Below are 60,948 nucleotides of genomic sequence, written 5' to 3' on the forward strand. Positions count from 1 at the left end.
CTGAAAGAGCATCCTGATGCATGAATTTCTTTATCATGCTGCTTCTATTTCACCTGGGAAATTAACAGAATTTAAAAAAGGGAAAATGTGAGAAGCGCATCATTATGTTGCTGTTCTCTTTACAAATTTAAAAACTAAACACTGAAGTTACAAGAAGAAAACCTGGCAGCAGAGATAGCTTTGACCCATGTATGGTAGATTCCATAATCTTTCACTCTGCAACAGATCAATCGAGGATTACCTCATGTTTCTCAACTATTCCTAGATTAGTAGAGAACACTGAAGGAAGAACTTGACAGCATAAAAAATAAAACAATACGTATCCATTTCAAGGAACTTCTAATAACATAGCAATAACAAAAGCAGATATTGGAAATCTTGGTAAGCTGCATGGCGAAGATATTCACCAAAGCTCAGATAACATGTAAGAAAATAGACGTCGTGAGATGAGGATTGCCCAAAAACTGTATACGGAGACAACACACTCCCTCAACCAATATGAGACATCTTGATTAGAGGGCAGTCCCATTCATATATAATGTAATTAAGGATAGTTCTAATCAAGGCCCAAGCAAAAACAAGGGCCTAACTACATGCCCAACAGAAATAAGGCCGACATTATATATGTCGACTAGAATAGTTCGCATCTGTAAGTCACTTACAAGAATATATCATCAGCATCAACTTCTTGCAACAAATTGACGAAAAAGCGGAATCCATCTGGACTAACATCTCTACACAGAAGTCCTGCAAAATATGATAACTTAAGCACCGCTTACTATGAGTTAAGAATTAAAATCTGCAGAACATACCTTTGGCCTCGGCTGCAAGAAGGTGCTCTTTGGCCATAGCTGGAGCAATTCCCAGAGTCATTGCAGCATCACTAGCAGTGATCCCTGCTCGTAAAGTGTCCGGTGTAGTAACCAAAGATCTTATTCTAGTAAATACCTGCAATTGATAGCAGAATTGTGGGCATTAAGGGTATAGAAACAAATATTATACACCGGGTCTATTTAACAGGAAACTGAAAAAGGAGAGATTCCAAAACTTCAACAGACTGTTAAAAAGTCTATTTTGTAGTTGTCCTCTTGGTTATGTTAAGGAGAGGTATTCTTGGAATTCATTTAGGAGTCCTTTAAGGTATGAAAAGTCGTCATCACCTATGGATCTCAGTATGACATAAGTGATCATATAGTGATGTCAAAACCGTGTCCTACGTTATGAATAAGTAACTTGTAACTTATTTTCTCCTGGTTGAGCAATTATTTCCTTAAATCGTCCTCTTGCTGGCTGTCTGTCTACTCCAAGCCAATATAGAATGGTCTAAGACCTTCTCATACCCCATTAAATGCCATTGGACATTATATAATTTAAGATCCTCTAAGTTTTGGGGTTCACACATGTAATAGGATATGGACTTACAAGACCTATAAATTCCTCTCTAATACCGCTATGTTATACTATTATATGACTCAACACTCCGAACACCCTATCAGTCTAAAACGTTAAACAAGACCTGATTACCTATTCAGTATAATAGTCTCCTTCAGCAATCACTTGTATAGCAATTCTACTTTGACTATGGATTAAACTATAAGTTGCATCATGAATACAACCAGAAATCTACTACTTGAGAGAGGATAATTGATGACAGATATAATCACAAGAACTTGGTATGGCCAAAAAACAGAGGGAGGACAATGGCAAAGAATTACTTAGAAGACTATGGACCCTTACATTAAGTTCAAGAAACACAATAGGTAGTAGTAAGAGAGATTAGACAAGACCAGAAAAAGCAAGAACTATATTGGCAAAAAGGAGATGCTCAAGTGAAGCCAACACGAAAGTTTTACCTCATCATCACTGTGGCTTTTGCTCTGGATGACCATGACATCACTATCAAACTTCCGAAGCATAACTGGTCTGTAGAAGTAAAATGTTATTTCCTTTTTCTTTAATGCAAGCAAGTAGTCGAGACGAACCCCAAGTGTGTGTATGTATATATGTGTGTGTGTGTTGGATGTGTGTGCACGTGTGTTCCTGCAGCACGGGTGTGTGTAGGGAAAAAAGGGAGGCATACACGTCAAACTTCTCCCAGAGAGAACAAGCACGCAGCAAATCATCGGGCGAGATCAATTCTGTAAAATCGCAACAATAAAGTTATAACAGCCTGTAATGATACTACCAAAAGAAAGAAGAAGAAACTAAAGTGACAGACTTTTGAGTTGAAGACTTATTAGTCAATAGGTCGAGGTGCGCACAAGCTGGACCGGACAACACGGTTATTAAAAAATAAATAAAGGAAAAAGTTTCCAGGATTACCTGTTCCGCGAGCCCGATTGAAAAGGCAATAGATGTCAATGAGATTAATCATTCCTCCAGATCTCTCCAGTGGAATTTTGACAAAATCTGCCAACTAAGTACCGACATATTATTATTTTTTTGCATATTTACTGAAAAGCAAATATTTGCAAGATAACAAGCCAATTAGCAATATTACATTTCCTTGACAAAAATAATTAAAAAATTAAGAAAGTGATAAGTCTGCCTTCTTCTACCCATGCCTCATATGTGCTTGTGAAGATTGGCGTCCACCTTTAGTTGCGATTACAAGCAAGGCTAGCTCGTAAAAATGGATACACTTACTAATATAGCTACCAGGAAGAAATACCTGCCGAGATAATTGTTGATGATACAAAGCACCAGCAGATTCTTTAGTAACTGGAGACACAATACCAACACTTAATAGTAATTCTTGCATCTCTTCTTTGGTGCCAATTTCCTCATCATTTGTGCCAGTGGCCTGACTAGTTGAGCCAGAGAGAAGCTTTGTTCTCATTCTCTCAGCTAGGATCACCATTTCTTTAGCCTTACCCTGTGCATGAGAATTATATCAACTGATAGTGGAGAGATGCGCACGTAAAAAACTTAAGTTGTCTACCACTAGTATTATAATTGAAACAAATTTATACACAGACGAACTCTTTCATACTTCATTTCAGAAACTAAATGGCACATGTTCCAACTTGTAAACACTAGAAGTTCCTTCAGTGCCTTTACATATTAGAAAACTAAAAAAGGGAAGTTCTATTCGTGCCAAGACAACAGCGTGTTAAAGCTAATACCAAAATTTATCGCACCCATTTTGTTACCTTTTCAAAAAATAAATAAATAGATTTATCGCACCCATTTGTTACATATCCACAAAATCACTGAAATCAACACATAAAATAACTAAATAACATAAAAAGACATGAACTTTAGCATACCATGAGAGCATTCAAATCCTGAAAAGCATCCTGCAAGCTCTTATCAGTATTCTCCCACATCTCCTGCTCTTTCCTCAATATCCCAGCTACACCAACAACCGGCATCTTCACTGCAAATCCTACATCACCACCCGACCCATGACCCGAACCCGAAGCCTCCGACCCAGATTTTACTACCCGATCTTCCCAAGCTTTCCTTCTCCATGCTTCCCAAAACTTCTCTAAAAACGAGTCAATGTCCGATTTGCCCCTAAGAATCAAAGTAATCACCACCACCATCCCTTTAAGTGAGGCCTGAAATCGGAATCTAGGGCTTGCAAACATTGACTTGATGGATTTTTTGAGGGAGAAGATGTGAGTGACAGCTGAAAGAGGGATGAATACAGCAGTAGGAGGGAAGGTGGTGGATGATTCTTGGACCCAAATAAGACGGTGAGTTGTGAGAATGAGGAGGCCCGATTTAAGGTGAGGGAAGTTTGGGTTTTCTTCAGAAAGGAGGTCTACGGAGGAGAGAAGGCTGCACTCTACTTCACCTGCTTCAAGCACCGGCCTCCCACTCCGGGTCAACTGTGCCGGGAGTAGCCAATTTCCGGCCATATTAGAATTGTGCCTTTGGTTTTTTTTCGAGGGAAATTTGTGAAGCAGAGGACAAACTGAACAAATTATAAATTGACTTTACAGATCAAATTCGCAGTTGGGTCCTTTGCTTGTGATACGTAAAATTCAAAGAAAAAGTGATATATTATTCAACTTCAAATTCATATATATATATATATATATATATATATATATATATATATATATATATAATGAAGTGAAAACTACTCTATTAAAATAGAAGAAAGGAAGCAGATGTGAGGCTTTTCAGGAAGCAGCTGCAAGGCTTTTCTTTAGCTGCTTACAAGCTGTCTGTTTAATAAGAAACTGCTGCAAATTATTTCATTGAGCTGCTTGCAACCTGCCTACATCAGCTGCTTGTAGATAAATTTCAACAGAGTACTAAATGTATAATCTTCTTCAGGAAGATTATCTATAGCGGAGTAATAAATGAACATTATAAGTTACTTGTAGATAAACTTCAACAGAGTACTAAATGGATAATCTTCTTCAGGAAGATTATCTATAGTGGAGTAATAAATGAACATTCACAATATAATTATTTTCATAACACTCCCCCTTGGATGTTCATTAAAAGGTATTGTGCCTCGTTAAAACCTTACTAGGAAAAACCCAGTGGGAAAAATCTTAGTGAAGGAAAAAGAGTACACATATTTAGTAATACGCATTTCTAGATGCCTCATTAAAAACCTTATAAGGAAAACCCTGTGGGAAAAAACCTTAGTAAGGAAAAAAGAGTACATCGCGTATTTTACTCCCCCTGATGAAAACCTTGTTTCAAATATTTGAGTCTCCGCATTCCAATCTTGTATACCATCTTCTCAAAAGTTGAAGTTGGCAAAGATTTAGTGAATAAATCTGCCGGATTGTCACTTGAACGGATTTGCTGCACATCAATGTCACTATTTTTCTGAAGATCGTGTGTGTAGAATAATTTTGGTGATATGTGCTTCGTTCTATCTCCTTTTATAAATCCTCCCTTCAATTGGGTTATGCATGCAGCATTGTCTTCGTATAAAATTGTTGATCTTTTATCACACTCCAAACCACATTTTTCTTGAATAAAATGAATCATTGATCTCAACCATACGCATTCCCTACTTGCTTCATGAATAGCTATTATCTCAACATGATTTGAAGAAGTAGCAACAATTGACTGCTTTGTGGAGCGCCATGATATGACAGTACCTCCACATGTAAACACGTACCCGGTTTGAGATCGAGCTTTATGGGGATCAGATAAATAACCTGCATCTACATAACCAACAAGATCTGCACTATCTTTGTTAGCATAAAACAAACTCATATCAAGAGTTCCCTTTAAATATCGCAATATATGCTTAATCCCGTTCCAATGTCTCCGTGTAGGAGAAGAGCTATATCTTGCTAGTAAATTAACAGAAAATGCTATGTCAGGCCTTGTAGCATTAGCAAGATACATAAGTGCACCAATTTCACTAAGATAGGGTGTTTCAGGACTCAGGAGTTCCTCATCCTCTTCTGGAGGTCGGAACGGGTCCTTATTCACTTCAAGTGATCGAACAACCATTGGTGTACTCAATGGGTGCGCTTTGTCCATGTAAAAGCGTTTTAAGACCCTTTCTGTATAGGCAGATTGATGCATAAAGATCTCATTTGCTAAACATTCAATTTGCAGTCTAAGATAAAGTTTTGTCTTTCCAAGATCTTTCATCTCCAATTCTTTCTTAAGATATTCAATTGCCTTTTGGAGCTCTTCTGGAGTTCCAACAAGATTTATGTCATCAACATAAACAGCAAGTATAACAAATTCTGAAGCCATTTTCTTTATAAAAATACATGGACAAATAACATCATTTATGTAACCCTCTTTCAGCAAATATTCACTGAGACGATTATACCACATGCGCCCATATTGCTTTAAACCGTACAAAGATCTTTGTAATCTGATTGAGTACATTTTCCGAGATTTTGAATATGCTTCAGGCATTTTAAATCCTTCAGAAATTTTCATGTAAATCTCATTATCAAGTGACCCGTACAGATAAGCTGTAACCACATCCATCATATGTATTTCAAGCCTTTCACGTAAGGCTAAACTGATGAGATATCGAAATGTTATGGCATCCATAACGGGTGAATATGTTTCTTCATAATCGACTCCAGGTCGTTGTGAGAATCCTTGTGCGACAAGGCGAGCCTTGTATCTTTCAACTTCATTTTGCTCATTCCTTTTTCGCACAAAAACCCATTTATGACCAACTGGTTTTATACCAGCAGGTGTTTGGACTACTGGTCCAAAGACCTCTCTTTTAGCAAGTGCGTTCAATTCTGATTGAATTGCCCCTTGCCATTTTGGCCAATCAGATCTTTGTTGACATTCTTCGACAGATCGGGGTTCAAAATCCTCACTATCTTGCATAATGTTAAGTGCAACATTATATGCAAAAATATTATCCACCACTATTTCAGATCGATTTAAATTAATCCCATCACCAGTAGAACTTATTAAAAGTTCCTCGCTCACTTGAGCCTCGGGTTTATTGATTTCTTCAGGAATCTCATAACTAATCAGATCTTGAGTCTCTTCAGGAGATCCCTTCATAATATCATTTTGATCATTTGTCGATTTTTTTTCCTAGGATTTTGATCCTTAGAACCCATAGGCCTACCACGCTTCAGGCGTACTTTAGGTTCACTAGCTCTCATGCTAATAGATGGTCCTGCTGGGACATCAATTCGGATAGGCACATTCTCTGCAGGGATATGTGATTTATTTATCCTTTTCAAATCAGTAAATGCGTCTGGCATTTGATTTGCTATATTCTGTAAATGGATGATCTTGTGAACCTCCTGATTACATATAGGGGTACGTGGATCAAAGTGAGATAATGATAAAACTTTCTACATAATTTCTCTTTTGATTTTCTTTTTCTCTCCCCCTAATTGTGGGAAATTTATTTCATCAAATCGACAATCTGCAAATCGAGCAGTAAATAAATCTCCCGTCAATGGTTCAAGATAGCGAATAATAGAGGGTGATTCAAACCCAATATATATTCCTAACCTTCTTTGGGGGCCCATCTTACTACGCTGTGGTGGTGCTACTAGCACATATACAGCACATCCAAAAATTCGTAGATGGGCAATATTTGGTTCATGACTAAAAACTAATTATGACGGAGAATATTTATTATAATGTGTTGGTCTGAGACGGATAAGTGATGCTGCGTGCAAGATAGGATGACCCCAAACAGTAGTGGACAATTTTATTTTCATAAGCAGTGGTCTTGCTACCAATTACAGTCGTTTAATAAATGACTCTGCAAGGCCATTTTGAGTATGAACATAAGCTACAGGATGTTCAACTTTTATTCCAACTGATAGACAGTAATTATCAAAAGCTTGAGATGAGAATTGTCCAGCATTATCAAGGCGAATAGCTTTTATAGGATAATCTGGGAATTGTGCCCTTAATCGAATTATTTGGGCTAATAACTTTGCAGATGCCATGTTGCGAGATGATAGTAGGCAAACATGAGACCATCTTGAAGATGCATCTATTAGGACCATAAAATATCTAAACAGCCCACTTGGTGGGTGAATAGGTCCACATATATCCCCATGTATATGTTCTAAAAAGGTAGGGGACTCAATGCCAACCTTCACTGGTGATGATCTAGTAATCATTTTGCCTTGATAACAAGCATCACAAGAAAATTCATCATTTGTAAGAATCTTCAGGTTCTTTAATGGATGCCCACTCGAATTTTCAGTAATTTGTCTCATCATTATTGATCCAGGATGACCCAAACGGCCATGCCAAAGCACAAAAGTATTTGAATCAGTAAACTTCTGATTTAGGATAGAGTGTGCTTCAACTGTACTAATCTTTGAATAGTATAAGCCAGAAGATAAAGTTGGTAACTTTTCTACAATGCATTTCAAGCCAGAAATATTCTTTGTAATACAAAGATATTCCATATTCATTTCATCTATTGTCTCAACATAATACCCATTTCGGCGGATATCTATAAAACTCAACAAGTTTCTTCGGGACTTGGAGGAGTACAATGCATTGTCGATAATAAGTTTTGTTCCCTTAGACAGAAATACAATAGCTCTTCCAGAGCCTTCAATCAAACTTATATTACCAGAAATTGTAGAAACATTTGTTTTTTCCTTATGCAAATAAGAAAAGTATTTCTGATCTTTGAATATGGCATGAGTTGTTCCACTAACAACTACACAAATATCTTCATGATTGGTCTTTGATCCAAACATAATTTGAGGATTATCCATATTCTTCAAAATGACATAAACAAAATAAATATGATAGTAAACATTATAACTTTTATTTATGTACAACAATTACATAACTATACTATCTACTACAAATAACAGAAATTAAAATATTTACATCTCTACAGATTCACTACCGATCACATGACTTGTTTCTCCTTCTGGGAGTGCAAAGTAATCAGCTACATCCAAATGCATGAAGTCTAAATTATCTTCAGAAATAAAATTTGCTTCAGCATTTTTCTCTGTCTTCTTCAGGGAAGCTTGATATAGCTCAACCAGGTGCTTTGGCGTATGGCATGTACGTGACCAGTGCCCTTTTCCTCCACATCTATAGCATATATTTTCTGGCTTTGCTGCTTGCACCGCTTCATGCTTTTGTTCCTTCCTTTTCCACTGCTGGTGGTGAGAATGATTCTTTGGTGCATTATTATTACCACGATTAGAGTTTTCTCCCCGACCACGGCCATGACCACGACTGGGGCCACGTCCTCTTCCACGTTTAGCTTGGTGGAAGTTCGTCTCATTCACTTCTGGGAATGGACAAGAACCAGTAGGTCGGCTTTCATGGTTTTTCATTAATAGCCCATTATGTTGCTCGGCTACAAGAAGATGTGAGATAAGTTCAGAATACTTTTTGAATCCCATCTCTCGATATTGCTGCTGCAGGAGCATATTCGAGGCATGAAAAGTGGTGAAAGTTTTCTCCAACATATCATGATCAGTAATATTATCACCACATAGTTTCAATTGGGAAATAATTCTGAACATAGCAGAATTATACTCACTGATAGATTTAAAATCTTGTACCCTTAGATGAGTCCAATCATAACGTGCCTGTGGAAGAACGACCATCTTCAGGTAGTCATATCTATCTTTCAAATTACTCCACAGTATGACTGGATCTTTAACAGTAAGATATTCCATTTTCAGGCCCTCATCAAGGTGATGGCGTAGGAATATCATTGCTTTGGCACGGTCTTGGTTTGATGCCTGATTTTTATCTTTGATGGTGTCTGCCAGACCCATCGCATCAAGATGAATTTCGGCATCAAGCACCCAAGACATGTAGCTTTTGCCCGATATATCCAGGGCTACAAACTCAAGTTTAGAAAGATTTGACATTATTTAGAAAAAGAAAGTTCGTACCTCTGATACTTTCAAAGTATTTTCTCGAGATGGCAGAGTCTCGTGCTGATAACGTGTTATAAAATAAAGACAGTAAAGTAAAGACAAGTATAGAGAGAAACTGATATATTATTCAAACTTCAAACTTATGTACATAATGAACTGAATTCTCCTCTATTTATAGAAGAAAGGAAGCTGTTGTGTAAGCTGTTACTGCAAGTTGCAAACTTCTCTATTTATAGAAGAAAAGAAGCAGCTGCGAGGCTTTTCAGGAAGTAGTTGCAAGGCTTTTCTTTAGCTGCTTGCAAGCTGTCTGCATGAGCTGCTTGCAACCTGCCTGTTTAATAAGAAGCTGCTGCAAATCATTTCATTGAGTTGCTTGCAACCTGCCTGCATCAGCTGCTTGTAGATAACCTTCAACAGAGTACTAAATGGATAATCTTCTTCAGGAAGATTATCTATAGCGGAGTAATAAATGAACATTCACAATATAATTATTTTCATAACAATACGTTGTTTTTTCCTAAAAAAACAAATAAATTAAGTCCATTTTAAATATTAGAATCAACCCAAACCAATGTGGTTTTTTTATTGGATTTTTATATATTTTCACTATTTTTTAAAAATATTTGGCATATACTGCAAAAAATATATTCAAACACTATATTTCAGAATAAAATTACCAAGTCAATTAGTCCTTAAAAAAATGTACCATTTATCAATATATCTTGGTGATTATCGAATTAAGTGATAAATAGTTTAAGAACACAATTAAAAGCGAATTATTCTTAAGATGAAATAGAATTTTAGACTTATTGTAATAAAGATTACAAGTTAAACTCTATTATAAAGGCTAGAAACTAGATTTACTATAAAAGTAAAGAACTACGCTACAAACCAATAGCACAAACGATTAATTGTACCATAAATTTTAAATTTTTTATATAAGAATATACATATATATATATATATATGTGTAGTTTTAATTTTTAAATATACATATATATTTATATAGTATGTTTGGCTCGAGTTTTTTCAGTATTTTTTTTACATAATACAAAAAAAAAACTAATTTTGTCAGTTTTTAAAACTAAAAATCAAACAATAAAAATATTTAAAAAATTATTTAATTCAATTTTCGATTACTTGTCATCACCCCTTGTCCAATCACAATACACCAGCGGGGATTTTGTTTTTATTTATTTATTTATTTTGTTTTGTTTTTGGTTTTTATTAAGTATTACTGAATTGGATTTAGTAATAAAGTTTTTAGATAAATATTTTTTTGTAATTCTTTTTATATGACCATATGTATTCCATACTCACTGTCCCAACTAATTCAAACTCACATACTTATGACCCATTAAACAGAAAATAGGCTCCTTACCATGGTGTTTCCTATTCCCATGACTTAACATATTCATCTAATTAATATCCATCCAATCACATTAAAGGAGAAAATGTTATGTATCATTTTTTTTATTCACAGTAATTGAAATCAGACCTCTAATTAAGAATTGAGTAATATTATATATTCCACCACACCTATAAACAAATGTTTTGTTCTAGTCTGCCAAACGTTCGCCGTCGTTAAAAAGTTGTAATTTCTCTACTAACTAAGATTAGTAAACATGGATATTTTTGGACGTTTAAGGTAACTTTGAGGTTTTTCTGTTCGGATAGTTGAAAGAGAGTATACTAGGATTTTTTTTTTTTTTGGGACCATTTTGTCCATAAAAAGTAAAAATTAATATAGTTACTAGTTTACGGTTCGATTTCGGATGGTTCGGTTTACCGTAACGACGAAGTTCACTTCCATTCGCTTACTCTAAAACCCTAGAAAACTGGAACCTAAACTGTCCTAAAACCCTGTCTCCCTCGTTGTGTTACAGTTATACATACATACACAATAATTTTTGCTTTTCAACGAACCATGTTCCCTGGTCAAAACCCACGGCCTCAGCGCCCTTCTCAGTTCCAGACCAATGGAGTTGCTCCTTCAGCTCCCCTGCAGGTTCTCATCCATTTAATTTTCTTATATCTTTAATTTAATCTTAGCTTTTTTGTTGTTTGATTATGGGTTCCTTGATTAATTTCGTCAGATTATGGGTAACCCAGGAAGCTTTATGCAAAACCCTATGCAACTTCAGCCTCAGATGGCAATTCCAAACATCAACTCAAATACCCAATTTTCCCCTCAGCAGCTTTTCGCGTTCCAAATGAACCAGATGAATAATGTTAACTCTCAACAACCAAAAGGTCAATTCGTGGCCCAAAATATTGTTAATCCACCTCAATTCTTGAACCAGAATGTTGCAATGCAAAATTTGAATCAGCTTCTGCAATTACAAATGGCTATGCAAATGCCAGGGTTTGCTCAGGTTGTTCCTGGGAATGTTCCGCTGTATCCAAATCAGGTGTCTCAGGGTATGGGACTTCAAAATCCTAACTTTGCTATGAATGGGCATTTGGGTCTTATGAATGCCAGTGGAACTGTCCAGCAGTCCATGAATGGAAATTTGTCTAAGCAAATGGCTGATGCGACTCGGCAATTGCAAGGGCAGTCGCCACTGATGAACTCTTTTGGCGCGGTTCAGCACCCACAAACTCAGAACTTCAATATTCCTGCTTCTGCTAATTCGCAGGTGAATTCACTTGGTGGTTTAATCTTTTACTAGATTGTTTTTCTTATTGTCTTCTCTTAGACCGTCTTAATATATTGAGTGCAGTATGTATTACTGGTAAATCCCATATGTGGTATGCTGTTATTCCCTTAAGATGATGAAGCATAGATAGATTGTGATGGGCCTCCTTAGCTAGTAACATGCTAGGGAAAGCTGTTAAATGGAGGACTAAGAATTGTGTGATCTTACTCTGTACCAGTAAAGGATTGCATCATCTTTCAGAACATAATTATTGTTAATGTGAATTGGAGTAAGCTGCATTATAGAGGAACACCATTCCTGTTCTGGATGTGCTCATATATGATGCTTGTTTTAGCCTAACAAAGTTTACTAAGGTATGTTTCTGCTTATTGTTCAAACCAGATTTCTCAGGGTATGGTGCCTCAAAGTTCCAACTTTGTTATGAATGCGCATATGGGTCCTGCGAATGCCAATGGAGTTGTCCAGCAGTCTAAAAATGGTTTTCCTAAGCAAATGCCTAACGCGACTCAGCAATTGCAAGGCCAATTGCCTCTGATGAATCCTTTTGGCTTTGTTCAGCAGCCACAAGCTCAGAACTTCAATACACATGCTTCTGCTAATACACAGGTGAATTCACTTGGTTCCTGCATTCTGTTTTGCTGTACTTTAACTGCATAGCGTGTTTGAAGTGGTCTAATTTTCACTAAATAGTTCCTGGTCACCTTCTCTTAGATTTTTTATTCTATCGACTGCAGTATGTACTACTGGAAAATCTTATATATTTTACGCTGCCTTCCTCGTAAGAATCAAGATGATGAAGAATAGATAGATAATGATGAGCCTCATAAGTTTAGTAGCATGTTGGGGAACGATGTAAACTGGATGACTATCAAAAATATCATCTTACTCTATACTAGTGAAGGATGCTGCCTTAAGTTGTAGCCTTGCTGTATGACGACATTATTTCTTGTAGCTCGGTCATTGGTAACTCTCTTCTAACATGTTCTACAGAACATAACTATTGTGTGTTTTTGTAAATGGAGCTTAGCTGCTTTACAGAGGATAACTATTCCTGCTTGTGCTCATACAACGATGCTTGTTCTGGCCAGCAAAGTTTGCTAAAGCCTGTCTCTATGTGGGTGTGTCAGGGTATGGGGCCTCAAATTTCCAACTTTGCTATGAATGCACAATTGGGTCTTTTGAATGCCAATGGAGCTGTCCAGCAGTCTATGAATGGTTATGAGCAGATGCCTAATGCGACTCAGCAATTGCTTGGTCAGTTGCCTCTGATGAATCCTTTTGGCGTTGTTCAGCAGCCACGAACTCAGAACTTCAATGCTCCTTCTTCTGCTAATGCACAGGTGAATTCACCTGGTTCCTGCATGTCTCTTTTGCTGTACTTCAGCTGTGTTGTTTGTTCGAAAGTGTTCAAGCATTTTTACTAAATAGTTTCTTTGGTTATCTTCTGTTAGACCTTCATATTATATCAATCACAGTCATAGGCAAGTCTCAGTGCATCTAGGATCACAATGATATGATTTTGCATAAAATAAAATTAAACAAATGAATGAATGAAAAAGTAAATAAATAGATGATAAATAAATAAATAGACATACAAGTCTTCTTGATTTATGAGTAAAAGTTTAACAACATGAAATGCATCCAAAGATGTGGCCTAGCAGTCATTGAAGTGGGTTAAAACCCCAGCAGAGACAAAAACCTAGGTGATTTCTTCTCATTTGCCTAATCCTTGAAGGGGTAGAGTTATCCTGGGAGATAGCAGGTACCCGGTGGAATAGTTGAGATGGCGCATAAGCTGATTCAGACACCATCATTATCCCCCAAAAATATGTTTAACAACATGAAAATGGTTTTGGACAGAGTTGTTTTTGCTCCGGGAGAATCGAGGGCCATTTGGCTATTTGCATTTGATGTTTCTTCCGATGACACTGAGTTCTATAACTATTTTGCAGGTAAACCCTGGATGTGTTGGTGGGCTTAACAAATCAAAAGGCAACCAGCAAAATTCTTACAATAGTAACTTCTCAAAGAATCAAAAGCATGGCGCTAAGTATGTTCGGCCCTTATGGTTCATTTATGTCTGTTCTTTCTATTTGTAGCCTTTATCCATTTTATTCCTTTCCTGATCTCCATTTTCTGCAGATCTATGAAGTCCCAGTTTGGTAAAGGGAAGTTCTCAACTCATAATAAAAGCCTAGAAAAAGGTGAGTTCTTTTTGTTTTTTGCTCATTTTACTTCTTACCCATCTATATGATTTGCCAATTCCAACATGTCCTATTATTTGATTGCTCTGCACGCATGAACCTGATATTTAGTTTTAAATGGTAAATACAAGCTCCAGATATCAATTCTAACATATTCTGGTAAGCTGCTTGTGACGGACAGCAGTTCTATTTATATATTTGCGTGACATTGCTCTTGAGTTATTTGTAGTAACTACTTTCATTCTCACCTTCTTCTCAGGTCATCACAGAAACGGGGAGAAAAAAAGTAATCTTGCTAATTCAGTGAAACCTGAGATGGAGAAAAAGAGGTACTTCTCTGCTTTAGTGCAATCTTATATTGCATCTTGTGGAGAAGAAAGAAAAGTCTTATTAACATTCATTTGGCCGGTTTTGAGAATCTTGTTGAATACATTGTTGTGCAAAAGCTTTTTCTTTTTCGGGTTTCTTGTCTGTTCGTGGTGATTAGGTTTTTCCTTTTTTGAGACATTGGGCACCATTAGTTTGCTTTCAAGCAGTTGATCGGCAAAAACTGCAAATGTTTGATGTGGATAATAGGATTTTCTTTAGATTGCATAGCAATAAAGTCAAATGTGATCTATTTTATTAACAACTCATGATTCAATTATATCAAATGCCCTTCAACAGTCAAATTGGTTTTTCTGCATGTCACATGGGAGAAGAGAAGGCCCTCGTAAAACTGAATGCTCACAGGTACCTGGTATCTGTGCTGGTGGAAGGTAGTAGGTACCGGTGGAATGTCGAGGTGCACGCAAGTTGGCCCATACACCATCTTTATTAAAAGAAAGACTGAAGGCTAGCATAGCATGGATGCTTCCCTGACAATTTCTGTTTTTGATGGAATTTTGTTCTGAAAAAAAGCAGTTTAATCAACTTCTATTAATTTTTGTAGTTCGTTCAGGGGTTTATCTTTAGATATTGTCGTTCTTTTGGTAGTTGATATTTAGTTTTTCTGAACTGCTAGCTCTCAAGTCTTATCCATTTAAGTTTCATCTGTTTCCTTGTACTTTATTTTTATTTTCACTTTTTGTTGATTTTTTTTATTTTTTTTCTTTGGATATTACTCTTTGATGCAAAGGTCTCTCTTGGTGACTTATTCGGCGCAAGAAATCCGACGGTGGCGGGAAGAACGCCGTAAAAATTACCCCTCAAAATCAAACCTTGAGAAGGTTGGTTACCTGTACTTGAGATAATGTCTGTACTTGGTCATATTGAAACGTGGCACATCTTAAGAATAAATATGCTTTGCTGCAGAAGATTACAGAGAAAACGGCAGAGTCCGATGATAGTTCATGTGCTGCCAAGTTGCGCCGTCAGGTATGTTGATAATCCTCATTTCTATAGTATCCGATGTCATCAGAAGTTGCTGAAGACATGAATCTTGTAAATTTGTTTTACTATAAATACCTGTATACATGTATATCTGTGTGTATGTGGTAATCTCTTGCTATTCGTGTTAATTAATTTTAACTTTTTGCAGCAACTTAAGGAAATTCTAGCCAAGCAGGCTGAGTTAGGCTGTGAAGTTGCAGAAATACCATCGTCCTATCTGTCGGATTCTGAGAAACAAGGGGATGGAAGGGAGCAAAAAAGGCCACTGAGTAGAAAAGAGAGGTTCCAAAAAAAGTTCAATAAAAGAGAAAGATTCAATCGAAATGACCGCTTCTCCAAGAAACGAAGATTTGGAAACTCTGATTCATCAAATACTCGTGATCAAAACGGTTCTACTGCAGGTCAGGTTACAGAAACCGCAAGAGAACCAACACTACTGCAGAAACTATTGAGTTCAGATATTCGGAGAGATAAACGCCACCTATTGCAGGTCTTTAGGTTTATGACCATGAATTCTTTCTTTAAAGATTGGCCTGAGAAACCCCTGAGATTTCCCCAAGTGGTACTTAAGGAAACAGGGGAAGAAATTGAAGCTGCTGAAGAAATATATGATGCTATAGATACAACCATCAAAAAATCATCAAATGACAGTGACAATGATGATGAAAATAATATTGCTGAATTTACTGAAGCAGCTAATGAGTTACAAGAAAATGGTAGTAACTCTGAAAGTGAATGACCTCAGGGTGGAGGGATAAATCACTGATTAGACAAAACAGCCTGTATCTCAACCTCTCATATCACTGTTTATTGTATATGTTTTTGCTAGCTTTATATCAGTTATGTTTATATTCTAAGGGGTCGTTTGGTAATGATGGATAAGCAAAAATAATCCTAGAATAAAAAAGTAGTACCGTCTTATCACTTGTTTGGTTATTAATCTTAAGATAAGTTATCGTCGGATTAAAAATAGTATCAAGATAATTTATACATGCCACAGGATAAGTTATCCGAGGATAAACAGTAAAATTAACAATCCCAGGATTAATACAACATAGTACTAAACTATCAATAAGGAATAATACTAGAATAACTAATTCCATACGACCCCTAACTTGTCTAAATGTGTTGGCGCGGATTGGAATTTTGATTTTCAAGGGTTGTTAACATTTTAGATTTAACAGTTAAATTCTGTGAACGCTGCCTAAAGTATGTCACACTGATAGTACACTTCATCTTGGGTATGTGTATATGCACACACTTCAGTATGATAATATCAGGAAAGAAGAATTAGATGATTTTGCTCCGTTATACTACTGTGAGGGTGTTTGGCTAAGCTTATAAGCTGGTCAAATTGGCTTATAAACATGTTTTGGCTTTTCTATGTATTTTGTAAAGATTCAAAGTGCTTATAAATTAAAATCAGTCATAAGTCATAAGTTGGTCACCCCAAACTGATGACTTTTCAGCTTATAAGTATTTTTAGTTTGACCAACACTTTTACTACTTTATGCTTAATAATATTTTTTAATTTACAAAATATTTTTCCCAAAATAATTTTTTAATTTTCTCTTCATTCCATATTCGTTGTTTATCATTTTCTCTACAAAGAAACTTTTTAATTCATATTTTTTTGTAAAAACTTTAAGGGTATTTTAGTCTTTTTTTTAACAAGAAAACAGCTTATCAGCATTTTTTACCAAACATATCAACTGCTTATTTCAGTTTCAGCACGTCTATCCAAACATGTAAATGCTTATTTTAAAAATCAGTTTCAGCACTTAAAATACTTTTTAACATTTTAAGTTTATCAGCTATAATCCAAACGGGCTCTATATTTATACCTAGCAATTTCAAGTGTACAAAATGAAAGTCTAGGGAATCGCTGCAATTGTCGGAGCTAATTCGATGAAGGGCTTTTGGTCAACTTAAAATCTTTATAGAAGGAGTTGTCTGTAATTTTGCGTATTAAGGGAGACATTTCCTGTAATTAGTAAAAATCTTGAGGACTATACGATGAGAATAAATTTGTCTTGGATCTTTCTTATCTGGACGCATCTTAGCATTCTCATTTTCTTGCACCTTCAGATCATCATGATTCATGCTAATCACATCCATTTTAGGCAATTAATGTCTTCGACTCCCCTTTTAGTGGGCCAACGTAAAACTACCTCCGTTTCAATTTAGATGTGTTAGTTTGACTCGACACAGAATTTAAGAAAAAAAGAGAAAAATTTTAAAACTTGTGGTCTTAAAAGCTTTGTAGGGCCATGATATTTGTGTGATTATAAAAGCTTCTCGTTAAGGATAAAATGATTAAAATAAAGAATTTAAAGTCGAATTATTTCCGATTATAGAAATGTGTCATTCTTTTGGAACGGATTAATAAGAAAAGTGTGTCATCTAAATTGAAACAGAGGAAGTACTAATTAATTATGGCATGTCAATGTGAAAGGAAAATATAAATGTACATGATGAAGAATATTTATTTATTTTTTTTTAAAAATTATTATTATTATTATGAAGAAAAAACACAACCAAAGAGAGTTTCAATTTAGAAAACATTGGCACGAGGCTATTGAATAACCATTCCAGGCTTCCAGCTTTACAAAATAGAATTAATATTCTATCTTTTCGAATTCAACACGTCAATTCCCCTAAGAAATAAGAGGCGAAAAACGGAGGAAAATCGAATTAGGTGATTGGCCGATTGGAGGACTAAGTCTACCATAAAATATGTATATAGTAGTCTGAAGAAGATTCTTCCTGTCTAAAGACGACTTGAGATATTACTCATTTTTCTCACGTTGAGCTGAAATTATTCAACGTCTTTGAATAATAAAATATTCTATTTATTATTAAAGTAGGACTATCATCAGTTAATCATTGTCTATGTGATCACGATTCAAAACTTGAACATCACGGTGACGATTTTGGGTTGATTTTGAGCGGGTCAAAATAGATTGAGCCAATGAATGGGTAGGTCATTGATCCGGCCAAAAGTTAGATGAACTAAGTTAAGATAGACTAAAATTTGGGTCATATTCCAACTCGTCCAACTCTTATCAAACTTAAATTAATGTGTGTTGTTTTCTTATGAATTGTTTAATTATCAAATAAGATTTTTTTTCTTTTATTATGGTCATATATAACATATCAAACAAAAAATAATTATTTTAAAAATATTTTAGCAAAATTACTCATTAATTTTAATTAAAAATTAACCTAACTTTAAATGGATTGAGTCAAAATAAAATAATTTCAAGTTTTCAACAAATGGGCATGTTAATGATCAGCCCTACCTAGGGCGTGTTAAATGGGTTTGGCTGAAATCGTCACCCCTAGTCACCGTCATTTAATGTGCTAATGCACCGAGTAACTTAAGATAAACTAAACAGGCACCCGCAAACAGGTTTAGTCGTAATTAGGATGTAAGCTCATCAATTTCTAGGCCAAATATAAGATCAACTTTCACTTGATTGAAGAAAAAAATTGTGGTCTGTTCCAGCTGAAACGAAACAATAAAAATAATAGTAATAGTAAGTAATAAACAAACACTTTGAATTCTTTGGCGGTAGATTCACGGAAAAGACGATTCTGAGACATCTAGAATTCATTGATTTTTCGTTATATTGAAATAAATGAAAGTTGCTATTACAGCGACTTTCATAACGTGTAATCGTATTTCTCTTCTATCTATAACGAATTAGTTGATTAGGTTCATTATCTAGAAAAATATGAGTATATGGTCTATAGCTAAATACGAATAAATTAAGGCATACGTGGCACATATGTAATTCTTCAAAATAAAAAAAGTGGTTTTGCATTCAATGTTCTGAATTCTGATTTCAGAACTTCACTTTCTTTCTGTTCTTCGTTTTCTTTTCTTTTTTCATGTTATCTCCACTTACTAGGTGATATCATCTTTGTTACTTTAGTAAGTTGTATTTTGATACAAAAACAAGTCTATCTAACTAACTTTTATCAGACATTGCATTTGTAGCCATCATAATCTGTAGGCATTGTTTTGCTTTTGTTTTCGTTGATTACAGGTAGGGAACCTTGGAGCAACGATAAAGTTGTCTTAATGTGACTTCTAGCTTCTAGGTCACGGGTTCAAGCTGTGGAATCTGCCACTGATACTTGCATCAGGGTACACTACTAAAAATCTGCTAAAAACTGACCAACTATTTCCGACCAACGTTGGTCGGTCAAAAAAAGCGACCAAAAACCGTCCAGGTTGGACGGAAACTGGGGAAAAAAATTATATTTTTTTAAAACTAAATACCGACTAACGTTGGTCGGTAATTGATCAACGAATTGACCCAGCTGGTCAGACAAAAAATTTTTGGATTACCGACCAACGTTGGTCAGTAATCTAGATCCAATTTTTTAAATTTTAATAATTATTTTATTATTTAAAATATTTTATAATATTTAAAAATTTATATTTAAAATTACCGACCAACGTTGGTCGGTTAATGTAGGGGAAGCATTTACCGACCAACTTTGGTCGGTAATTGTTATTTTCTGCAAAATAACCGACCAAAGTTGGTCGGTTATTACGTCAACATTGATCAAACTTTCGAATTACTTTTATATTTACTATCTAAATAATATAAATGTAATTCGTTAACACTTTTGTAATACAAATAATGAATACACTAACATATACTATATATAACATGCTATTTGTAAATTGATTCATCGACTTATAACTTACTTAGATGCATCGATGAATATTAAAAATAAAACGTTTGACCTATATCGACTAATAGTAAAAACAAAACGTCTCAACCTATATCGATTAATCTATGTCATGCATTATTAGTGATGAATGAATGAAAAATAGAAGAATTAATACTAAACATCTTTGACATATATATATATATATATGGATCACAAATTAAATAAACGAAAGAAGTTATTAGTATTAAGTAAACGAGTTAAATTAATAGGTCAAACATGGTCAAACTTTAACAAGCTATATATATACACACTAACATATACTATAACAAGCTATATATATAGTTAAAGTATTACAGTGAAGTGTGTTTTTGTGTGTGTGTGTGTGTGTGTGTGTGTGTGTGTGTATATACATATATATATATATATATAAGAACACGAAGCGCTAGGACCACATGGTCGGGTTCTTTTAGGGATAGACTTGGGAAGATACTAATTAATATATATACTTTATCATCAAATATATCTATTTGTAAATTGATTCATCGACTTATAACTTACTTAGATGTATCGATGAATATTAATCAATGATTCATCAAAATGTCTCGACCTATATATCGATTAATCTATGTCATGCATTATTAGTGATGAACGAATGAAAAAAGAAATTTATCAATTACAATATAGTGTATGTGTGTGAGAGAGAAATTACTCACATACTTAATTATAACTTAGAAAATTTACTTAGATAGATGCTATTATAATTTATTAAAATTAAATAGTTAATATAATTATTTATAAAGATTATGCTTATAGTTTATAATTATTTATAATAATTGCATAGTTAAATAAAATAAATGCTTGTAGTTTATAATATTTTTTTTATAGTTTATAATATTTTAAGAAAAAAACACAAAAAAAAAAGAATTTAATTTTTTTTTTAAAAAAAACCGACCAAAGTTGGTCGGTTTTTGATCAAACGGTCAACACTTACTGTACCGACCAAAATTACCGACCAACTTTGGTCGGTAATTCTGAAATCAGAGAATTGAAAAACGGGGGAAACCCCCATTTCTCTCTTATTTTCCCCTCTCTTCTCTATTTCCCTCACTCAAAACCTTCCCCTCTCCTTCTCTATTTCCCTCACATAAATCTCATTCCCCACCCCGCGTTGCCACCGCCTAGCCCTCGCCGTCGCCGCGCCGTCGCAGTCGCCGCTGCCACTGCCACTGCCGCCCCTCTCCTTCTCCATCTCCTAAAAATTCTAGGTTTGAATTACAACCCATTTATTTATTATTTCTAGGTTTTGTTAATTAGTTATGAATTAGTTTCAATTGATTAGTGTTTCAATTATTTGAACATTGTATTTTATTGAGGATTAGGGTTTAGGTCTTGTTTTAATTAGTTTTGTTAATTAGTTTTATTAACTAATTAGTTTTGTTAATTAGTCAATTAGTTATGAATTAGTTTAGTTTAGGGTATGAGTTGAATTTCTTTAGTTTAGTTAGTTTATGTTTAAACTCGTAGGATATGAATTGAAATTTTAGTTTTTAGGACTTGTTCTTGTGAATTGAACTTTTAGGATATGAATTGAACTTTTAAGATATGAATTGGACCTTTTGGATATGAATTGAACTTTTAGGATATAAATTGGTATAATTAGGAAAAAATAATTATCTTGAATTAACTAAAAAAGATATAATTAATTTATAATTGTAGAATAAATTAATTTATTCTTGTGAATTGAACTTTTAGGGTATGGGTTGAATTTCTTTAGTTTAGTTAGTTTATGTTTAAACTCGTATGATATGAATTTAATTTTTAGTTTTTAGGATTTGTTCTTGTGAATTGAACTTTTAGGATATGAATTGAACTTTTAAGATATGAATTGGACCTTTTGGATATGAATTGAACTTTTAGGATATAAATTGGTGTAATTAGGAAAAAATAATTATCTTGAATTAACTAAAAAAGATATAATTAATTTATAATTGTAGAATAAATTAATTTGTTCTTGCGAATCGAACTTTTAGGGTATGGGTTGAATTTCTTTAGTTTAGTTAGTTTATGTTTGAACTCGTAGGATATGAATTGAAATTTTAGTTTTTAGGATTTGTTCTTGTGAATTGAACTTTTAGGATATGAATTGAACTTTTAAGATATGAATTGTACCTTTTGGATATGAATTAAACTTTTAGGATATAAATTGGTGTAATTAGAAAAAAATAATTATCTTGAATTAACTAAAAAAGATATAATTAATTTATAATTGTAGAATAAATTAATTTGTTCTTGCGAATCGAACTTTTAGGGTATGGGTTGAATTTCTTTAGTTTAGTTAGTTTATGTTTGAACTCGTAGGATATGAATTGAAATTTTAGTTTTTAGGATTTGTTCTTGTGAATTGAACTTTTAGGATATGAATTGAACTTTTAAGATATAAATTGTACCTTTTGGATATGAATTAAACTTTTAGGATATAAATTGGTGTAATTAGAAAAAAATAATTATCTTGAATTAACTAAAAAAGATATAATTAATTTATAATTGTAGAATAAATTAATTTGTTCTTGTTTTATTTGTATAGATGGAACATCGTACTTGGATGTACAATAGAAATTATCCTAATCGGCGGGGATTGCGGGAGGATTTTGTAGAAGGGGTTGATGACTTTATTAGACATGCAATGTCACTTCCACCATATCAAAGTGAAGGAGTAATTAGGTGCCCTTGTGTCAGGTGCGATTGTATGAAGTTTAAAAAATCGGAGGAAGTTAAGCTTCATCTTTATAGGAAGGGGTTTATAGAGAATTACTTTGTGTGGACTAATCATGGAGAGATCGATGGTAGCCGTGGGATATTTCATAACATGGTTGTTGGTGAAAGTAATAGGTCGGTGGAGAATACAAATCTTGATTCTAGAATTCAGGATATGATTGCGGATGCATTTGGGATGCACTTCGGGGGTGAGCCCAATGAAAATATTGAACAAACTCCTAATGATGACGTAAAATATTTTTATGAACAGTTAGAGGAAGCTAGTCGTCCACTACGTGAAGGAAGTCCACACTCTGAGTTGTCTGTTGCAGTTAGATTACTAAGTATCAAATCTAATTGGAATATTTCTCAAGCAGCCATGGACTCTTTCCTTGACCTTATGAGTGAACTAGTTGACCCTAATATCAACTTACCTGGTGATTTCTATAAGGCGAAGAGATTGGTTTCTAAGTTAGGACTTTCGTCAATGAGAATTGATTGTTGTGAAGATGGTTGCATGTTATATTATAAAGATGATGCAATTTTAGACAGTTGTAAATTTTGCGAAAAGCCTCGTTTCAAGAGGCTTTCTAGCGGGAATATGGTCGTTGTCAAGGCGATGCATTATTTACCTCTTATACCTAGGTTAAAGAGGTTATATGCGTCGATGAGTTCTGCTCCTCATATGAGATGGCAGTTTGAAAATAGAAGACCACCTCGTGTTATGTGTCATCCTTCAGATGGAGAAGCTTGGAAGCACTTTGATAGGACATATCCAGATTTTGCTAGTGAACCAAGGAACATTCGGTTAGGTCTGTATGCAGATGGCTTCACGCCTTTTTCTATATCTACGACACCATATTCATGTTGGCCTGTCTTTCTTACACCTTATAATCTACCACCTGAGTTGTGTATGACTAGTCCATATATATTCTTAAATTGTATTATTCCCGGTCCACGTAATCCGAAAAGTTTGATTAATGTATATTTGCAACCTTTGATTGATGAGCTAAAACAATTGTGGTATGATGGTGTTGAAACATATGACATATCAACCAAGCAGAATTTTAATTTGCGTGCTAATTTAATGTGGACTATTAATGATTTTTTTGCGTATGGAATGTTGTCTGGGTGGATGACTGCTGGGAAGCTAGCTTGTCCTTACTGCATGGAAAATAGTAAAGCGTTCACTTTGAAACATGGCCGAAAGCAATCATGGTTTGATTGTCACCGTCAATTCTTGCCTGATGATCATGAGTTTAGAAGGATGAAAAATGCATTCAAAAAGAATAAAGTGGAATATGATTCTCCACCTCCGATACTTTCAGGTGAGGAAATTTGGGAGAGGGTCCAGAACTTCAGTAAAGTTACTGAGGCTCCACCTTATAGATTCCCCGGATATGGTGTTAATCATAATTGGACGAAACAGAGTATATTTTGGGAGTTGCCTTATTGGAAGGATAATCTTCTCCGACACAACCTTGATGTCATGCATATTGAGAAGAATTATTTTGATAATTTGTTCAACACAGTGATGGATGTTAAAGGTAAGACAAAAGATAACCCGAAGGCTAGAATAGACTTACAAGAATATTGCAGGCGGCCTGAATTATACTTGCAGACAGCAAACAATGGTAAGGTGTTCAAGCCCAAAGCAAGTTACACATTCACTTTGGAGGAAAGACGACAAATTTGTGATTGGGTTACGAAATTGAAGATGCCTGAGGGTTATGCGTCGAATCTTGGAAAAAAGTAGATATGGAGGTAGGGAAGTTGAGCCATTTGAAAAGTCATGACTGCCATGTTTTCATGGAGACCTTAGTGCCTATTTCATTTTGTGGTTTGCCTGAAAGAATCTGGAAACCCATCACAGAGATTAGTTTATTTTTCAAAGACTTGTGTTCTACCATATTAAGGGAAGAAAACCTACTTCGGATAGACCAGAACATCCGTGTAATTTCTAGTAAGATGGAAAAAATATTCCCATGTAGTTTCTTTGATGTGATAGAACACCTTCCAATACATCTTGTACACGAGGCACGACTTGGAGGGCCTATTCAATGCAGATGGATGTATCCCTTTGAGAGGTAATATTATAAGTTTGATGTAATATTCTATTTTATTTGAATGTTCTTGGCTAACATGAGATTATGTAGGACAATTGGCAAATGCAAACAATTTGTTAAGCAGATGAATAAGATTGAAGGATCTATATGCGAAGCCTATCTTGCAAAGGAAACTGCACATTTTTATTCTTATTATTTTGAGAGTAACGTGCCATGTTCTAGGAATAGGCCCAATAGGCACACGGTCGAATATGTGAATGATTCATTATATCCACCAATGTCCATATTCAATCAACCAGGCCGATGATGTTAGAAAGAGAAGTTTGAGTGATATGGAGTACAAGTCAGCTACACTTTATGTGTTGCTAAATTATCCCGAAGTTGTACCATTTCTCAAGTAAGTATTGATTTATTAGTTATCAAAATGTAAAATTTACTGTGACTACATATTGATGCAACTACTAAAAATATTTGATATGTCACAGTCATTTCGTGGGTCAATTTGGCTATGATGCTGTATATACGAGATTTGATACGTGGTTCAAACAGTTTGTAAGTGTGTGTGTGTGTGTGTGTGTATATATATATATATATGTAGTGAATGTATAAAAATTGATTCATAAGTTGTATATATATATATGTAGTGAATGTATAAAAATTGATTCATAAGTTGTGCTAACTTATGACTTTTTTTAACTCTATGTAGGTAAATAATCCAAATAATAGTGTAAATCAATTTTTGAAAGATATATCTTGGGGACCTGGGCTTCAGGTCACAACAATGTCTAAGTACGTAGTGAATGGTTATAAGTTTCATACAGAGGATTGCTCTAAAAATAAAAATAGCAACAACAGCGGGGTGTGGGTTCAAGGTGGTGATGGCAACCAAGTTGGAGATATTGATTATTATGGTGTGGTCAAAGAAATATTACAACTAAAATATACAGGTTGGCCATATAAGAAATTGATACTCTTTAGATGCAAGTGGTTTGACCCAAATCCAACAAGAGGTACAAGAGTACACAACCAATATAACATAATTGAGGTTAATCATACGAGGGAGTATGATCGCTATGATCCTTTCATAATTGCACATAACGTTAGGCAAGTGTATTATGCTCCTTATCCATTGCGGCGGAATAAGTCCGATTGGTGGGTTGTAATAAAAACTAAGCCTGTAGGTAGGGTGGAAGTCGAGAATGTGTTAGATGTTGCATATCAAAACGATATCTCCAATGTTCACCAAATAGTGGACGATCAGTTAGAAAATGATTTGGAACATCCTGAACGCATATTGGAAGAAGTTGATATAAATGAAGTAACAATTATAGAAAATGAGGACGAATAATCAATTGATGAAGCTCAAACAAGTGAGGACGAAGAATTCTCGGACGAGGAACAATACGTCGATGAGGATTAAAAAGTTGGTTTTTTAAAGCACTCTCGTTTTATAGCTAGTTTCTTATATGTTTCAATCTAAATGTGTATTATATTATGCAGATGGGAGGCAAGGGTCTAGGTAACAATGACCCTATTAGTTCTTGGGGTCGAGAAAAGGGTAGGAAGGGAAAGAGGAGGATAGAAAATAATACTCCCTCCTGTCCACCCTTTTCAGAGATGCCTATGTCTTATCCTCCACCACACGGCTATACTGAGCTGCTACAGTATCACGAGCCGTACACCTTCATTCAGACACCCAGTCTTCCATCACAGGGCCATAGGACTATACGTCCGACATACAGTCCAGCTGCCTCACAGCTATCTGCATCACATCCACATGGATCACATCCCTACATATCACAGCCATATAGATCGCATCCATCCATGTCACAGCCACTCGGGTCACAGCCACTCAAGTCACAGCCACTCGGGTCACAGCCACTCGGGTCACAGCCATCGGTATCACATCCACTTGGGTCGCATCCAGCTATGTCGCAGTCACAGGGATCATAACCATCTTCATCATCGACTCCATCTATTGCAGGCCTTCGCCTGCGAGGCAGTAGCTCTGACCCGCCTACACCGTCTTCATATGCCTCTGATACACATGCTTCGGATGGTGATGACGAGGTAGTGCATTATGATCTATATAGCAGGATCATCATAGTCCCTGAGGGTGATGGGTAAGTGTTATTCATTATTTTTGCGTCTATTGATTTGTAACATTTTTACTAAGATATTAATGTGTTTTTATTGTTAAATTACAGGTTCAGGCCGGGTAATAAGACTACGAGGATAATCACCAATGCCATCAGAAAGCTTTATGATGGCCCTTATGCGACTTGGACTGATTGCCCATTCTCACTGAAGGAGCAAATTTTCAATCAATTTAAGGTATAAATGTTCTTTTAAACATTTTAATAATTTATATTTATGATGTTTCCGTCTAATATTTAACTTTTGAAATACAGAGCAAGTGTATATGGGAAGACCGCTATAGCGCGGAAGTGGCTACAAATTTTCATCATAAAGCTCGCAAGAGATTGGCGGATTCTTTCTCGGATGCTAGAAAGAAGAACAAGAGGCCTGACTGGTTACTTGAGAATTTGTGGAATGATTTGCAAAGGCAATGGCTTACCGCAGAGTTCTTATAGAGGAGCGAAAAAGGAAAGAAAGCTCGCGCATCCGAGAAGGGAGGCTCCTTGCACACTGGAGGTGCGATCAGCCTAGGGACAATAAAAAGAAGATTGGTACGTAATTGCTTAAATTATTTTACTTTTCTAAGTATATCTATTCTGTTTATTAACTAAATTAATTTGTTTTTAGGAAAAGAAGTATGAGCGTCCAATGTGTCATGATGAGCTATTCAAGGAGACACATATTGTGAAGAAGAAGAAAGAGGGGGATCAAGATAGGTGGGTCGAGGACCGGGCCTCGACTGCATATGTAAGCTTTTAATTTTCTTTAAGTATTATAATTTACTTTTATAAAAATTTTGAAATACTGATTTAATTTAAAATAATATAGGGTCGCTACCAAAGTAACGTGGAGGAATTCATCCGTAGTCATCCAGCTGGTGAATCGGGTGAGCCAACCCAACCTTCGGACGAGGATGCTGAAAGAATATGGTTGGAGTCTGTTGGCGGTCCAAAATGGGGGAAGGTATACGGGCTTCCTACTAAAAACTTCCATCGCTATAAGTGTGGAATGCGAGGAATAGGGACTTCCTCGCAAGGCGAGCAACTTAATAGGGAGAGCCTCTCCGCTATGCGGGAGACAGTGACAAAGCTCACATCAGAGCTAGAAGCGGCCAAGGAAAGAGAAAGGCTTAGAGATGCTCAATTCCTTAGCATGCAAGCTCAGATCAGAACTCTCCTATCTAGTGGAGCTTTTCCGTTGCCCTGATCTCGTGAGTCATCTCCAGAGGGTCGACCTCCACGTGATCGTTCCTCCCGTCCTCCCCGTGATCGTGCTTCCCGTCCTCCACAAGACCGGTCTCTATATCGTCTTGTAAATGAAAGTTCATCAGACGGTGATAATGATGTTGTAAAAAATACCCCTTGACTTTTATATACTTTGAACTAGACAAATAGAACCAGTTTTGAACTAGTTGTAATTAGTTTTAACTTGGTTTTGGATTTTTATGTTCAATTGAACTTTAATTTGTTAGTTTTAAAGTATTTATTGAATGTTTTGGTTGTTGTTGTTGTGTTGTTGTTACTGTTGTTGTTGTTGTTGTTGTTGTTGTTGTTGTTGTTGTTGTTGTTGTTGTTGTTGTTGTTGTTGTTGTTGTTGTTGTTGTTGTTATGTTGTTGTTGTTGTTGTTGTTGTTGTTGTTATTGTGTTGTTGTTGTTGTTAGGTATATTGGTATGCTGGCAGGTAGTGTAGATGCCAAAACAGGCATTTTATGTCAAAATTAAACTCAGAAAAACCGACCAAAGTCGGTCGGTTTTTAATAAAAAAAATAAATTATTCCAAAATACCGACCAAAGTTGGTCGGTTAACCGACCAACTTTGGTCGGTATTTTGCCTGCACTGTTGAGATTACCCACCATAGTTGGTCGGTAATGTTTAATTTTAATTATTTTAAAAATATATATATTTTCAATTACCGACCAAAGTTGGTCATTTTTTTTTAATTTTAATAATTAATAAAAAAATATAATTTAGTTAAACCGACCAACTTTGGTCGGTAAAATTAAATTAATAAAATATATTTTCGACCAAAGTTGGTCGGTAAGTAATTAAACTTGTCAGATGGTCGTTTTAAGCTACCGACCAACTTTGGTCGGTAAGCCATTCCGACCATCAAAGCACCGCCCACACCGTAATGGTCGCGTTTTGGTCGGTAATTGGCCATAACCGACCAACGTTGGTCGGTTTTTAGCGAATTTCTAGTAGTGTAAGAACTTAGTTACAAAATATAACTATATTTTTTCTGATAAGTATAATGAAAAAAATAAATGAAAATATTACCCGAAACAAATTGACAAAAAGTTACGTTAATGCTCTTTAATTTAAAGGGACCAAATAGTTTGGCTACCAAAACCTACTTCTCAATATAATTTTAAAGAGGCTAAAAAAGGAGGAACGATAAAGGGAAATAAAGGCACAAGAAAACTTAGAGGATTGAAGCATTTAACTAATGCCATTAACGCATGAAAGTGACATAGATTATAAGTAGAAGTAGCAATTAATATATAGGCGTATTATTTGTGTCAAATTCTTCAGCTAACTACAGTTACTATTTCCCCATATCTCTCTTGACATAAATTAACATATCCATCTCTAGAAAGTTTTTGTATATTTAGGACAGTAAAATTTGTTTCAAATTCCCTTATAGGCGTATTTTTTGTGTCTTATTTGTTTTAAGAAGCGTCGGGATAAGGTTTTTTTCCTAAAGTAAAAGTTTATGTAGTAAATTTTGTCTCTAAAGTTTCGTTAAAAACCCAACAAAACCTTAGAGAAATATAATCTTAGATTTAAACCAAACAGACATAATATGATATAAATAAATCTACTATTAACAAATTCTCATGAGGCAGCTCTTTTAAATTCTTTCTTAATAAGCCGATTCTAGTTAATGCTCTTACTATACTTTGGCCATTAGACAAGATCTTACACATTGGATTTACTATATCTCCGTTGATTGGTATAATTGATTGTTATTGATATAATTAAGAATATATGATATCTAGAATTTGAAATTATGCATTTGCCAGCTATAGTTATAAATTTAACAATTTATACTTGGGTTATAACAGATTCTTATACTATCATAAATTATCATGTATTTCAAAATTTGTCACGATAAAATATCTAGACGTAATTTTCATTCGTAAGTCATTTATATTTTAAAACTTATCTCTTTGCTGACTGGAAATGTATATCCACCAGTATAACTTCTCAATCACAAAAATGTAAAATATCACATTATAATAGCACAAGAAATTATATAAACTTTAATCATACCAATATTTTCAAGATTTCAAGTAGGACATCATATAATAAACCTATAACTTTTTAAAGATTAAAAACCAACAAGGCAATCTCAACTTCCAAAACCTAAATCAGAGGAGAAAAATATGTATAATTAACATCTATCTTAGTTAGAAAAAAATGTGACATCTTTCCTTTATATAGAGTACTTCATAGATTAAAAATAATTCTACTATTCTAGATATAAAAAAATTATACTAGTAATAATCATGAATATGGATCCACCATTTAGTCCCATCCACTTGCTTCCTTCCTAGCGTAAGCTGGGAAATCAGAAAATATTACTCATATTTTTTTTTTAATAACTTTGCTCAACATTATTTTATTGGCCAACTTTTAGAAAAAGTACACTTGAAACAAAAAAGAAAATTGAGAAAAAAATGTGTGTGCGAAAAAAAAAGTTGTTTGGATAGTTTTAATAGGATTTCTTTTGAGGATCACTCACGGATAAAGTATGATACCAAAATTTATATCATATTTGGTTGATGGTATAACTTTATCCGGCGATAAAAGTATATCGTCAATCAAACATGTTATAAACTTAGTCCCAGACTTAATCCTATATATTCCATCTTATCGTACTTTATCCCATCAAATTTAATATTATTTTATCCACCTCACAAGTGGGATAAATTAGTCTAGAAATTATAATTCCAGAATTATAAACCCGGGATAATATAATCTGCATACCAAACGACCGTACTTGAAATTAAAAAAACTTTTCTTTGAATAACATTCCCAAACCACTTCTTTAAAGAGCTTCTTGGGAAAAACTTAAACAGAAACTTATTTGGAAAATATTTTTACAACATTTCAGAAATGTTTCACAAATAAAAGCCTCGGACTCACCCTCTAATTCTTTTCCTCTTTTTTTTTTTTTTTTTAAAGTAATTTTTTCAACCAAATAATCTCGTTTGATCAATCATGTTAATAATCAGACACACTTTTGTTCACTGTACAAACACCTGTAGAAAATGTCTTTTCAGCAGCAGCCTTCCCTTCTAGAACTTCAACAAAATAGCCTACTACACTTTTATAACCATTTCCCTCTTAATTTTCTATTCCTTTTTCTTGATTTTCCTATTTGTCGCCTACCATTAACGACTCCTCCCAGTTTCTTGTAAATTTCGCCCCACCCCCCCAACCACCCTACACCCCCCTCTCTTCTTTTCGCTCCCCAATTTTCAAACAAGAACAGCTTCTACAATGCCTTTGACCTTTGAATTTCTTCTTCACATATATCCCAATTTCACAAATTATTATTCTCATCCCACCTCACATAAACAAAAGAGTCTCAGCTTCATTTCTTCTCTATATTCCTCTATTACACGTAATATATTCAAGTAAGTTGTTCTGATTTACATCTATAGCTGAAGACCTATTGTATTTTTATTCAGATATATTCTTTTTGCTGTAAAGATTGTATTTCTTTTGTTGTTTTTTGAAGTGTCTCTTGATAGTTGACTTTAGTTTTAGAATACTGTAAGATTCTAAATATAAGATTTCTGTGTTGTTGTTGTTCTGGGGTTGGATTATTTTGTAGTTTGTTGTTGAGCTGCTGAGATCAGCATCTGGGCTTGGCTTGGATTTGGTAGTTTTGTGGTGACTTTGGTTGAAAATGGATTTGGCAATTCACAGTTGCTTGAGTTTGTGAAATTTTTGGAGTCATTTTTGTTTGGGTTGGTGATTTATTATCTGGGGTTTAGATGAATTTGATAAGTTTTAGTTCTGAGCTGTTGGAGGGGTCTGTGATCTTGAGATCATAGTCTCTTAACAGCAGCCTCTGTTAATTCCTTCCAAGAACTGAAGAGATTCCTTATACACCTGTTGTTGTTGTTGCTGCTGATCTGTTCAAACCATCTGCCCCTTATAACCTTAGATTGCCTTCTGTGCTGGATTCAACTAATAATATGGAGAATTCAACAGTTGCTGATTCCATTATGATGAATTCATCCTCTTTGAGGAGTGTTTCATCTAATAGGTCAAGGGCCTCTGTTGGGGGCTCTGTCCGGGAGGTAAATTTTGGTGATTTAGTATCAAAAGCCGTGAGATATGGGTCGCGAGGTGCTGACTCCGAGGGGTATGGGACGTCTCAAAAAGAGATTAGTGATGAGGATTCTAGAGTTATTTATTTAAATGATCCTGAAAAGACCAACGACAAGTTTGAATTTTCGGGGAATTCTATTAGGACTGCGAAATACTCTATTCTAACATTCTTGCCTCGGAACCTGTTTGAGCAGTTCCATAGAGTTGCATATATCTACTTTCTGGTGATTGCTATTCTTAATCAGCTTCCTATGTTGGCTGTCTTTGGTCGAGGAGCTTCGATTCTTCCATTGGCTTTTGTGCTATTAGTTACAGCAGTTAAGGATGCCTACGAGGATTATAGGCGCCACCGCTCTGACAGGATTGAGAATAACCGGTTGGCATTGGTGTTGATGGATGGTCAGTTTCAAGAGAAAAAATGGAAAGGCATAAGAGTGGGTGAAATCATCAAAATTTCATCAAGTGGTACCATTCCTTGTGATATGGTATTGCTCTCGACAAGTGACACCACCGGGGTCGCCTATATCCAGACTATAAATTTAGACGGTGAATCAAATCTGAAGACGCGGTATGCAAAGCAGGAGACGCAAATGAAGATGCCGGAAAAGGAGAGAATTAGTGGGGTGATCAAATGTGAGAAACCAAATAGGAACATTTACGGTTTTCATGCTAATATGGAAATAGACGGGAAGCGTGTTTCTCTTGGACCTTCAAATATAATCCTCCGTGGCTGTGAGCTCAAGAACACTAGTTGGGCTATTGGAGTTGCAGTTTATGCTGGAAGGGAAACTAAAGCTATGCTCAACAACTCTGGGGCTCCATCAAAAAGGAGCCGTCTTGAGACCCGCATGAACAGGGAGATCATTATCCTCTCTTTCTTCCTTGTTGCATTATGTACTCTTGTCTCCATTTGTGCCGGTGTTTGGTTGAGGCGCCACAAGGATGAGTTGAATAGCATCCAGTTTTACAGGAAATTGGACTTCTCAGAAGACAAAGTTGAAGACTACAATTATTATGGCTGGGGACTGGAAGTAGTGTTTACTTTTCTGATGTCAGTTATCGTCTACCAGATTATGATCCCTATATCACTGTACATATCTATGGAGCTTGTTCGTGTTGGTCAGGCTTACTTTATGATCCAAGATAATCGGATGTTTGATGAAGCCTCAAACTCAAGATTCCAGTGTAGGGCTCTTAACATAAATGAGGATCTGGGCCAAATAAAATATGTTTTCTCTGACAAAACCGGTACCTTAACTGAGAACAAGATGGAATTCCAATGTGCAAGCATTTGGGGTGTAGATTATGGCAGTGGTAAATCAGATTCTCAAGAAGAACCAGCTGGGTACTCTGCTCAAGGTGCTGCAACTTTCCATCATCTTCTTTACCCCCCCTCCTTCCCCTCCCCTTCTAGATAAAGAAAAAAAAACCTTTACTTTTTGAGAGTGCTTTATAACTCAGCGAAACTTATATTTTCTTTCTTTATTTGGTTAGTGGATGGTCAGGTTTTAAGGCCCAAAATGCAGGTGAAGGTTGATCCAGTGCTTTCGAATATATCAAAAAGTGGGAAGCATTCAGATGAAGGGAAACATGTTCATGATTTTTTCCTTGCATTAGCTGCTTGCAACACTATCGTCCCTCTTAATGTGGGGACATCTGATCCGGCTGTGAAGTTGGTGGATTACCAAGGGGAGTCCCCGGATGAGCAGGCACTGGTTTATGCTGCTGCTGCTTATGGGTTTATGCTCATTGAGAGAACATCAGGCCATATAGTAATAGATGTTCAAGGAGAAAGACAAAGGTAATATTAAGCTGAGTTTTTTCCATTCCTCAACTCTTGTATTTCTCTCTTCCTACTGGAGGTACAAGTACTATCTTGCTACGGTAGTTTGGCATGTGTTACTTTAAATGCTCAGCAACTAGCATTACTGATTACTAGGAAATTCAATCGAATATTGTGGATGTTTGAAGCTTTAAGTTCGTAAAATAGCTAGTCAATAGCATATAGGATTATCATACTCAATATAAACTTGTGAGTGCACACACTCCTTCAATCGCAATTCTATCTTCTTCCATTTTAGCTGTGTATTAGTCAGCCTTCTTTTCATTTGACAGATGGAAATTTGAACTTTTAGATATTGGAAAGAAGTCTCTAGCACGAGCAGATCTATGATATAACTCTAGTATCTCAGTGTTCCTGATGCTATGTTGTTTTAGTTACCTACGACACAGTCTAACCCCCCCTTTCATGGTTGCAGGTTCAATGTACTGGGCTTACATGAATTTGACAGTGACCGGAAGAGGATGTCAGTAATATTAGGTTGCCCCGACAACACAGTTAAAGTGTTTGTAAAAGGTGCTGATACATCCATGTTTGGTGTCATTGATAAATCATTAAACTTGAATGTAGTACGAGCAACAGAATCGCATCTACACTCTTATTCTTCAATGGGTCTCAGAACCCTTGTAATTGGAATGAGAGAAATGAGTGCTTCTGAATTCGAGGAATGGCAGTCTTCTTACGAGGCAGCAAACACTGCTGTGATTGGTAGGGCAGCTTTACTTCGGAAAATAGCTGGCAACGTGGAAAAGAACCTCACCATCTTAGGTGCCTCTGGTATTGAAGATAAATTGCAGAAAGGTGTTCCAGAAGCAATTGAGTCCTTAAGAGTGGCAGGCATTAAAGTTTGGGTTTTGACTGGGGACAAGCAAGAAACTGCAATATCAATTGGCTATTCCTCAAAACTTTTAACGAGCAATATGACTCAGATTGTGATTAATAACAAATCTAAGGAGCCATGTAAAAGGTCTTTGGAAGCTGCCCTGACTAGGTGTGCGACTCTGATGTCACATAATGCGGAGGAAAATACTGAAGCTGGAGCAAGTCCAATTGGTTTAATCATTGATGGGACAAGCCTTGTTTATGTCCTTGACAGCGAACTTGAAGAACTGGTAATGCTTGTACATCTTAAACTCTCTCTCTCTCTCTCTCTCTCTCTCTGTATCTAATATACATTACATAAGTACACTGGTTGATTTGCATATGCTCTTTGTTTAAAACTGTTTATTGTTTGAATGCAGCTATTCCAGTTGGCCAGTTATTGTTCTGTTGTACTCTGTTGTCGGGTGGCCCCATTACAGAAGGCTGGAATTGTTGCTCTCATAAAGAACCGCACAAATGACATGACGCTCGCAATTGGGGATGGTAAGTGTTATTACTCTTTTTGATGGGCACTAAGAGCTGTACAGTCTGAAGCAATACTGATCTAAAATTCATGGTTATGGTTACAGGTGCAAATGATGTGTCAATGATCCAAATGGCTGATGTAGGCATTGGTATAAGTGGCCAAGAGGGACGTCAAGCTGTGATGGCATCAGATTTTGCAATGGGCCAGTTCAGATTCTTGGTCCCTCTTCTGTTGGTTCATGGACATTGGAATTATCAACGAATGGGCTACATGATATTATACAACTTCTACAGAAATGCTATCTTTGTTTTTGTCTTATTCTGGTAAAGTGTACTTGTAGCAAGAGTACAATTCTGGATTTTTTATTCCATAACAGTAATCAATCTCTCTTATGTTTCTCACTATTTCTAGGAATTGAGGAATACATGCTTAGGCATTAGCACTGAACCTTTCCCAGTTTAAAAAAGAAACATAGCTTAAAATATTCACTCAAGGGCTGGTGACAATCGAGTTGGAAAATAGTTATGAAGAGTTAAGTTTTAAATGTGTAATATACGCAGGGGCATTAGCCCGATTGTTTGAAATGTCTGACTAAAGTTGCATGTAGATTGTTAGTGGTCCATAATGGAGAAAACCTAAGCATGCATTTGTGAAATAATTTCTGTGAATTTTCCTGCGAGCACCAGCTGACCTTTTCTTTAATTATTGTACTCAGGTATGCACTGTTTACAGCTTTCACTTTGACCACTGCCATAACTGACTGGAGCAGCATGTTATTCTCCATAATCTATACTGCGGTGCCTACAATAGTTGTTGGGATTCTTGATAAGGATCTAAGTAGAGTAACTCTTATGAAGTATCCGCAACTCTACGGTGCTGGACAAAGGCAAGAGAGCTATAATAAGAAATTATTTTGGGTAACCATGATTGACACCTTATGGCAGAGTGTAGTGGCCTTCTTTGTACCTCTTCTAGCATACTGGGAAAGTGATGTTGATATCTCAAGCATTGGTGACCTATGGACACTTGCTGTTGTTATTTTGGTCAATATACATTTAGCAATGGATGTGATCCGTTGGTCTTGGATTACTCATGCTGCAATTTGGGGTTCTATAATAGCCACTTTCATTTGTGTCATGGTCATCGACACTCTGACATTTCTACCTGGATACTGGTAAGATCACTCTGCTGGTTTCAAATATTCTTCACATCTATCCAGTTCAAGTAGGAAACTTGTAGGATTCTCTTGATTTATGCTGACCAACTTATCAAGTCAGAGAAATAGAGACTGATTTGCATGTAAAATCATTTTCGCAGGGCCATTTTCCATGCAGCTGGGGAAGCTAAATTCTGGTTGTGCTTGCTTGCCATAACAGTAGCTGCACTTACTCCTCGTTTTGTCGTCAAAGCTTTCATTCAGCATGCTAGACCACGTGATATTCAAATTGCAAGGGAAGGAGAGAAGTTCAGAAACTTAGGAGACTCTCGGACTGGAGAAATAGAAATGAATCCAATTGTTGATCCTCCGCGAAGATGATTGAGCTTTTCTTCTGTGCCCTTCTGGCTCTTCTCCATCACTTTTGTTTGTAAAAAAAAAGGTTTTGTATTTCTTTTGGTTACTCTGGAGATTTCCTCCTTGTTTCCGGATTTTTTTTGTTAGTTTGTTATCCGAAGGATAGAGTATAGTTAGTATTCAGGTCCATTCTTTCCTATTCATGCACATTAATTGTACATTAAAACGTACTATACAAGTTATATACCCTATGTAATACCAATTTCCATCAATAGAAAGAGTATACACGCTCAAGTTTTTGTTACATTTTACTTTTGTCTTTGTGAAGATTACTGCATCTTGTTAGACTTTTCAACTTATGCCACTTCTTGCATGGTGTTACCAGGCCTGTGAATTCTAAATTTGTCCATTGTATTAAAGGGTCATTCATACTTTTCTAAGGTATACATTAAGAAGGAAGTTTTTTTGTTTTCTAGGTTTCTGCATGTGAGTCTTATGGCTAGAATTTTTCAGGCTTTGCTGAAAATTTTGATGGGAGGAGAATTTAGATTCTGATCATGCCATGTCTACTAAGAAATTAAGTTTTAAAAGGGCCCTTTTTTTCTTTCTTACTCATGAGAAGTCAACATCTAGGCCTATGAATTAAATGAGTAGAAAAAAAGTCAAAGTTTGAAATCTGCAACTAATGAAAGGTCATGAAACCAAAGAATTCACCTCCACATGATTCTTTGCATGAATTTAGCCCTTTTTGAAAAGTAACATGATATCTTCAAAGGAAAACTAGTCTTTAAAAGGGGGAATAAAGTTAAGTTGGATGATATTCCACGCCCACAGCAAGGGCCAGCTGGTCCATTTGTAGCTTAATTTATTTACATTTTCATATCAATTATTTAAACCCTTGCTAATCAATGTGGGTGAGAAATAATGGGGGACTAGAACAGTTAACACATAATATGGAAAGCTATTTAATTGCATGGACACTTTATTAGTAGTAGAGGTGGTGCCTCTTTTCTCCCTTTTCTAAGATGTCCTATTCACTGGATTAGGATTCTAAAAATACAGTTACACTTCAAAATTTGTCCACAGAATCTTTTGCAAACAAACAAAGCATCATATGTTGGCTCAAAAGTCAAATGTAGAGTAAGAGTTCCTCATGGCCATCAATGATGAGAAGTGCTGCAACAGAGACTGCTAAAGATATGAAACTAATTATCCTAGTATAATGTTACATTTTTTACAAGAAAAACTCCATTTCATCGGATATTTGCACAACTACTTACACATGACCAGGGGACTCCTGGTTGCCATAGGTGTCTCTATTCCAAGGATCTTGGACCTGAGCTGAAAACTGCAAGTTCCAGATCAAGTCTTCCACAGATGGACGTTGCGATGGTTCGTCTGAAAGACATCTTATGCATAGCTCTATTAATGTCCTAAGCGAACCATCTGAACATTCCTTTTGAACAGCTGGATCGATGATGTTTCTCCGAGCTATTTCATCAGCTGTTAAGCTAACTTTTAGCTGCAACAAGAACCAAGAAAAGGTTTGAAAAATTAGTGCTTCAACTTGATGACATGAATATTCTTTTCATATATGGGAGACGTCATGAGTGATACTTACGATGTCTTTTGAGACATCTATATCATTTTTTGTATCGATTATCCGTCCGGCGATGAGTTCAAGTAAGATTACTCCAAAGTCGTACACATCGTTTTTCTCCTTGTTAATTAACCTGCATCCAGGAAGATACTAATGAGAGAAGGAATTCATTAAGATGAAGAAACTCCAGTTTTTCGTCCGTGAGAAAAGGTCTTGCTCTTTCAACAGGGGAAAAAAGAAAATTAAGACAGTTTAGCGCCAACATAAGAAATGGAATGAAGAAATAAATCAAAGTGTGAGGCACAAAATGACATTAACTAGTAGGCAAGCCACTTGCTGCTCCTAAAAAGAGTAGTGTACTATCTAGGAATCCCTTACATAGTCCAAGTCTATGGCCCTATACATGATCTTCAAGAATCTTAACTAGTAAAAAGAATGATGCTTTGTTGGTGCCTACCCCTAAAAGCAGGGCCGGAGATGTGGTGTCTGGAATTGGTCGACACCATATGTACGGCAATAAACTTTGACTCCCTAAAACCTTTTTAAACCAATTTGCATTTAGAAGTGTCACAGAGAAGTAGTTTCCAATAAGTGCTTCTGAAATTGGACCATAAAAGAGGATCAATGAAGACATAAAATATAGCAGTAGTAGTTGAGAATAATATCACTTACCTTTGCCCATCATTTCCCTTTGATCCACTGGAAGACAATCTGGTATCCTAAGAACAGTTGCAATAATGAAATAATGAATATTCAAGAATAAAATAAACGATAAAGAGAGAAAATATTAGAGAAAAGAGACTTGAATACCATTTTCTTGTTTTCAGTTAACAAAGGCAGATTGTATTTGCTAATCTTTACATGGAGATTCTGATCCAGCAAGACATCTGTTATCTTCAATTGATTGGAGAATATCCCTGGTACTATTCCGGTATGTAGGAACTGAATTCCCTTTGCTATCCCTAGTGCAGCTCCCATCCTCTGTGTCCACGTAAACTTTTGAGCTGAATTTGCTTCTACAAAACCAAGGGTTTGCAAAAAAGTCCAGAATAAGAAATCAGAACGACTGTCTTAAAGCCAACACATGCGTTTACATTCAAGCATCCGGCGAAGGAGAAATCCTGAGTTGCCTAATGTAGGAGAAGGTGATCAAAAGCATCGGTAGGTAGTTGCCCTGACTGAGGATAATCTGGTACACGTATCAAAACAATATGGAAGTTTGCAAAATTTCAAAGATGCTTGTTGGTTATAACGTCTATCTTAGGCGTTCAATGTACACCAAAAGTCATTTCCTTGGACTTTGTACAATCTATGTAACATGCTGTAAATAGTCAACTAGTAGCTAAAATTAAATGCTCAATTATCAATTGTTGTAGTTGTTATGCCAAATGATAACTTGCGAATCAGATGAAATTTTCTAGACTAGATACCTGATATGACCCCCCGCAGAGTCCCGTTTGGCACAAATTCAAAGACTATACATATTCGGCTAACACTTGAGTCATCTTGATAGCAGTCAAAGCAATGTCCAATAGTACTAACTAAATGACAGTATCTGATCTTTGAAATACGCCCTAGTTGATGAGTATAGGACTGGACGCTATGCCTCTTCCTCATCTTTATGCTTCTTATAGCAACCGCAGTGCCATCTGTGAGCCGTCCTTTGTAGGTCTCCCATCCAGAATACAAAAGAAACACAGTCAGCATTCACCATAGCTACAAGAATTGAGGAATGAACTACAGACCAGTGCATAGGCAGGGGCAGAGCTAGAAGTCGACCTACGGGGTTCGGCTGAATCTAGTAGCTTTAATCCAAACTCTATATTTGTATTAAAAAATTTATTAAATATGTACAAAAGTTATGTTTAGAACACAGTTATTAACACCTTATTTCGTTATGCTAGAATTTAGAACCCATAAAGTTGAAATCCTGGCTCCGCCTCAGTGCATAGGTACTAACATTGTTCAAATTGTCTTGCAGCATTTAGTAAAGAAATGCATACCTGCCCATTGGAACCTGCACCGATTAGATTTGATATATCAAAGTTACTAGTGGCCTCCCGAAGCTCATCCAAGACAAACGTTCGATAAGGAGGGGCCCCAAGCAGTCCCAACTTCCTCGTTTCAGAAATATACCCTGTCAAGAATTAAAGGTTAAAATACATCTTGAACTTTAGGCAAAGAACAGAGTTTCTTCCAATAACATAGTACCAGAAAATTTTCTGAAGCAAATTGATGTGTTCAATCTATATATAAAGAAACTCCCTTTGCAGAATAATGCATAAATTCAGATGTTTATACAGACTTTTCAAGTACATTGACAGAACATTAGATCTACAATTTCCAGGATCTACAACATTTCACAAGTTGAAATCATAAACATAAAATGCGTGAGAGAAAGAGCTTACTTGCATCATTAAGCAGCTTAAGAGTGTGAGCAGGAGAGACCTTTTCAAGTATCAGTTTTGTTTGAGGGGTTTTGCTAGCTTTCTTCTTGGCATACTCTCGTCTAACAACCACGAAAGCCAAACCGATTATCGCTATTCCTCCAACAAACCCTCCTACCATACTTGATGCAAGAACAGCTTTACCATTTCCCCCTTTGACCTTTTCCTTATGAGGCTCAATACTAACAGCCAAAGCTTCATTATGGCAAAATGAATAAGGATGTTGCCATTGCTCTCTATTCCACAAACAATTCCCAGAAAACAAAGCAATCTTAGAACCAAAACTAGGGTGCAAGCAAGCAGGCAACTCCCCTGTCAAGTAATTCGACGATAGATTCACAAATGAAAGCTCTTGACTACATGTCATATTCTTCAAAAGCTTCCCGGTTAATTTGTTTCCAGAAATATCCACATAGCTTAGTAATGGAAGTGATAAAATTGATGGTGAAAAGGGTCCAACAAGCTCATTAAAGGAAATGTCCAGTTTCTTTAACTGGTAACAGGAACTCAATTCTTTTGGTACCCCTAAACTGAACTTGTTCTTCCTAAGTACCAAAGAAGCTAACTTTTTTGGAACATTAGGGAAATTGGGTCCAAGATAGTTACTTTCCAAATCAAGAACTTGTAAATTTGACAGATTTTGAAAATTTGGAACTTGCCCAGAAAAATTATTAGCAGAAAGAGAAAGGATTCTTAGGGTTTGTAAATTGGACAAAGAATTAGGTAATGAACCATAAAATGAATTGTTCTTGAAACTCAAAACAGACAAAGAAGGAAGTGAACCTACCCATTCAGGAACTTGACCTGTGAACTTATTATCATCCAAAATAAGTGTCTGAAGGCTCTTCAAATATAAAATCTCTCCTGGAATCTCACCATAAAAGAAGTTTGAACTAATGTTGACAATTTCCAAAGAAGATAATAAGCCAATATTTTTAGGTAAAGTTCCTCTCAAACCCAAAGAAACTAAAGAAAGAACCTTTAAATTAGGCAAAAGAGCAAGATTGGAGAAAAGGGTGTCAGTAGAAAAGCCCCGAGGCAAATTAGGAAACCAGTTGTAACCAGAAACATGAAGCTGTGTTATGTTATCATCATAGCAGACAAGTGTTAAAGCAGTGTTTGGCTCACTGTTGCAAAAATCTGTGTTGTCACTCCAGCTACTCAAATCTCGTGGGAAGTTCAAAAGCTGCTTGATTTTCTCTATTGCTTCATACTGTGAAGATTCTAAGAACTGGTGTGAGTATTTGAACTGAAGAAACACCATGAATACTAGAAGCCACAATGAACACTGCATTGAATCTGCAATTCCCATAGCAAATTTTGCTGATTCTTTTCAGGGGCTAAAATTTTACACTTCAAAAAATGGTGGGGTTGAAGAAGCTGCATGCATTTTTATAGATTAAACTCACTAGAAAGTAGAGTGGTACATTTCTTGATAATTAATTTAGGATACCATGAACGAGAACTGCTCTGTAAGCACGTTTATGTGTAGTATAATATGGTTTTCTTTGTGTCTTTCCTAAGGTTTTGTTTGTACTTTCTAGGATGGGGAAAAATATATACAGCTGTATCCTCTAGCTTATTAGGAATTTAATCACATTCATGAACGATATTTACTACTATAAAAATTTTCTTTTACTTTGTACTATGATCTATGTACAGAAATTATTTGTTAGGTGCATAGACCATTCACAAGAGTTTAGGTTGCTATGTTATATTAGACCAGACCACGTTACTTTAATATGATTAAGTAATATACTAAAGTAAAATTAATCATTAATTAACTACTGTTTAAGTAATAAAAACGTATGTAGAAGACAAACATTGTGTTAGCATTGATTTGATATAAGCAATGAGTGATTTAATATTATTTATGACAATATTGATATTTACAACAACAACAACAATCCAATTGAATTCCGCTAGTAGGTCTGGGGAGGGTAGAGTGTACAGACCTTATTCTACTTCGGAGGATATTTTCGAGAGACCCTACCTCGGCTCAGAGATAATAGAATAATATTGATATTTAGGAAGTCAAAATAATATATTTTATTGCGATAGGAATTAATGAACGATATTTAGTACTTTACTAAAAAATACATTTTTACTTTGTATGATCTATGTACAAAAAATTTGTTAGGTGCACAGACCAGCCAAAATAGGTACGTTCCTATGTTCATAGTAACTACTGTTAAATAATAGAAGTATATGTAGAAGACACATGCGTTAGCATTGGATTACATTGCATTGCCAAATTTTGTTTATTTAAATTATGTATTAAAGTATTTAAGTACTTTGATAATAAAAATGTTCAGGTTTATATTTATGTAGCCAACAAAACATAGAAGTTTAACATTTTAGAAAAAGTGATGCCTGACTTTATATGGAAAATTAAATATTCTGACCCTTATATTTCGAATCTTTGGGAGGGTAAAGTCGGTACGTATAGAGACAAAACATGGCTGATCAATACTCAATAGAATTAAATTACAGTAAAATGTGTACATTATAATAAATTAGTATAAATAATTTTCTAAAATCATATAGTTGACCTCGTAAAGCGTAGGCAATGAGAACACAATTTTCAAGACAAACGGAATAAGCTGTGACAAAATCCCACAAATTAAATTCATAAGTTTTCTTACCAAAGAAATTTTGTCCTTTCTTCTGAATCTTACAGATTTTATGTCCCCAATATGCAGGTGTTTCTTGTAAAATTGAAGGGAAAAATACTTTAAAATTCTATCAAAGTTTCTTGTTTTCTTTATAATAAAGATTATTGTTATTTATTTAGACAAAAAGTTTAAGCCTATGAAAGGAAAACAATAAAAAAGAAAGAAAGCTTTCTTAATACATTATAACTATTTTAAGATAACTGCAGCAGAAGCCAACCTGAGTACGTTGAGATCTGTTAGTTCATCCGTGCAAAGACCAAAGATGAGGTTTGTTTAAAGGGAATATCAGACAGTAATAATGTTGATAATGATATCAGACAGTAATTAATCCAAAAATACTCACAAGTAGCTCTTATAACTAAAAGACCCAAGTGGGTATCTTCAGCATATGCACACAACTCAAGATTACTTTTAATGTATAACGCGTAATATTAGGCAAAAAAAATTCATAAAACATAACTCCCCCTCTCAATTTTATTTGTCCATGGTACTAAAAATATATTTTTATTTCTTGTCCACTATACTAAATCAAGAAAAAATATTTTATTTCTTATTTAATCCTTATCATTAACTACTTATTTTTCAAATCATTTTTCAAGACTTTTGGAAATACTACTATTGTTATTATGGGTAAAATTATAAAATATATATTTCATTTATTATTTCTTAAGGTACATAAAAAGTCTAAAATGTACGACTAAAAGTAAACATAGGGAGTACTTATTAAAATATGGAGTATAATATGTGTCCGATTTTCACATTGAGACCCAATTAAATTCAGCTTCGCTTCGAAAAGTTCTATATTGAGATAAAATACTCCCTAACATGTAATTTAATATCTAGAACTCAAACTTGAAACATATAGTTAAAAATAAAGGAATAGTTATCCCTCCACTCCCAATATACTTTTCAAAAATCAAATCATATACTACAATTTTCCCGAAATAAAAAAATGAGTCTATCACCAAAAGAAAATCCCTATTATAGTGGCCATGTCACATTTTTTGTCATTAACTGGAAAAAGCACTTTGGGAAAGTGACTTAACTTAAGGAAAATCTCGAACAAGAACAAAATTTGCATAACCAAAACTGTTTCAGTGTAGGTGTTGTCCCGAAAAGCAAAGGGATCTTTCCTTTTTCCTTATTAACTTTTTTTTTTTTCCCCGAAAACGACGTTTCTGAAAATATTCAGCAATTGGAAAATACGTATGGTCTGTAATAAAAATAGATTCTTCTCGGTTTTAATCTAGTAGGGTAGTACTTTTTCTGTTTTTTGCTACTTAACTATTCTTCTCGATATTCAGTAGTGATCTTACACTTTATGTTAAATGTGATAGTTTCTAATTCTATTTGATTTGTAAGATTACAAGGCAAGAAGTTAGGAGAGTAGTTTCTGTTGCCTGCTGCCCCCTCTGTTCTCTACTTTCAATTTCGAGCATTAAACAATACATCATTTACAGAAAATCATTTAGTTTAGACTCAAATTAAGCTGACATTTGGATATAAATTTGGTTGAAACTAAAAAAAAAAAAGTTGTGTTGAAAAATAAATTTTGAACGTTGAAATTGTGTTTGAACATGTATTTTACTTGAGTAAAAGTTAAAAAAAAATTGAGTGAAAGAAAAAATTTCATCTACCAGTTTTTTGAAACTTGAATTATTATTTTTTTCAAAAACTGATCAAATTCCATGAACAAATAATGTTTTCAATTATAGATTTTTTAAAGTTTAAAAAATTTATATCCAAACGGGAACCGAATATTTTGCATGAACCTAAACTCTTACACAAATATCAAATACTATTGAACCACAAGCCATTAACAACGGAGTTTTCATTAAAAATATTTAAAAAAACTGAATTTGAAAATATTTTTTTCGTTTTATAGAAACAAATCAGACAAACACCTCTTTTGTTTTTGTATAAAAAGCACAACACTTGAGTTTGCGAACTCCATAGCAAACACCTCTATTTTTTTCGTGCAATATCATTCACATGCCGAACAGTTCGAAATTTAGAAGACGAAAAAATTGAGCGGAGAATGAGGACAGAGCATAATAATGTGATAACGTCCAAAGTAGTATCACATGTCACAAAAAATGAAAAAAGAGGTACTCCGTTGGTCACCGCAAAGACATGCACGTCAATGAATTGAGAGCAACCTCAAAAGTTGTCTATTTCCCTCTGTTGTAAAAGTTAGAAGAGACTCAGTATCAGATATGTACAGAATACAGAAATCCAGTGCTACTATATGTTACATCAGATTAGTCACGGATGTGCTTAGCTTGTGACTTGTGAAATACCGCTCCTTATGCGCCCTACCAAACGATCCCTAAGTGAAAATCAGCAATACAATAATACTTCTTCCGTTTTAATTTATATGAATCTATTTCTTTTTTAGTTTGTGTCAAAAAAATAATCATTTTTCATATTTGGAAACAATTTATCTTTATGCAATATTTTATGGCCACATAAAATATATGTGTCTCATTTTACACCACTAGTTCAAAGATCTTCTCTCTTTTTTAAAACTCTGTGTCCAGTTAAATAGGTTCATATAAATTGAAATAACATGAGTACTATTTATTGGGAGGGAATAGAACTGCTGGTTCGGTTCTTGTGATGCTTTTCATTTGGGAAGATCAAAATATAAGTTTACTTCACTTGATGCTTTTCTTAGCCCAAAAGCCAATACAAAAAAGAATAATAAGATGAGACATTCCATATATATACACATAAGCTAGAATTAACTCATATATATTGTCAGTAGTGACGGAAACAGAATTTTCAGCAATGAGATTCAAAAAATAAAAAAAAATAAAAATGAAAAAATTAAGAGAATTCAACATCTAATATATATATATATATATAAAACAAAAAAAATTTAACCTTATATGTACTGTATAATTTTCGACGAAGGAGGTTCAGAACCCCTTCCGCCCATAATGGACAATGTAACAAATTACTTATATATATCAGGCTATCAGCCCTTATTTAAAATCCAACCGTTCATAATTCTATATCAAACATAAGTTGGTAATTGAAGACTAAGGTAAGTAACATGTTACAACTAATTAGTATATATATATAACCTCATTTGTTTTGATATTTTTTTTCTTTACAGAACAAAAAGGTTGTTACAGAGAGGGTTGACTGTAACAGTCTCGTTTGTTCTGATATTTTTTTTGTTTTTATAGTGAATGGATGTTATACACCTATAACAGCATTTGACGTTTAAATATATTTTAGCCGTTATAGATCAAAATTATCCAAATATCAATTATTTTTTCTTTGCTAATGTTACATATAAAAAATAAAAATTATTCAAATTTAAAATCTCAAAAGATATGTGTATTTCACTAGTTAAATATTGAAGAAAGCTAATATATTAGTAATAAATTCATAAATAAATTATAAAGATTTAAACTCTAAGGCACATATTTAAAGTTACTTAGAAAAATAAATTCTTTCAAGATTAATGAAAAAACTTTGTAATTCTAGCTTGTTTCGTAGATTTAATTCTCTTACTAGCGAAATAACACTTGAATTGCTGAAGATTCGTATCCAAATTTTCAGCAAAAAGGTATCCAATAGCTTTTATTTGAAGACAATCTAAGAGCTTAACAGTTAAATCTTCTATCTAAATATGTTTTGCCATTTGTCAATGGAAAAGATATCACATACAATTCTTCAAAATCTTATGTCTTATGCAAAATAGAAACTTTGGGCAATGAAAAATATTGTGTGCCTATTTTTAGAATTATTATTAGTAACCTTAAAATTCTATATGGATGTTATAGAGGGGTAGTTTTACAAAAAGAGTTCTGCTATAAACATGGTTGTTGTTGTTACAGGTAAAAAACTGTTATATATAGAGAGGTAAAATATAACTTTAAAAATCGGTTAGGAGGAAAACTTGACTTTTATAGTGAATGACTGTTAAATAGGGATGTTGTTATAGAAATGTTTGACTGTATAAGTTAAATCACAATAGCTAGATAGATGAAATAGCAGATTTTGGGTTGCATAGTATAAGGCCTTCAGTATAATTGATTAGAATGGAGGCTGGTTTAATTCCCTTCATTTATCTACTTTCGTTGGAATAACTTCACATACTTTTGAGTTTTGATGGATAAGACAAAAGAGGCCCAAATTGAAGACATGGTAAATAGGTTTTGTACAAGATATTTGGTGATCTAAGTTTTAATTATATAAAAATTATATTACTCGTTCACGATTACATATATCATTGACATTTAACAAAGGTAAAGTTCATAAGAGAATCAAAGAGGTGGGAAAATATGTAATTAAAAATTATCCTTGGTTCTTTTGTGCACCTATGAGGTCTTTGTTTTGTATAGAGATTGAGTGTAGTTTGTAGATAACTATATTTTGGTGGAGGTTCTTTACTTTTTACTTGTATATTATAGTTTTTCCAAATTAATAAAATTATTTATCTTATCGAAAAGAAAATTCATAAATTATAATAACATGAGATGAATCATGGGGATAGGGGTCATTTGAATTCATTAAGTGAGGAAGATGGAAATAAGGTGCTGTGGCTTCAATTCAAAGAGGGGTGCACTAATTAGAGTAACTTAACTCGTACATCATTGCCAATTATATCAACAATTTTGTTATAACTCTTTATGATTTCTGTCTCATATCTTACTTAAGTTATTTTTGAATATTGGCATCAGATCATACGATATGTCAGCCAATATAATGGCTTCTTATGATGAGGGCATAACTATACCCCTTTTTTTGCAAATGTGGACCATCTTTTTGCAGTAGTTCAGAGATTCTAAGAGAGAATAACTGGGCACAAGAATAGACTTATTTTGTACTTAAAAGATAGTGAAGGAAAAAGGTGCTTGGAATCCCAGTTACTACTAAAGCAAATTTAGTCACTAATCAAGTACTCTTGTCTCTGTAATTCATTGCATTTTCTGTCAAGAAAGAGGATGTAGAGAGGGGAGAGGGTCCAAGATATATAAAAAGATAAAGATAAGAGACTAGTGCTTAACCCAATTTGTTTTTCTCTTCTCATTTTCAAGAGCTTTAATCAAATAACTATTTTAAAAGTTAAATGTACGTAGATTTTGAGTCGTGCCTTTATTGGTTGAGGGTAAACACCTGATACCACTAAATCCTTTATATATACAAAATGCCCAGAAAGGCTTTTATATATGCTAATGATCATGCGAAATTTTCCATAACTGAATATATAGGAGGCATGTTGTGCTGCTGCATCCCCTCAATATTGGGCGGCCCTCCCACTCCTGGTACGTTGGATCCAGCGCGCATACTGAGCGGTGCGAGAAGTACTTACGAGGTCGGTTGTTCCGCCTATATTTTCTATATATATATATATATCCTCTTGACGATTTCTCACCCACACCTCATGATACTTGGGGTCATATGGTAAAGTCTGCCCACAGATAAAAGGTTCGCCTGCAACAGGCACGACAAGGTAACATTCCTAATGTTAACTGATGATATACTTACATATTGTAAAAGAACAGGCACACATGATCCAGTGAACAAGGGACACAATAGCGTATAAGACACAGTCACACAGCTTTCCTAGTAGTTGCCAGCATCTGCTTCCACTTTGTATTGGTAACTTGGAATATAATCCATCTTAGAAGACATAGAATACCCTTTCGTTTGGTACGCAGACTAAATTATCCTAGAATTATAGTCCTAGGATTATAATCCCTCGACTAATTTATCCCACATAAGAGGTGGGATAGAATAATACCAGGTTTGATGGGATAAGGTGGCATAGGATAAGATGGGATATCCAGGATTAAGTTTGGGACAAAGTTTATACTATGTTTGGTCGGTGGTATAAATTTATCCCGGGATAAATTTATACCGTCAACCAAACATAGTATAAATTTAGTACCACACTTTATCCCACCTTATCCCGCGTACCAATCGACCCCACTGGGCTTCATTATGGTTCAGTCCAGTGCCAAAAACAGTGAAAGCTCATTCCAAGGCTATTTGGTCTGAACTAAAATTCTTGAACATTCTTCAAATTCCGTCTAGAATCACAAAATTAAATCAAGCATCTCCAAAGTTATAAATTTCAAATGCATAATAAGGATAATCAAAAAATTAATAAGTGATGTAGTGTCTAAAACTACAAAACACTAGGCTAGAGCTGATGCAGACGAGAGCAATATATACATGGAATTCCATACCTCCATTAACCTTATTTTCAACATCCTAGTAGGAATCAGGAAGCACGCACAGAACCCAGGGTAATTCTGCACAAATTAAGGTCAAAGAAAACAATACTTAGCCTTCAACTTCCTATGCAAGAAATTCTTAAATGACAACACAATCAGGAATAAGAAAAGATAGTACGAGTATTAACAATATTTTGTAGCTTATAAATGTGAAATTACTAACTGATATGGTGCAATTGACGACATTATAGGTTACATTAGACATCCACGGAAAAATGAACGACAATGTGAATAAACCATATAGTTCAGTTTAGAACATTTGAGTCAATGTTATATCTGAGAGATAGAAAATAGACAAATAGAAAGACGAGTTTTCTTTAAACCATGACATATGTCCTAATTATTTTCATCATTTTGCTAATAGGGGGGAAGCATTTCACAAGACTTGTTAACTGACAACAATTTGAACATACATTCAAATATTTTCAGAAATGCGGCTCAAATCCGATGTAAAAAACTGTATGCTCCAAAAGAAAGAAAAGAATGAAAAAAGAAAAAGAAAAATGAAGTCTCTAGATTGATCAATAAATAAGAATTTATTATCCTTGGATTAAAAAGTCTTAAGGAATTGAATAGTCAATAACAAAAATAGGCTTACCAAATTCAGATAGGAGAATGTTTGTTGACTAGCTGCTTGAAAGGAGAAAATACATTGACTTCTCTTCGCCGGTTCTGGTAGAGTTTCCCGTGGTATTGACGCATTTTGAAAAACGTTGAATTTGAAAAGTATAATCTAGTGCAGGCTGCGATCACAAGCTTGTGTGATAGCAACAGAGAGTAGGCTAGTGGAACAAGGACGTGCTCCTACAATCGCATGATATGAGCTGCGATTGTAGGGGCCGTAATCGCAAAATTGGCTTCGCAATCACAATGTTGCACTACCCTAGGACCAATAGTGTTTTGTCGCGATCATAAGCATAACTTATGCTATCACAGCTACAGTGATAGCATATACAAATCAGATTTTTGAATTTTTCAGATTTCGTAGAGATTTTTTAACCACAAAGTCTCAGGTAAAAGATAGTTTGACCCAGGGTCAATGTCTACCTTGTGCGGATAGAGAGGTTGTTTCCGGTAGACCCTCGACTCAAAGCAAGCATGCATAAAGAAAGAGTTCCACTTTATACATTTTTCAGAACGGCTGAAGCAAGAAGAGATGTTTTGAAATCAGAAAAAAACATGTCTTTTGTAAAGAATAGGTGCCTTCAAAATTTGTAATTTTTGTATAGGAGAAGCATGGTAGAGAATCTATTTCAGTATGTGGATTTTATAGAAGTTTCGAGAATGTAACTGTAACAGCTATGCTGTAATTTTGTATGCTTTTGAGAACCTCCTAGGTATTTATTTAATGAAATTTACTTCATCTTATATATAATATTTTAAAAAAAAAGATGATTCCGTCTTTGGTTGACCAAATAAGTAAAACAATTAGAAGATAGTCCCAAAGAAAATATGCACTTAGCTATTAGAAGCACCGAAAACACCAAAACTAGTGTCGAAAAAACTAAGCAATTAGCTATTCGCAGCAAGGAAAATACCAAAACTAGACACTATGTCAGACCTTAACGGTTGTTCCATAATTCCTACGTCTCCTCCCTTTCCCCTATAAAGTTTTCACCTAAAGGACATTATTGAAGGAGGGCCCTATATCTAACAATTACCCTAGCAAGGCTACACATAGGTGTTATTGGCACATTCCTGCCATGATTTCCATGTTCCTGGTGCTCTTTATTCTTACTCTGTCTAGAGACACAACACCCCCCTAAAGTACGACTCAAGAAGAGAAACAACGTGGAGTACCATTTAGCTTGAAGATGAAGAGACCAAGCACTTCAACCATATAACCGTCCTTGCAAAGAAACTGTTGTATCATGAAACAAAAAGGAAAAAAAGACTAACAAGATCTCCAAGCACATATGGTTCATAGATGTTCGTAATATGCAATGTCTTGCTGTATATTGGATAGAAGAAACAGAATTTAACAGCACTTGAGAAACATGCATAGGGAACTCTTACTAGTTAACAATTACAGGAATGTCTTCATCTAAGCTTTTCAACCTAGGTTGTTGTTGCATCCCCTGTACCTTCTAAAAGGGCCAAACTAGGCTTTCAATGTAGATCTTTGCCACAAAAAAAGCATAATAGTTGGTAACCCTTGGATATCTGATCGCGTCATCCTTTGGATTGTAAATCATGAAAACCGATCCAATCTCAAACAAAATTTCGCCTTCATTTGAAATACAAAAGGGTGGATGAAAGAGATACTCAGAATCAAAAGGACACTTGATGGTAAACATCTTTGTCCAAGATTCTTTAACCTCATAGTCCTTCATAACCCATATATCCGTATGAGTCTTCCGACTATTACAAATCACAGAAAGATCACCTCCCAAGACTCCTAGGCACGGACTAAAATCAAAATCTCTTTCTCCATAGCAGGGTTTCTCCACCTTCGCCCATTTCCCATCAGCTACATCAATAGAAATGATGTCCCAACCGTTATAAGAAGGAAAATCGCGAGAGGTAGCATTAGCCCAATGAAGCTTCCCATTCACAAATATACCCTACTTAATGAAGAGCATCCCAATTTGAAAATCATCCATACTTCTCCAAGAATCACTATCTAGACTATATAATTTGACCTCAACATTATGCAAACTGTTATAACTCATATTGCGGCAAATACCCACTACCTTTTAATCATCATGAAGCACATCATATCCAAAACCAAACATGAAATAGTAACCAGCAACACCAGAATCAGGCAATTTCTTAAACTTCCTAATTGAAGGATTCCAGATAAACAAGTCATTTTCCTCAATGGCAAGACAAATCAACCCATTAACAGAACCCACAATCTCAACAGATTTTCGGGGTTTTCTCATAGGATAATCCAAGTAAGAAGCCCTAGTAAAAGATTGATAAAGTAAAGAACTAAGGGAACAGTCATTAAGATTGTACTCAGGTGGATCTAACCTCATCATAAGCCTATGGTGGATGTAGTCCTTGTTATTAGCTAGAGATTAAAGCAAACCAAGATTTTGAAACACACCTGAATTTTAAAAGGGATTTCACTGGTAGCCTTGAGAGGATTTCGTTGATCAATTCTGTAGGCAGAATAGGGATTTTAAAGCTTGAATCTGAAGTGAAAGAACGATGACCATTGTTAGTCAGTTTGCTCCATTTTGGGTGTAGACGGGAGCCAGCATCTCCCACAGATTCCATAGGGGTTGCAGAAATAGTTAACAGCTTTTGATGTTTTCGACTTTTCTGGACGTCAGATTGCTCTTGAAATTTTAAAGTCGGCTATTTATAAAGCTGCAAGCATTTAAAGTTCATAGGTCAGCCTTTCAAATATATGATAAATGTATCTCACTTTTTTCGACACTCACTTTTGGTCTTCTATAATTTTCAATTGCAAATCTTCTACATTTACTCAAGTTTGACTCTTCAAATTTGTAGATACAATTTTTGACTTATAAAGTAGGGGTGTACAAAGAGGTGGAGTTGATATGACTCCTTAAAAGAAAAAAGAGATGGGTATATAGTTACGAAGTCCTTGAGTTAAAAATGAAATTACTTTTTTACCCTTCCTATCTTAAGACCCTATTTAATTACAAAAAAAAACCAGACAAAGCACATAAGAAACGGTGGCAACTTTTGGTAATTTGAAGAAACCATTTCAGTTTGGAAGAAACATGAAACGTTCTGAACCAATAATTCTCTTTATTCCATTGGCTAGAAACATAGATTTCGGGAATTGGAATAGTTTCGTTTTGTCAAATGTGACTTGTGTGTAAAATTTGAGGTCAATCGGACGTGATTTGATATGTTTCGGCATCGGTTGTGGAAGTTTGAAGTTCAAAGTTCATAGATTTCGATTTGAGGTGTGATCCGTCGTTTTGATATTGTTATATGTGTTTTGAGGCCTCGAGTAGGTCCGTATTGTGTTATGGAACTTGTTGGCATGTTCGGACGGGGTCCCGAGAGGTTCGGGTGAGTTTCGGACGAGGTTCGGATCATTTCATTGTATTTTTGGATTTTTGCTAAGCTGTTGGTTCTGGTGTGATCGCACCTGCGGCTGGTTTGCGCAAGTGCGATGATCGCAGAAGTGACAGAGGAGTCGCAGAAGCGTGAAGGGGAGCTGGGCGTGAGGATCGCAGGTGCGGATGCTTGGACGCACTTGCGCAACCGCAGATGCGATTCAAGTGCGCAGAAGCGCGATCGCAGAAGCGGCTTAAAGACCGCACGTGCGAGGGATTGTTGGGTCAGTTGTTTTCGCAGAAGCAAAATTTTACCGCAAAAGCGGTGGTCGCAGATGCGACAAATTGCCCGCAAATGCGGAATCGCTGGGCAGAAGCTATATTATCGAGGGTTTTGGTTCTTTCTTCATTTTGGGAGCTATGGAGATCAGATTGAGACGATTTTTGGAGCAATTTTCATCACAAGGATTGGGGTAAGTATTTTCTACTCAGTTTTGGTTATATTTCATGAATATACCTTCATTTTTGGTAATTGGATTGTGAATTTTAAAGAGTAAATTGGGGGTTTTGGCCTAAAGTTTCATAATATGAATTTTTGAGTTTTGAATATCGATTTGGAGTCGGAATTGAGTGAAATTAGTATGGTTAAATTTGTAATTGGATGGGTTATCGGATTTTGTGAGTTTCGTCAGATTCCGAGATATGGGTCCCACGGACGATATTTGGAGTGTAATTTCGGATTTTGTGATAAAATATTAGTATTTTGATATGGAATTAATTCCTATAAATTGTGTGGACTGAATCAAATTTATTGTGGCTAGATTCAAGCCGTTCAGGAGTTGATACGTGCAGAATGGAGTTTCTGGAGCATTGTTTAGCTTGCTCGACATTGGATTCGTCTTGTTCGAGGTAAGTAACTCTTCTAATCTTGGAGCTGAGGGTATAAACCCTGAATATACGTATTATGTGAATTTTTTGGAGGTGACGCACATGCTAGGTGACGGGCATGTGTGCGTGCACTATAAAAATTATGTAGTAATTATTCCGTAAAATTTTGTAGTCAAATAATCTTGGCATTTTCCATGCAGTTTTATGTGTTAAAGAAATTGAGCTGGGAATCATATTAAAAATTATGCTAAGGCTATGTGCTAGTATTATTGAGACCCAAAGATATCATATTTCTGTGAATTATTTGTTTAAATTAAAATTTCACACTCAGTCATATTCATTTCATTGCATATCATATCTTAGACTCTATTGTTATTTATTGATGCATCATATCATCATTTTGGGCTAGTTTCATGACATTGTGAGCCCGAGAGACTGGAGAGGTTGATGACTAAGTGAGGCCGAGAGCCTGATTGTAAGGATATTTATGGGATCGGGTTGCACGCTGTTGATACCCAATTTTGCCCTCATATTTTAAATAAGCATATATACTTTCAAATGTATTCTGAGAGTGTGAGTACATGAGTTCGTCCCTGAGATACATTGCATTGATATGCACACATGACATACATGCATAGAGATGTATTTTCCTCATGCTGTACTGTATCACGTCATTCATGACTTCTCACACATATTGGCATATGGGCATAGTGATGCATTTTTCACTGTATATCTGGAAAGAAAACGAAACATCTTATTTATTGTGGAAAGGATTTTTGGGAAAAATTACGGTTTTCAAACTTACCCATATTTTTGGCAACAACGGTAAACGATTTGAGTTTTTCACTGATATACTTGAAAGACAGAACTATTTTTCAGAAATCATGATTTGGTTGAGCATTTTATTTCTAAGTTATTTCTGGTATTACTTGTTTTATATTGTTATGAACTATTGTTGGTTATGGAAGTTGGACTCTAACCTTGGTACAAGCTCGTCACTACTTTCAACCTAAGGTTAGGTTTGTTACTTATTGAGTAAATGGGGTCGGTTGTACTCATACTATACTTCTGCAACTTACGTGCAAATGTTGGCTGCTGATGTTGTTGTGTTCGTTGGGAGCTGGATCTGAAGATGTACCTGCGTTCCGGTTGTTGCTGCCTCTTGTTCATGGTAGCCTTAGATTCATAAAACTCTGTTTATGTACCTTTCGAACAAATGATGTATTTATTTCATACCATCTTTGTATACTCTATTCTTAGAAACTCATGATTTGTACTACCAATCCTTGGAAAATGTATAAAATTCAGTAAATTACTATCGTTTATTTGTCTTGTTAATATCATTGGAATTGGATAGTTACTAGTTGGCTTACCTAATGGGGTTGGGTTAGGTGCCATCACGACTAGTGGATTTGGGATCGTGACACTAATTAACAAGAATCAATTTAATTATTTTTCACAATCATCATATAAGTAAGATTATTTTCAAATTGACAAATCTCATAGGATACATCAATTTGTTTTGATAAGAATCGCATTAGCGTACGGCGAAATTGGTTATAATAGTATTAAGAGTAAAATTCGTAAAAACAAAAACTTGAAGCAATAGGAGAAAACAATAGAATACAAACTATATTTTGAACGAGTAGTTAATTATTATTATTTTACAAATGACAATTCCCCTTATGTTTTATATTAAATTGTTTGTTGTAAAAATATAAGTCATTTTGACTTTACGTTTCCCCTTATCAATTTTTTCTATGAGCATAACATCAACCTCTTCATTCCCAAAATGACAGAGAAATTCAATTTTTCTAATTTATCTTATTTTGATAAATCTTTGTTGATAAAAGTATTTATATGTTCTTTTGTCTGAGGGATGATTTATGTTGCAAATCCACTGTGTGATGATCTTGAGATTCATGCTAAATATAGGGATGACATATTCAGTAGAGGAATTAACCCAAATAGCCGCCCCACCTAACTACTTAAATTAAAAATAACTGATGGAGGTATAATATATACATAAATTATATATTTTAGATGTATAATTGTGTATAATCAATGAATAAACTATATATATGGTTAGAAAAGAATAACAACGAATATGGCCGGCTATTTATGTAAAAATTCCTTAGTAGTATGCTTATCTCCTAGCCGAATAAAAAATAATCAAAAAGCTATCATAATTAACTATGTTAAAAAGATCATGGTTATTTCAAATTGAGGGATGTTAATTTTGTTTTTTGGAAGAATCATATCTATACTTGAAACTTGATTTATTGTTTTGGGATTATCGGATTAAATAATATTTATATTTATATATTATTCTAAAATTGATGAACTTTTGTGAATTTGGTGTCTTTTGAGAGAGAAGCACAATCTATTACTCCTTTTGTCCCAATTTATTTGATGAACATTTTATATACATAAATGATATTACTTTAAACTTTTTATTTTACCCTTAATTAAATAATTTATACCCACACAAATATTTATAATTTATTTAAATCACAAGTTTCAAAAAAAATCTTTCTTTTTTAAACTTCATGCCCAGTTAAAGTGCATCACGTATATTATGAAGGAAAAAATCATACTTAGCATTATACTTGAATTTAATGTTTATGTGTAGGATTCATATTATAGGTTAAAGATGAGCCACATTATTCGTCTTGCCAATGCTACAAGAGAGTAAATATTAATATATCACTTTTTTTGTCAAGATTGATAAGAAAAGCGAGAACACTTTTTTTGTCAAGATTTATAAGAAAAGCGAGAACATGAAGGAGTTTAATTGTTCAAAATATGCATGAACTTGAAGATATTGATGCGAAGTAATTGAGGAACCAGATAAATCAGTCATGATATTATTGAAGAGGACGAACAATTACCATACGACGATCCACACTTATCCTTATATAAACTCATACTTTATTTTTTCATGTATATTATTAACGCAAAGTTTTAATTATAATAATATGATATTATTTTATAAAATCATATACTACATAATTTGGTATACGCGTGCAACGAGCGAAACTAGTTTTACAAAAAAACTGAGATGCCGATAGATAAATATCCTTGTATAAAAACTAATGCGTAGTATCTTTTTATATTAATGTACTAGAACAGGAAATTACAAAGTTTATACACAGATTTTCAAGTTTTTGGAATCTTCGAAAAACCCCTATTATGATGCAAATTTTTGAAGTCTTTACATTTTCAAAACTAACTTATTATGGTTGCATGTGCGTTGTATTTGTATTTCAAAGCTACTATAGTTATAATTCTATTTTTATGCTCTTTTTTCAATACTATGATTAATCTTTCTAGAAAGGGGTACTAGGAGAAACAAAACCATTTCATCAGGTTTCCGCCAGCAAGGTTGAAAACACCTTAAACATTAGTACAATTAAATTTTTATTAGACCAGTTCTGTTATACGTACGATGGTTTCATTGGCGTCTATAATCTATATCTAAATGATTCCTCTTTTCTTGTTAGTATTAAGTTGTTGCGTATATAGCTGAGATAAGATAAATATAGGACCTTCATATCAAAGATCTTCAATAAATGTGACATAGTAAATTTTTCCATGTAGAGAAAGAATAATCATTTGGTAATCCAATATGCCATATGTTTTTACATCGGAATTAAATTTTGAACTTAGGAATTCATGAGTTTTCCTAACCTTCAAAATGAGAATTATTAGAGTTATCCCAACAATGGACTTAGTGGCTAACAAATAAGGATTTGGACTTAGACGGTTATGCTAAACAAAAACTGAAACGACTACGATAGTTTAACCATTTACCAAAGGATTGACTTTGATTTGACTAAAATACATCGTCGGGAGATGATTTCGCAAAACATAACACGAAATTAATGCTCGCTAGCCAAAGATAGTATAGTTATGATTATATAGTCTCCATAGAGATTGGATTTAAATAATGTTCAAGTAATTTCTAGCTTAATGCTATTCAAGATGATCAACTGATTAACACGTTGGTTGGGATGATTAATAACTAAAATTAACTATGAACTAAAATAATTAACAATTGATCACTAGAAGACAACAGTTGAGCAACACTGAAATATCAATGGGAGAAATAAGGGTCGTGACAGGATAGGTGCAAGATAGCTATTTGGGATCCAACTCTAGTTCAATTCACTCTAATTTTCTTATGATTCTCACAAATTCAATCGATGATTAGTTCAAACGTGTAGTCAAGACTAATATAAGCACCGTAAAAATATGCAAGCATGCGTTAATGGATTGGTTTTCAGGAAAACTGTAATGACCCAACTAGTTATTTTAACTTTTAGAACCTCGTTCCCTTAAATAAAACTCCCCAAATATATTTTTAATAATTTATGACTTGAGGGGATGGTTGGTTCGGGATTTGGATGTGTTTGGGTTGAAATCGGAACACTTGGTTCCTTAAGTTAGCCTTAAAAGGCCAAGTTTGACTTTGGTCAACATTTTGAGCAAACGGAGTCGGATCAGTATTCTGACAGTTTCGGTAGGTCCGTATCATGATTTGAAACTTGGGCGTATGCCCGGAATTAAATTTCGAGGTCCCTAACCCGAGATATAGAATTTTGATGAAACAATTAAAACATTTAAGTTCAAATAGTGACCAGATGTTGAATTATGTGCAAACGACCCCGCAATAGAATTTTGATGATTCCAACAGCTCCGTATGGTAATTTTGGATTTAGGAGCGTGATTGAAATTTTATTTGGAAGTCCATAGTGAAATTAGCCTTGAAATGGCTAAAACAAGAATTTAAGTTTTGAAGTTTGACCGGGGAGTTGACTTTTTGATATCGGGGTCGGATTTCGATTTCGGAAGTTGGGGCATGTCCGAAATGTTAATTATGACTTGTGTGCAAAATTTGAGGTCAATCAGACTTGATTTGATAGGTTTCGGCATCAGTTGTGGGAGTTAGAAGTTCAATAGTTTATTAGACTTGAATCGATGCACAATTCATGGTTTCGATATTGTTTGATGCGATTTGAGGCCTCGAGCGAGTTCGTGTTGTGTTTTGGGATAGGTTGGTATAATTGAACGGGGTCCCGAGGGCCTCGAATGTGTTTTGGGGTGGTTTCAGATCAAATTTGGATGAAAAGTTGCTGGTTTGCTGGTTCTGGTTTTGTTCTTCGCGAACGCGAAGGGAGTCTCGCGTCCGCGAAGAAGGAAAATTGTGGCTGCTATTTTGTGCTTCGCGAATGCGAAGAGGAGTTTTAAGGCCGCTGGGTTTTGGCCTTCGCGAACGCGAGGTGTAGTTCGCGAACGCGGAGGGATTGACTGAGGAAACTACGTGAACGCGAAGGGTCAATCGCAAACGCGTAGAAGAAAGGAGTAGATAGGCCTAAGGCTATTTGGCCTACGCGAACGCGATGCCTTGCATGGATAGGCCTTCGCGAACGCGACACTGGTCACGCGAACGCGAAGGAAAAATACTGGGGCAGGAACATTTGGCCTTCGCGAACGCGAAAAAGAACGGTTCTGGGCAGTGTTCTGTTAAAGACGGGGGTTGGACTCATTTCCACTCTATTTCTTCATGGGAGCCGATTTTGGGGACGATTTTTGAGCACCCTTTACACCACCAACCATGAGGTAAGTGATTCCTATTAGTTGTGAGTTAAATACAAGGTTTATACATGGATTTAGACATGAAAATTTGTAAAAATTTGGAGTTTTGAAGAAAAACCTAGAAATTGGTATTTTGATTTTTCACCACGAAAATGGTTATGGAATTGGATAGAAATGATATATTCAAGTTCTTGAGATTATGGGTAACGTTTTCATCCGAAAATTTCCAAAATCCGAGCACGTGGGCCCGGGATGAATTTTAGAAAT

The 60,948-nt window shown here is 35.0% G+C and overlaps 4 protein-coding genes and 1 pseudogene across 5 annotated transcripts in view; 2 read left to right on the forward strand and 3 right to left on the reverse strand.

Moving 5' to 3' along the window:
* LOC107817661 (vacuolar protein sorting-associated protein 36) overlaps window positions 1–3,997 on the reverse strand; it is a 4,502-nt gene extending 505 nt beyond the window's left edge. Inside the window, exons 1-9 of the mRNA XM_075238424.1 lie at window positions 3,270–3,997; window positions 2,672–2,875; window positions 2,323–2,416; window positions 2,081–2,138; window positions 1,854–1,923; window positions 813–948; window positions 663–747; window positions 163–216; window positions 1–53 (exon numbers count right to left, since the gene is read on the reverse strand). The exon at window positions 1–53 is cut by the window's left edge and continues 505 nt beyond it. Of these exons, the coding sequence (XP_075094525.1) occupies window positions 50–53; window positions 163–216; window positions 663–747; window positions 813–948; window positions 1,854–1,923; window positions 2,081–2,138; window positions 2,323–2,416; window positions 2,672–2,875; window positions 3,270–3,866 (1,302 nt within the window). The 5' untranslated portion in view covers window positions 3,867–3,997 and the 3' untranslated portion in view covers window positions 1–49. The remainder of the gene's footprint in view (window positions 54–162; window positions 217–662; window positions 748–812; window positions 949–1,853; window positions 1,924–2,080; window positions 2,139–2,322; window positions 2,417–2,671; window positions 2,876–3,269) is intronic.
* Window positions 3,998–11,079: 7,082 nt separating this feature from the next.
* Window positions 11,080–16,394, forward strand: LOC107797885 (uncharacterized). Of its 2 annotated transcripts, none has more exons than XM_016620805.2 (10): window positions 11,080–11,310; window positions 11,399–11,941; window positions 12,344–12,568; window positions 13,090–13,302; window positions 13,915–14,012; window positions 14,105–14,166; window positions 14,426–14,495; window positions 15,284–15,374; window positions 15,460–15,522; window positions 15,686–16,394. In XM_016620805.2, exons 1-10 carry the CDS (start codon window positions 11,230–11,232, stop codon window positions 16,274–16,276), a joined length of 2,037 nt encoding a protein of 678 aa, XP_016476291.2. In that variant the 5' UTR covers window positions 11,080–11,229; the 3' UTR covers window positions 16,277–16,394. The 2 variants fall into 2 exon arrangements, with proteins under 2 accessions (XP_016476291.2, XP_016476292.2); XM_016620806.2 differs by having other exon boundaries at window positions 15,463–15,522.
* Window positions 16,395–31,458: 15,064 nt separating this feature from the next.
* LOC107797884 (phospholipid-transporting ATPase 1) lies at window positions 31,459–37,539 on the forward strand. The gene is made up of 8 exons (XM_075238425.1): window positions 31,459–31,829; window positions 32,030–33,891; window positions 34,027–34,333; window positions 34,791–35,484; window positions 35,614–35,737; window positions 35,824–36,043; window positions 36,436–36,894; window positions 37,038–37,539. The coding sequence occupies exons 2-8, from the start codon at window positions 32,397–32,399 to the stop codon at window positions 37,255–37,257; spliced, it is 3,519 nt and encodes a 1,172-aa protein (XP_075094526.1). The 5' UTR covers window positions 31,459–31,829; window positions 32,030–32,396; the 3' UTR covers window positions 37,258–37,539.
* Window positions 37,540–38,197: 658 nt separating this feature from the next.
* LOC107797887 (putative inactive leucine-rich repeat receptor-like protein kinase At3g03770) lies at window positions 38,198–42,962 on the reverse strand. Its single transcript, XM_016620807.2, has 7 exons — window positions 41,242–42,962; window positions 40,837–40,970; window positions 40,264–40,504; window positions 39,644–39,849; window positions 39,506–39,552; window positions 38,855–38,966; window positions 38,198–38,755 (listed from the first exon to the last, which is right to left on the reverse strand). The coding sequence occupies exons 1-7, from the start codon at window positions 42,590–42,592 to the stop codon at window positions 38,510–38,512; spliced, it is 2,337 nt and encodes a 778-aa protein (XP_016476293.1). The 5' UTR covers window positions 42,593–42,962; the 3' UTR covers window positions 38,198–38,509.
* A 7,168-nt stretch (window positions 42,963–50,130) lies between these two features.
* LOC107797886 (F-box/kelch-repeat protein At3g23880-like) lies at window positions 50,131–53,714 on the reverse strand (annotated as a pseudogene).
* Between the last annotated feature and the right edge of the window lie 7,234 nt (window positions 53,715–60,948).

This window comes from Nicotiana tabacum, chromosome 19 (genome assembly GCF_000715075.1).
Source record: "Nicotiana tabacum cultivar K326 chromosome 19, ASM71507v2, whole genome shotgun sequence".
In the NCBI taxonomy this organism is placed as follows: Eukaryota; Viridiplantae; Streptophyta; class Magnoliopsida; order Solanales; family Solanaceae; genus Nicotiana; species Nicotiana tabacum.

What these genes read in the sequence shown, in the direction of transcription:
- LOC107797885 (XM_016620805.2), top strand. Translation starts at nt 11,230, where the DNA reads ATGTTCCCTGGTCAAAACCCACGGCCTCAGCGCCCTTCTCAGTTCCAG. An exon ending in ATGCTTCTGCTAATACACAG is followed by an intron (nt 12,569 to 13,089) that starts GTGAATTCACTT and finishes TGGGTGTGTCAG; the next exon opens with GGTATGGGGCCTCAAATTTC. An exon ending in AATCAAAAGCATGGCGCTAA is followed by an intron (nt 14,013 to 14,104) that starts GTATGTTCGGCC and finishes CATTTTCTGCAG; the next exon opens with ATCTATGAAGTCCCAGTTTG.
- LOC107797884 (XM_075238425.1), top strand. Translation starts at nt 32,397, where the DNA reads ATGGAGAATTCAACAGTTGCTGATTCCATTATGATGAATTCATCCTCT. An exon ending in ACAGCGAACTTGAAGAACTG is followed by an intron (nt 35,485 to 35,613) that starts GTAATGCTTGTA and finishes GTTTGAATGCAG; the next exon opens with CTATTCCAGTTGGCCAGTTA. An exon ending in ACATTTCTACCTGGATACTG is followed by an intron (nt 36,895 to 37,037) that starts GTAAGATCACTC and finishes TCATTTTCGCAG; the next exon opens with GGCCATTTTCCATGCAGCTG.
- LOC107797887 (XM_016620807.2), bottom strand. Translation starts at nt 42,592, where the DNA reads ATGGGAATTGCAGATTCAATGCAGTGTTCATTGTGGCTTCTAGTATTC. An exon ending in GTGCAGGTTCCAATGGGCAG is followed by an intron (nt 40,505 to 40,836) that starts GTATGCATTTCT and finishes TCTGGATGGGAG; the next exon opens with ACCTACAAAGGACGGCTCAC. An exon ending in TAACTGAAAACAAGAAAATG is followed by an intron (nt 39,553 to 39,643) that starts GTATTCAAGTCT and finishes AACTGTTCTTAG; the next exon opens with GATACCAGATTGTCTTCCAG.